Here is a 72,089-nt window from a genome sequence, read left to right as displayed (position 1 = left end):
ACTGAACGGAAGCTCGATGGAAGAAAATCAAAGATGTCATACTAGTGAACAGGCAACATGGTGTATATTAATACTCGCTGAGCTCATTACATGACGGATTACTGCTCAAACACAACACAAGAGGCCAGAGGCTCCACATATCTCCATGGTCAGGGCTGTAGCAGATGAGGAACAACCCTTTATACTTCATGGCCTTTGAAAACATTGTTCTGACAAGATCTCTTGAGTGTATATGCATCTATAGAGTCAGAGTGACTCATTGTTTAGAGTAGTGGTAGTTGTAGGTTTCCTTTCAACTGTTTAAACTCAAATAACTCAGATCCAAACTATACACTTACTGGGATTTAGTTCGCACTGCATCAACAATATTGTCAGCCCCAGCACATGAAATCAAATGTACCTGACTACATTTTGCCTTTGGGCATCCAAGCAAAACTAATATGCAATTTCCTTTAGAAGTATTACGGAACTTGTCATTAAACAGTGGGCAGCTCTCACAAACTTAGAAAGTGTTGGAAATTGCCAAGTATGTTTGTGTGCTGTTTTTTCTTGTCTGGAGTCTCCAGGACCCAAACATGGCTGTTTGACGTAAAATAGTCATTTATTCGAATGGAAGCTGAAAATAGCTACTTTCAGTTATGAGTCTGGGGATCATCCTCTCGAGAGCTGCTTCTCGGGCTTTTGAATTCTGAAATGTGTGTTTGTGTTTTTTGCCTAATGCTGAGTCATGCTGGAGTGTTAGTAATAGAAAATGGAATCTGAAACCGTCACGGCTATTCCCAGGAGCTTGTTTTAGATATGTTAAAGGTCCCATATTATACCCTTTCTTTAAACAACCTAATACATGCTCGAGTTTCATAATCTACAATGATTGTCTGTAATCCCCCCAGTTTTAGCCCTTTTAGCCTTAAATTGGGTATTTTACCGTCCTGCAGCTTCTAATCTAACTGAGCTGCTGGTGCTGTTCACTAACCTGCCTATTGTGACATCACAATGGGGTGTAAACTTGAATGACTTGTTCAGAGACACTTTCTAATCTGTGGAGAAAAAGAAACAAGGAAATTTTGTTTCTTAAATGTTGTGGATCTGTCGATGCACTGGTAAGATAAATATGAAAAGTGGGATTTTAAATATGAGCCCTTTAAGTGATTACAGAAAAGTGTTGTTTTTTTTTTTCATTTTACCATAAAAGTAAAGATGACAGTCATCCAAACCAAGCACTTTTTGTTTTCTTAATTTGTAATTTATCAAAAGTAGATATTGAATACCGGACTGTGATGTTGCGAAAATATGTGACTTGGTTAACATTTACTGCACCAAGTCTGAGTGCGTTTACTTTCCTGCAGTTTACAAAATGGCAATGCATCAGAATCGATAAGTTAATCTTAAAGTCTGGTTTGATTCTGTCTGTACATCAAAGATGGTGAGGTAAGACTGGAACATCTCCAGTACATCTATATGAACTAAATAAATAATTCAATACCTCCATCTACCAGCCATTATATTTTATTGTGACTATCATTATGTGCTGACTGGGCTACCCTGGTGTATAAAGAAAACCCTTGTTCTGGTTATATTCTGTTCTTCTGTTGACATAAATTGGCCAAAGCAGAGCTGATCAAATGACCCCGTGACCTGTAAATGCTCTCAGAAAGTAGCCTAGAGGGCTTTTGTGGAACTTATGTGACCTCTTCAACAAATATTTAATGCTGCAATAAGCCACTTTTCCTCCCGACCGAATAGTATCGAGCTGTCTGAAAGCAGCTTTCCATTTATTGCCTCAAAATCATAAAACAAGATGTCGATACTAGTACACTGCACTTTCATGTTTACCAGCCGGCCAATATAGATGCTCCATAGGACACTGAAGGGAGGAGAGAGGAGGAAAACAACCTAGGAGCATGTAACATTCATGAAATCTTGGCAGAGATGATATGGTGGAGGTTTTCCCTGATGTAATGCATTTACCTTTTTAATATTGGATTTCCATTTGTACTTTTCATGTATGCTTTCTAAAATATGCTTCCCATCCATTATAATGAATCAACCCATCAATCAGTGTGACAATCAAAGCGAATGTTGCGAAATTGCTATTGATAGAAGAACATGCAAAAACCAAAATAGGGAGCCAGAGCTGTCAAAATCTGTTTATCCCATAGATTTATACCTTTGATCAGATACAGTTGTGACAGGGTTCTTGGTTATCTGCAGGCTTTTTAGCAGTTTCAACTTTCTAAGGTGACTGAAAAAGGCATAAAGGGGAAAGTGACAGTAAGCGTATTCATGCCTAGTCCGACGCCATGGCAGAGCTGTAACACTACTGCTTTGTTATCGTCGCGCCATTTTCCCTTTTTTGCCTCTCGGACTGGAAGGCTCTTGCCGCCACCCTCGGCATCTCAAGACTGACACGCCGCTACCTTGACACAGCGCCCAACGTGACAAGCAGGAACAAGGCCTCCTGTCAGCCGAGCCGAGGGCATCGGAGACCTCAATCGAAAAAAGGTGCTGACAGGGGAGCCATTTGTAAAGAGGAGTGGAGGTAGCGACGTATGGGAGGCCCCGCGAGCTGTGAACGAGCCAAACACCGGGCTGCCATGGCGCCAGCTAACAAACTGAAGTGAAAGGCGAGCTCTGGAACTGTCTGGGAAAGTAGAGTCAGCCCCTGCCAGCTACTGTAAGCTTTGAAGGCTCCAGTGTGTGGAGTCTGTCTCTCTTTACAGCGTTGCTCCAGAAAAACTTGATCTTGGAGCATTCGATTACGCCAAACTCATGAAGGAAATCTGCTTTATTAGGACGCATCCCGACATACAGAACCAAACGAGGCAAACATGATTTGACATAACGTGGCTCGCTTCCCATGTAAGCCTGTATGCTGCAAATACCGGCAAAGCTCAGCAGCTGTTCTGCCTTGTTGCGCCTTTTTGAAGGCTTCTCCTACTGAGCCATCAAACGCCCCAAAACATTTTCTCCTTTTCTGGCACTGGCCTGTCTGTCTCATCCTTCAAAGCCAATCCTTCAAAGATGGATTATCTTCCAATTTCGGCACCAGAAAAGCAAGAGGAGGGAAGGGTGGGGGGGACTAGGGAAAAGAGAAAAGATGAGGACGAGGTGGTAAATTATTTGTTTGACTGTGTCTCCTCTGCTGCTGCTGCTGTCTGTTTTTGGATATTTTTTTGTATTCATTTCCTTCCTTCCACCCTCTTCTCTCTGACTCAACAAAGCCCTACTCAGCATCCTTGACGGGGGGAGAGATCACAGGAGTAGAGAGTAATGAGACTCCGGCTAGCTCCACTTCCACTGTATCCTCTTCCTTTCTATCTCTGCCGTCTTTTCCTCCTCCTCCTCCTCCTCCTCCTCCTCCTCTCTGCCTTCCTTCACCACACACAGTCCGTCATTGTCTAGATCTCAGCTACCTGGTGTGAAGCCGGGTGTAATTCATTAGCAAGCGAGGCTAGAAGGGCGGTCTCCCCTCACGGAGAGGAGGGGTGGGGAGTGGAAAAAAAAAAAAAAGGGTGATGAAATCGAAACACCGGCTGATAGTCGAGGCCCATCCTCTTGTTCCCCACCACCACCCCATCCACTTTGAAGTCTCTTCACTGAAGAGAGCCTGACTCAGCAGCCGCACTTTCGCCGGCTCTCTGAGACTGAGGTGAGCGCCAATGTCAGGCAACCTTGACGGAGACTTATGGTGAGCGAAGCCCGACGCAGGCATGCAAATAAATTACGCAAAGCCCATCGGCGCCGACTACAAATCACACATTCAAAGCGGGAGGCGACAGCGCCACACACGGATGCACTCGCATGAAAAAAAAAGAAACACGTGCACACACAAGAAGAGAGAAGGAACGCAGAGTGGGAGCTAATTCTGCCATGCCGAATGACAACGACATGGCAACAGAATTGCGTCACAGGCTGATAGCTGGAAGACAGAGAGAGAAAGAGGTGAGGAGGAGGAGATGATGAGCGAAAGTGAGACGGTGCAAAAAAAAAAAAAGCAGGAAAAGATGATTGAGGTAAGGCCGAGGCCATAAGTTATGCATTCACACCTGCTGTTTTCTTCTTCTGTATTTATGAGACTCTGTCCGGTGTAAAAGTCAAGGATCAAAGCAGAGAATCAAAGGCCTTCAGCGAATGAGGGCAGAGACCCAAGTGAGACTGACTCCCTCCTTTTACCCTCCTCCCTTGCAGCTCACCTACTTCTACAATAGTACAGTTAGAAATCTGTGTTCCTCTCACTCTAACTTTCTTGCCCTCATAGCAGTTTTTTTTCCAATCCTATTGTTGCTAATGCATTCATGTTTCCCTTAAAGGGAACATGACATTTTTCACCTCTAGTAGCCAAGTATCCTGGCAACACTGGCAAACGTTGCCAAACAAGCTTTAAGAATGTCTTCAGGAAAACATTTTAATGTTCAAAGGATGTTTTGGTATTTCAAGGATTGTTCTTATGAGGCTAACAGGCAGAACAGGATCTTTGGAGGATGTTGTAAGATTATATTACATGATAGACAAACATTAATAAAAATGTTTACAAGATGTCCTTGAGGTCTCACATGTTCCTGTAATTTGACAGAACATTTTGCCTGTGTTTCGTTCATCTCAATGCATCTAAGTGATCCGTTTACAATGTGATGCCAATGGTGGCTGCATATATAGTCATATTTTTTAATCTGCTTTTTTGGCATATCTGGACAAGCAAATATTGGATCCTCTGTGAAACAGAGCCTCACATAGAGGTGATATAATTCAACAAAACCAACATGTTTTTCAATAATTTGCTCAACGAAAAACCCAATTAATATGATCTTATCCTGTGGAAAAAGTGGCATCAGAATTAGTTATTGCCTTCTTTAGCAGAAGAATATCTTGTAGGCATTTTAAATTACTCTCTGAAGCAATAGTCTTTCAGCTGCAAGATGTTCTAGAGTTTTCTTGCGTGTACTTCTTGCTTCCAGTCCCCCTAAATCTCTGGTATGCCTAAACAATTCTACAACTCTTGTTTTAAATTTGGAATATTTGCTGTGTGCTTAGGATCGTTATTCTGTAGAAACATCCGCATTCAACGACATGTTACCCAGTGTCGGCAAAGCAGCACCAAGCCAAAGCATTTTCATGCTCCACAGTCATTATGAGGTTCTTTGTAAAGCAGTCTTTAGTTCCGACCAAACATTTCTACTGTTACTGTGGCCAAACAACTCTACCTTTCTTTGATTGTCGATATTTTCCTCCCATGCAAGTCAAATTTGTGCAATCTGTTTCAAATTGTGGCACTTTGACACCAACAGGTGCAGAATTACCTGTGATGAAACTTTGGTCTGCTTAGCGACTTCTTTGTGCAACAAACTCCCTGCTTTTGGACGGCATCTGCTGTGGACAAATTGGCAGCTGTTTGAAATCTACTCCACTTGTTGATGATTTTCTATACAGTGGAATCATTTCATTCCAAAAATGTTGGTTTATGTTTCGTGATTCTACAGGGAATAATGTGTAGCATTTCCGTTTGACAAAGACTAACCACAGCTTACTTGCCATCATGACCATTGGCATGTATCTCAGTACAACAAAAACAAATATAACATTAAACAGCTTCTTGTTACTTTTTAATTTTATTATACGCTGGCTTCCAGACAATGGCAGTGTCTTTATTCAAAATGCCTGCCAATACTGTTTTGAATAGCTGCATCCTACAGCAGTTTTAACATTCTGTGAAATCACATATCTGCGGCTATAAAAACACCTATTACTTGATTTAATGCCTTGTTAAATGAGTGACCAATATCTGATCGTAGTTGAACAATGGTGGCATATAGTTTTCATGTGATCCACTTGTTTGTGTCCATCATTATAGTTAGGTACCTTAGTGTTCTCAAACAGCACACTTTGATAGTGGAGGGTCTTCAACCTCTGACTGATCTGATTTCACCAAAAGTATGAAGCTGAAATTTGCATGTGGGCTAAGCTAACATGTTTTTTTTCTCTGCTAAAGTTGCTAAATGTGGATTTCCGCACACATACTGAACAATATGACAACCCTAATGATGATATTTTCTCCATGCTAATGGAACCATAATCGATGTGCAGCTCTTTTATTGTCACTGAATTGGTTAAATAATCATAGCAACACTCATGCATGCGATCTAGCACACTAACTGTGGTGAAACAATACTTGATCGCATGTTAGATAAGTATAAATAAGGAAAAAAGTTCCATTTCTTGGCAAATGTGTTGCATATCACCACGTGGCCCTGTTATTGACGGCTTAAACAAAACTTTATTTTAAAAAATGCGTGTATTTCTGTATATAAGGGAAGTATTTTGACCCACTCTGTACTTAAACAGGTATCCTGCAGCTTCACGATTCTAATAAAGATGTTATTACTACATATATCAATCTGTCATTAAAAAAGTGTCCCTGCATTGTGGTTGATCTCACATGTGCTTCTTTTTTTCTTATTTTTTTTAATCACAGCTTCTTCGACAAATCTGCAGTGCTTCCGAAAGCTATTACATTAAAACAGATGATTAAAGCTGATAATGGAAACTATTAATTTGACCTTGTGCTTTGCTTCTGACAGTTAAGCAAACCCATTAATTTGCTCATTTACCCATCTTTTTTGGTCCATCCTTTCATTACCCATAAATACATTTATTTCTTTCATTTATATATTCAGTCATCAAGTTAAACTTAATGCAGCATCTGGTCTGGATAGTAAGTCTTCCAAAATGATGGTAATACTCCCTGATGCTGATGAAGACTGCAGACAGTTTTGAACCAGGGGTGGCAATTGTTTACTCGAGTCTCCTGAGGCTACAAGTAAAAAGCACCAGCCATCTATTTTAAATGGTTAGAGGAGAAAGAAGAAGGAGGGAGGGAGAGAAAAGATCTATAAGACAATTAGAGGCTGGATTTCCACTTCAGTGGCAGTAGTGTTTTTATGTATATGTGTGTGTGTGGGTGTGTGGGTGTGGGTGGGTGGGTGTGTGTGTGTGAATGTTGTTGCCACTTGTGTATGAATGGAGAGGCTGGAAAACAATGTAGTCAGCAACTGAAGAGATAAAATCTGCTTCAAGGACGCAGTTTTGCGACAAAACCTCAACTATTGTTTCAAAATTTCAACTAACTATAGATCTGAAAGTTCAATCCACTCACATAGAGAAGGTTTGTCTGAGTCAGAGTGTATAATATGGCTTTTTTCCCCTTTTTTTGAAAGCTTCACAGAACTGCATTGCAGTAGAATAAACTGGGCTTGATTCACAAGTTTGTTTTCCCTCTTTTCATCTGTCATTTGGAAAACAAAAATTGTAGCTCAGCTGTTCCTTCCGTTCAGAAATAATTGTTTTCTTCTTTGCTGGTCTAACAGCTGCCAGAGCTCCACATTTCTGTTGCAGAAAACAATATAGAGATTCTTGTCGGCGTCGTCTCCTGGGATCAGCGGGATCCCAAATGCTGGAAATCAAATTTACCTGTGACAGCCTGTTTTAGAAAAACAGCAACAAAAACTTTAATATTCAAAGTTTGCTTTGCGAGCGAGGCGGCTTGCATCATTCTGACACTCGTCAAGCTGGAGTTCCTCTCTTTTCCCCTCAGTTTTTGTTTCTTTTTTCACCATCTTTGACTCACGTAAACCAGGACAAATTCCTCCTTTGTTCCATTTTGTTTCATGAGTTTGCCAGCACAGATGGGCCGAGCTGGAGTCACTGTCAGGAGGGAGTGGGGGATGGCTGAAAATTTGTTGAACCAACAGGTTTAGCGTGTACCTTCGCTAACGTTTGATTGCCTCCACAGTCATATCAGAAGCCGACGCTGATTGGTCGTGATGCGAGAAAGAGAGGCAGAAAAAAAAAGTTGCAGGTGCAGAGATTGGATAGGGAAAAACACAATTGGAGCTGACAGTCCACCAGCTGTGCAGCGAAAGTAGAAATAACCGCTCCCCCATGAAACATCCGTTGAGTCAGACTATCCAAAGTCACACTTTGTCATGCAGAGAGGAAGTATTGGAGCTGGACTAGGAGTGCTCGTTTCTCCTGCCAAAATACAACTCGGAACAGTGGACGGTTGACAAACAGAGGCCACACGGTGTTGTTCTCATGAACAGAAAGACCCCGCTGAGGTGCATTATTTCCCTTCCTTCTAAAATGTCACTTTTGGTCTTCGTCACAGTCACTGAGACAACCAGGAACAGCAGTAGCCCACCTGCTTTATCTCAAAGAGACAGCCAGATTAAAAGTCAGACACCCTGCAAATTATTCTCAGAAGCAGAAGAAATGGAAGGGGGGAAAAAGAAGGGGGGAAAAAAAAAAACTAGTAAAGCCAAAGTGCTGCAATCATACCGTCTTTCTCCCTCTGCGCACACTCGGGAGACTCGGCGAACTGCAAAGACAAACACACTTAGTTTGTCTCGCAGTCGGAGCCAAACGTCAAGCTCGGATTCCCCCTGAGGTGCGTCATGTCACAAGAAGCTTTATGCTCATAACAAGGAAAATCAACAAACCAGAGAGCAGAATCCGAAAACACTTCTTTCGCCTGGTGCAGTAAATGAAGAGGAGACGACACTGTACGTACTGTCACTCGGTAGAGCGACCACAGACGCCACTTCCTACCCTGTGTCTTTTCCACAAGATTAATAAAAACTACAGTACAGAGATGGATTCTTGACATTTTGCGGTATTTAGGAGAACGTAACTGGCAGCCATTTGTAACTAATACTGAAGCTATTGAGTAAGTGTCCGTCTCCATCAAAATCCAAGACTTCCACCGTCTTGAAATGTCCTTTTTTTTTAATAAAATGAATGTGAGTCCAGTCAATATTTATTGTCTGAGAGGTAAGCAGGCTGTGTTGGCCTGTAGACAGGGCTGCTGCTCAGCTCCAGCACCGATCAATTGATCAGCTGCTTCAGTGAGCAGATCAAGTTGCTTCAGTGAGCCAATCTTCACTTCAAATGGAGAGGTTTGTCATCAGACACTAAACCGTCATCAACGTCAATGTATTATGTCCACAAATATATAGATATTATAATTTATTAGATGGAACAGTTAAATATGTAATGCCACACATGTCTAAAACTAGTTGGTGAAACTGAAATAAAGAGCATTGGTTCTGCTATTTAACATAGACTTGATTGTTAAATGAAAGCTTACTTGTATAATTATAGTTTTTTTTTCAACAAAAATGTTGCAAGAATGCATTTTCATCAGAATGTAGTGTCTATAAGCAACACTAATCTTAATATATAAAATGTTGTATATATTGTGTTTACAAATGTAAATATCCTTCATTCGATATTGAAAAGCCAAAAAATACACGTGATCTCATGCAAAATAATGGCTAGAAATTGCTAATTATGGAAAATTACTGCATTTTTATTAAATTGTTAATTTCTGTTATTTTAAGCAAAGGTTTTGGTGCCCTACTTGCTGGAATTTTACACATTTTTAACCTAATTTTTGGTTTTTGTACTTCTCATAATAAAGGAAATTAATTTTATCTGAAACTTGCAAACAATGCAAAGCGGAATTAGCTCCACAAGCTTAATAATTAAAATAAATAATTATTTAACAAATTAAAATTCATAAAATGGAAGCTGCTGGGACACACTGTTACTTCAATAATTCAATATTTTCAAAAAAGTTTTTTGTTCCTGTTACTGGTGCAAGGACAGGTTGTGCAGACAAAAGATGGACTGAATATGTTCTGAAAAATACAGAACAATGCTGAAATAAACAGGCAGAAGAGAACAGCTGAAATATTTAGGATTAATATTTGCTTTTTGGTTGTTTGGCGGTATTATAATCACATTTCTTCATTTATGCAAGTCTTATGTGAGCATCTGCTGCTCTGCTATTCACATAACTGCAAAGTTTCATGTTTTGATGACTTTTCCCATCAAACCATTTTCACTCCAAACTTTCCCCATCTTCAGCACAAAGGCCCGGATATCCACAACTCACTAAAACCTCTTCACCGTCACACAGTTGTTTTTTTTTACAGTTTACTCCCTCCAAATAAAATTCATCACGCCTGCCTTTACCACCTCCAAAATTAATTCACACGTGCGCTCGGTCATATTTCACCTTGAAAGTGACACATCTTTCGCCCTGACTCGATCTCTCAGCCTTTTCTTTTGCCAGTGGGGCAACATGTCATGCCCTGTCCTGACTGACAGCATGCAGGGAGACGAGCTGGAATAAATCAAACGGCGGCCGGCGTGTTGTGTCACAGCCAGAGAGTCGAGCAGTGGCTCGCTTTCCCACTGCCACGGCGCTGTACGCCACGTTATCCTGACAAGCGAGGACCAGCAGCATGTCGAAAAGAGTCATATAAGGACCGCTGCTCCCCAGTGATGAAAACTAACATACTGTTGTTGCGTCATGCTGCTGTGGCAGACCCTTTAGCTCAGAGCGTGTAAAGAAGCAGGACCACGGTTGGTGGATATCTGACTGAAAAAGCTGCACGGAGAGCAACACGAGGGAGCCACAGGCGGAGTTTCGCCTTTTTAAACATTAACCGCCCGTAGCTGTGTCACCTATGTCACGCTGAAGTGAGGAGAGGGTGTATATTGGAGAGACGTGGGTGGGGTAAAAAGATCGGCCTGAGGCCTACACATCAGTGAAATGATACTGAGGAAGAAAGTCGGTCATTGTCTCAATGTAGGAGGACAGATTTTTATGTTTTTTGTGTCTTTTGGTAATTGTTTGGAGCTAAAAAAATAAAACGACTGACAATGATGGATGGTTACATAGAAACAGTGCTTTCAAAGATTCTGCCTTCAGCTTAAACAGTCATTTTTTTTTCACGGCCGCGTATCTCAGCTAAATAATACTTGGGAGTGAAAAGGCAAAACAAACAAGGAATTAGTTGATGATTAAGGCCGTGTCTAGACTGTGGTGAAAGAATACAGCCATTCAATAAGCCCCTGTCAGCCACTAGAAGCAAACCGACATGAAAAATAAAGTAAAACAACTCAAATTGTTGTGCAGCATTTGGTGTTGCTCAATCACACGTGTGCAGAGCTCACTTTTGACGTGTCGGGATGTATTTTGACACTTTATCCCGGAATTGTTGGGAAGCAGGATGAAATGTTTGCTGATAACTGCAGCCTTGTAAAATGTCAAACGTTGTCTAATCGTATTACGCACCACTCTGCAGAGTTGTGGTGCCCGATAAGCCTCCGAGACAAACAATCTATAACTCACGCGGCATCACCGGATCTTATTTCATCATCTCACCAGTACCTGAAACATCCAACACCCCCCTCCTTCGATTGCAGTGGTACGGCTCGAGGGATGATGATTATGTCAAGTATGAAGAAGGAGGAAAAACAAAGGATTTAGTCTGTATTTTACATATGAAACAAAGCACATGTTAAAGAAGCTAAACCTGGGTGACATTTTGATGCCAAGTGTGATATGCAGCTACATATTTTGCATTATTACATCACTGTTTTGCTAATTTTACTATTATATATTGTGCTTGTAATTACTTCACATTCAGTTTCAATTAACCTATTTTTTAATGCAAATTTTACACCTTTTTTACACCTTTCAAGAGGAAAAAAATCGGATCTAGGACCTTGTTTATGATGGAAATTCCATATTTTATTTCACTGCTGTTATTCTTTCGTACATTTCCCATATGACTTGTGTGCTCGTAAAGTTTTCTCTCTCATCCGCTCTTGTTTGTATCAGGTGGCCAGCCTGACCTTGATGCTTTGGAGTGCACAGGAGGCCTTATGTTTTCTCTTGAAGGCCCGCACAAATAATTTTACTGAGGCCTTGGAGTGCTTCACTAGGGGAACAGACAAACTGAACTCTTTTTCCTTCCTCCAAACTTCCCTATAAGATTGAGTATCTAGGCATATGTACTTTTTTTTTTTTTTTTGCAACAAATAACTCTGGTGGTCTTTGTAAATTTACTTTTTGTGATATTTTTCACAATAATGTGATTGTTTTGTATTGTGTCCAGTCTTGAATCCACCCAACATGATATTTTGCAATTAATAGTTACAAATGCTACATTAGCACCTAGAGCAATGCAGAGCTTAGGAGCCCTTCCGGCTATCATTAGCAAGAGCTATTGAAACTCATTTTCCATTGTCTCATCCAGACTTGTTTAGCCCCCCCCCTCCACCCCATACAAAGTATTATTTCAGCCAGTTGTTGCACCATAGTTTCCATTTTCTTTATATCTGTTTCCCCATGAAGTGGTGCACTGCTCCCAATTTGCACCTCTTGAAATGCTAAAGGCTAGCCTTAGCAATAGATATTAAAACTATTTGTATAACCTAAACCATTTACTCATCCAAACTTGTTGAGCCTTTGTTTTGGCTTTGATTTCCCTATGCAACGTATTTTTACAGCACTTTGTTGCACCATGGTCTCCGTTTTTTTTATCTGTTTCCCCGTGCACCGCTCCCAATTCGCTCCTAGTCTTAAAATCCTGTGGCGTCCATGTCAGAGATGAGAGAGAATATCTGCAGCTGCTTCCTCTCATATGTGTGAAGCAAGACGATTCCAGAATCGGTGAGGATTTTGTAGTGTGATCAGAGGCATAAGGGGTGAAAAATGTCGGATCATACCAATATGCTTATCCACACCTGGAAGTCTGACATAAGCAGCTCCATGGGAACATGTGAGGTTGAGGGACTTTGTCAAGGACAACGATGCGTTAGATATCGGAATGTGGACACTTTTCCCTCCCAAAAATTGCTCCTCACAAAATCTCAGCTATTAGTTTGCCATGCAAAAATCAGGGTTTACTGTTTACTGCACTGCTGCCGCAACTTTCCATGAAGAAAGTTGTATGTACGTGACAGCGAATTGATGTTTGTGGAAGTTTGCCTGGGGAAAACACAAAGGAAATTCATCAAAGGAGGAAGCTTGTGCATGTACAGTATGTTGTATAATGTAGCATGACTGTAGAGGAAGTATGCAGGAAGAAAAACAACAAAAAAAACATGATGGGAAGAGTTTTTTCACTGCATATATATATATATATATATATATATATATATATATATATATATATATATATATATATATGTATATTCATGTTGACGGTCAGCACAGGCTACACATGTCAAACCTGTTGTTTGTGGAGGTGTAAACAAATGGCGTAATCTCGCATTGAGCCGGCGCTCACATGTGCAGAGAAAGCCCATTGTGGAACAAGTCTGACTGGAGCAGTGGGTGTTGGTGTGACGAGCGACATGACAGGGACAGAGGTGGATACAAATGGTCAGATGCGTAGTCCGAAAAAAGAGACACGCGCATATCGCACATGTCTCTTGGCAGCAGATCAAACGTGGGAGGACTGTAATCCCGCGTGGAGTCACTGCGAAGAAAAAAAGCAGCAGAATCTCTTGACAGCAGAGGAAAAAGGGAGAAAACAAAGAGAGGGATGGAGCACTGGTGCAAAAACAAGCCCTGCCAGGAACTGGTGCTTCAAGGCCTTTTGATGGAGGGGGGGAAAAAACATAGGAATCTGACTCAATACAGAGGGAATTATTTAAAGGATAATACAGATGGAGGAGGAAGCTGAGGGGAGCTAGCCGGGAATAGGAGGATGGAAAAATGAGAGGGTGGAGTAGAAGAAGATATAATAGAAAGACAGAGGAATAATGAACAAAAAAATGAATCTAGGGCACCACGAAGCTGAGCTAAGTTGTGACCCTCAGTTGCTCGATAATTAGCATGGTTGTGGCCTGAAATAAGGCATTTGCTACCCTGGAGCTGCGTACTGTCCGGCAGCTCAAGGCTGTGGGTGTGCTGGGCAGCCCCCATGTGAGCTGCTGCCGATCCCCGCAGCAGCTTCCCCCCACAGGCTACGGCTGTAAATAACAATACTCTCTTACAGCTGCCGTATGCAACCCCAGTCGCAGTGGTGCTTCATCAATGTGTGTTTCCCGGACCTCAGCCTCAGATGAACTTTTCGAAAGATTTCTGGTGCATTTCAAGCTTGGTCGAGATAGTTTAGGTTGTGTGGGTGCAGCGTGCTGCCGGAGAACAACAAAGCGAGGCTGGGATGCAAGGATGCTGCAGCAAATATTGCAAGAAAATATAGATGGCAAGATGTAAAGAATTTAGAAATGGTGCTTACATCTGCTAAGTGGTCTTGCCTTTAAATTCCAATACCTTTATGTTATTAGTTCTTAAACAGATTCATTAATTTGGAGAACATAAATCTGAAAAATGACAACATGATAAGATTATATTTGCACAGTATGATTCCATTTACAATTGATTAATCATTATATTGAATATCTTCTCTCTTTAGTTACTAAGGGCAACACACATCATAAAAGCACCCCTTTCTTTTGGCTTATGTATATGTATGAGATACCTTACATACTGCTAAACCGTCTATAAAACACCATCATGAGCTTTGGAAATTTACCTTGAGGGCTGCTTTTTTTTTTTTATTTCTCCCAACTCTCCAAGCCCAGCAACACAGCTGGAGGAATCTGTAATAGCAGGTCATTGCCATTACTGAAAGCATCCACCACCCAGGCAGTTGGTCTCCAGCACTCTGCCAACAACATGGATAGAAAATGAAGTCCAATGGCCAGCATTGCAGAAAAGGTGTGCTGATGGAAGAAAAAGGCTTTGCTGGCTGTTATGTATTTATTTGATGTCTGAAGGTGATGATAAGGACAGTGATGAATTGGATAGTCAACAATTTATGTGGTTAGGGTTAAAATGCAACCCTTTTACTCTGTGTTTGAAGGATTTCCTTTATCTTCTATATTAGTTGAACAGGAATGTAATTTTGTGGAGGCAAGGTTGGCTGAGAACTAGCTAAATAAGCTAAATTAATGTTTTTTTTCTGTTTTTTTTCTTTGAGGCTACATTAGCAGAAAATAATGTTTGACCATTTACACAAAATTACATTAAAGTTTAAAAAAGTAGACATGTTTTTTATTTTTAAATGGGTGAAATCAACATGTAGATTTTGTAACTCTCACCCAACCAGTCAAGGAAGATGGCCGCCTTCCCTGAGCATGGTTCTGTTGGAGGTTTTTTTTCACTGATAAAAGCTTGGGGTAGTAATACAAATATTATTTCTTTTTTTTTTTAAGTATAAAAGGTAACTTAAAAATCAAATGGAACGTTGTCAAAAACATGTTTTTTGAGGAATAGCTGGAATATGAAATGAAAACAACTTTTCATTGCAAAGATATCGCAAGAAAAATGCCGCACTGGTCATTTTTCACCCACTTCAATACAATCAGGTGGCTCTAAACAAAACAAGGAGAGGATATAGGACCAAGAACCAGAACTGATCTACTGTACAATCAAACATAAGAGGACGACTTGCGAAAGTTGGCGTCATCTGATCATTTTATATTTTTGCCTCACCCAAGCAATACAAACTACTTTCTTTTAAATTAGATGTGTTGACCAAAAAAATTGATGCATATGGTTGAATTTGGCATCTCAATTTGGGCCCAGTTGACGGAAGTTACTCCACCTTGAGTTTACTACTTTCTGTTTTGGGATAAATAGTTGCATGTTGTTGACCCATCAATCCACCCTGAGCTCCTCCCCTCCCTATGTGGAACACAGGGAACTCCAGTCAAAATGTAGAACTCCAGCCAAAATCCTCAATATCCAATCAATAGAGGGTTTTGTTGTTGGTACATTGAATAATATTATTTTTCATGGGGGGAAAAGCGTCCACAAATGATATGCAGTGAGTGTAGCCTACTTAGTACACTGCATTAAATGCTGGTGGTGGATCTTGAATTTCAGTTTGAGATGCATTCTCTCACATCATATTCATTTTCAGGCTCTTTTGATGTCTATTGGAGACTTTTTTTTTTTTTTTTTTTTTTGCAAAATTTCACCCTTGAGTGTTAATTTGTATTCGGGGGAGCACATTATACCTAAAATCTAATTTCTTTCTGGGTCAGCGGATCTTTTGGGTATCAATTTTTAGTCCAAATTTCAGACTGATCCCTCCAAAGCTCGGATTCCTTCAGAATAACATCTTTGTCTGGTGTAACTTTGGTAGAGTTTAAAAAGAGTACAAAAACTGTGTGAGTGGGTGTGGAGGGGATAGAGGAAGAACATAATGGCACCGGAAGGTTGTGTGGGTATAACGTGTGCTCTGCTCTGTGTGGGTAATGTATTCCTTAGACAGCAATTGTGGTCTGTGAGTGTGTACCCAAGGTGTTTCATGAAATCCTAATGTGAGTAAATTAAAAAAAACAAAACAAGGTGATGTAGTTTTTTTTTAGAGAGACACTTCTGACTGATAGATCTATAAGCCACAAACGTACACATGTGTAAGTTATTTCACTTGGACTAGAGAGATGTGTTTCAATGATATATGTGACATTTCCCCAAGGAGACCCGTTTTAAGAGAGTAATCCATTTTTTGTCACAAACCACTGAGACCAAACACAATGAAAAGCACTCACTCATTGTCTTTCACCTTAATTAAGCCATCCATCACTGGCTGTCTGATGCGAGGGAATAGTCCGGGGCAGAGGCATGAGGAGACAGTGGGAGTAAACTCCCACCAAGCTCTATAGCGTGGGCATCATTAAAAGTAAAACAAACCCTTGGAGAGGCTGTTTTTGCAGCGAAATTCCTTGAGAGTGTTTGTCATTTGTGCAAACACCTCCAAGCACACAGGACAACAAACAGTCCAGCAGGGATCTGAACCAATGAGCAGACAATCAAATGGAAAGGAAGGGGAGATATAGCTGATTGTGGTGTTTGTGTGTCTCTTTTCCTGCCAGTCATCCGCTGTAGAAGCTGCATTTGTTTGTTTACGGCCACCTGCTTGGATGGGACACGAATATGTCTCCTTGTGGACTCGGTGCTGCGATGTCAAACACAGATAATCAGACATACATGGACAGACATCGGTAGAAAGAGGACATGCATACACAGAGAGAATGTCTGAGCTTTGTAGCTGAAACTCCCCAGAGAATTTATCTTGTTTCCCCATGAGAGACAGTCCTCACTGCCTGCCACTGATCTGATCAAAGCAAACCGAAGTAGATTTCGCTGAATGTAGGTCTCGAATTTGTCAAATCACAGTTTCCAGCTGCTGCCTGTGTTTCTCTTACCCCTTCGAAACTTGTCACTCACTATTACTAAGCAATGAGCCCAGACAAAAACACAGCAGGTGTGAGCGGAGAAGTAAGTAAAGGTGAATGTGAATGTGTTGGTGAAGAGGGAAGCGTTCTTTAGAATTTCCTCTGTCGAGGTCTGAGCATCACATCCAACCGCTCAAACATGTGTCAACTGTCACAACTCCATCATTGTTTCATCCACCAAAGATCACCGGTGACTCGAGGCATCACCCGTATTCAAAACAGACCGTGTATGGAGGTCACAATAAAGTTTCATGTCGAATGTCGTTTCAATCAGTCTCCTCCGTTTTCCGTCACTTCACATATTATCGGTCTGACACGATTGCAAGATGATTCAACAGACGTCATGTTAAATGTATCTGGAACACACACATAAATTAAATCGAAAACGAAACCAAACTTAAAGTATGCAGCGGTGCCAAGAAGCTCTGTGAGGCTGAAATTAGGCACAGGGGGCTTTGAGCTAAACGCTAACATGCTCACAATGACTTGCAGATACGATGTTTATGCCGGTCGTCATCTCTGTTTAGTAACAATCGACTAAGCTGACGGGGGTCTTATTAGTGTTGCAATTTTTTGGGCATAATTGTGGACAAATTTCAATTTTGGCCTGATGACTGCACGAAGGGAAAAGTCAATAACCAAAGTTAATAAAATTCATCCTCAGGGGGGCCGTGAATGTCTTATTAAATGTCATGGCCATCCATCCATTAGATGCTGAGATATTTCAGTCTGGACGGGTGGTTAACCCCCACAAAGATCGCTATCCGTCCAGCTATAGCACTTGTGTGGTTGATTAAAATGCCTATTTCTCATCATTAATCTAAGATTTCATTATGCAACCAATGTCATCTATTTGCACCACTTTCAGATAAGCCATAACAAGTTTTCAAACAGTAATTAATGCTTTATTAACAGTCTAAACACTGATTCATGTTTCATAAAATAATAATAATAATAACTAATTAATAATCCTAATTTTGGTGACCAGATTACAAGCAGCCCAGTAAGTTGTAGTGGAACCAGTGACATCTAGATGCTTGGCCCTTTATTGACCCGATATCAATGACTTACTAGCATTTATAACTGTGGGTTCAATTGTATATTAGATACACCTTAAAGGTCATGAGTCTCTTTACTTGTTAATGTCATGTCAATTATGCTTTAAAATGTCAATGAATTACTTAATAAAGGGTGTCCGGAGTCACTTGACAGGATAATGTAATAAATATGTTAAGTGCCTTTGGTTGTACTTTACATTTTAGAGGTATTTGTGACGAAGAGATAAACCAAGGTTAAGCCAATGAACTGCAACCCTGTAGAATATATGCCTCAGTAGACAATGGCACCATTGGGATTTTTGTTCATTTCTCATCCTGGAAGGTCTGCAAATTCATTCAGAATAACAATAGCCAGGTTTTCATGTTATGCTAAAAGTTCCATCATCCCCTGACTTCTTGATTTCCCTGCAGAGTCATGCTTCATTGGAGTGCAGTGCTATATGGGCGTCAAGCCATATGCACACCTATGACCGTATTTAACCTAGCCAAATGTTCGCTAGCCACCAGAGTGAGATAATGCCACCCAACCCTTTCCTTTCACTTTTAAAGCTCAGCACTTATGGGATAATCTGGAACTGTAAAACCCCCATGTAGACACTGATCCGCAGACAATACAAGAGGGGAGTGGGCAGGTAAAAGGGTAAAGGTCACTCGTTTATCCATTTGTTATCCTGTAAGTAACACCACTGAAGAGTGTTCATGCACGTACCTTCCTTTTCTGTCTGTCTGTCTGTGCACTCCCACACACAGCCTATAACATACCTGAAGGTATGTGTGGGTCTCCAGATGTAGCATAAGTTATACTTTAAGATTAAAAATGCAACCGTCTGGTATAGTCTGGAAAAAAAAATGTGATAGTTAAAATACAGCTAGGCAAATTGAACATTTCTGAACTCACCCGTTTTGCTGAAAGAAAGTGACACTTGCATTACCTTACTTGCATTTGGTCTTCAGTCAGTGTAGAGAAGGCTGGAGAAAAACAGACTTGCAGCTGGGCAGTAGGTGTTGCATTGAAGATCTGTTTGCTTTGCTTCTTCGGGAACGCAGCATTGGCACCCTTTTGCAAAAAGAAAAGGGCGAAGCTGCCCGAAGATTGAGCAGCCATCAAAGGAAAGTCAGTTTTGGCCGATAACAAAAGGAAAAGTGTGTGAAAAGGAAGCCCCTGTAGTTACTGGGCCATTGTTACAAAGGCGAAAAAAGCCCTCATGTTGTGTTAGTAAGTAAGAAAAAGGGAGAAAAAAACCCAAGATAGCACCTCCATCTATTTGTCTCGTATAGCCCCTGAAATAACAGAGAATGGTTTAAACTGATTTAATAGAACTGTGAATAAGAATAATAAGACTTTTGAAGCATGTGCATGTAGGGGGAAAGTCTCTGAGTGTCTTTTGTGAATGTTAACAAACAAAAATGAGGCAACCACCACCCAGATGTTTTGAGAATCTAAAATTAAGAGTTCTGATTTTTGTGTCTTTGGTTGTTTATTTTTTCAGATTTTCGTATCTTTGGTTGGTTGAAGATCTCCTGGTATCTCCAAGAGGGCTTTAAGTTGCTGTAAACATCCAATAGATTCTTTGGATTCAAATGGTCTCCTCCCAAATTTAAAACGGTCATCTATTTGGTCTGTAGATGCTCTAGGATGCTTTATGCAATAAACCTGTCCCTCTGCTCCTTACACAAAAGTGAGGAAATTCAAGAAACTTTCACGCTTAATGAAAATCACCAGGTATTTAGGGCACTCAGAGCACTGAATTACTTAAACTGCACTAGATGCAATAAGCGATTTGTCTTGGCACATATCTGAGAGGTATTTTTCGAGGAGAGGTGCTTCAATTTGTTAATGGAAGGAATAATTATACTTTGCTGTCATGACGAAACTTCTGAAAGGCTGTCTTCCTGCATATCAGATTAAACCGGAAAAATCACAAACCTGTCATTCTTGAATGTGTTTCTGTTAACCTTTCATTTCTGTCTCTTTTGTGCACCTTTTATTATACATGCAGCTATTCATGCTTGCTAGATAATTGGCATTGCAGCACAGAAAAGAGGAAACGCTATCATCCCTCCCTTTGAGGGACCCAGTTCATCAGTCTGGAGTAATGCTAAGCTGCAAGAAAGCAGCTAACTCATGTTGATAATCCAACACTCCAATGGGGGAAATCAACCACCAGGGGGTTTTGGTGTAAGCACTTTTCTTTGGTCGTATTTAGAATACAGTGTGTGGTTGAGTTGTCGAAGCACTTAAACAGCAAAACACTGCAGGGATTGAAGACATGATCTTGCAGTTTTAAGATATTCTAAGTGTAAGCCTGCACTGCAGCAAAAGAAGAGAGCCTTTAAGACTCAACAATGGATGCAAACTGCCTCCTAAAGTGAGACTTGACCTCTACTTTACTTGAAAGTTCAAGAGGTTTGCTTTTGAGATTTAAAAGACAGTAAAAACCTCCTCGCTGCTTATCAGGTGATTCTGATTCTTGTTGCGATGGTGAATTTCATTTGTTTACCGTCAAGTGCCTTCAGTATTTTACCACAAATACTCAACGCAGGGTCAAGATATCATTAAGATTTTCTTCCCTGCAACACACAGCCACTTCACCGACTAAGCTCTCTGAAGCTACCACTTGTTTTGATCACTGCTCAGCTCGATCTATTAGAGGATCGGAATGTGAGGTCATTGTCGAGTGTTGCCCAGCAAATTACCCCAGCACCATGAATTCAGACGATCCTGAACTCCTTCAGGATTTGCATGAAATTACTCAACCAGCTGATACAGGATTGTCTCTTACAATAGAGGCTGTTCGACCAAAGAGATTTGATAATCTGGCAACGGTTATCTTCGTGGGATACATCACCATGGAAATACAAGACTGAGTGAATGAACATGTCTATTGTTTCCATCTGAGCTGGGGCCAAGGCTTTACAGAAGGCTATAATCAGAGATAAGGCGAAGGCAGATTAATTTCTCGAAATACGCGTAAGGATAATTAACCCTTGCACGGCTGGGCAAGCTAACAGCATGTTACTGTCAGTGACAGCCATGGCACTAGTTGAACTGAATACACCTTACACATTGTTTCATTTGTCTTTGTTTGATCAGACATAGTACAGTCTACTTTTGACACATACTCTTTATCCCGGACTTGGTTGTTCTTGTCTGCTACACTAATCAGCCTCAACATTAAATCCACTGACAGGTACATTGAATAGCAATGATTATCTCGTTACAATGGCACCTGTCAAGGCATGAGATATATTAGGCAACCAGCGAACAGTCAGTTCTTCAAATTGACGTGATTAAAGTAGAAAATCCAGGCAATTCTGCCGGCTAGACAACTAGGTCAGAGCATCTCCAAAACAAAAAAAAGTCTCAGAGATGCACATATGGAGTAAAGACCGGTTCGATCTCACAATGAGCAACTATTAATTCTTTTAAAAAATGTTGGCAGTGATAGAAATAAGGCTGCACAGTGGAGTAGTGGTTAGCACTTTTGCCTTGCAGCAAGAGGATCCCCGGTTCAAATCCCAGCGTGGGCCTGGGATCTTTCTGCATGGAGTTTGCATGTTCTCCCTGTGCATGCGTGGGTTTTCTCTGGCTTCCTCCCACAGTCCAAAAACATGCTGAGGTTAATTGATCACTCTAAATTGTCTGTAGGTGTGAATGTGAGTGTGATTGTTTGTCTGCATATGTCGCCCTGTGACAGACTGGCGACCTTCGCCCGAGTCAGCTGGGATAGGCTCCAGCACCCCCTACGACCCTAGTGTTGTGCTTTAGTCAGTCTTCTGCTGGGAAACCTTGGGTTCATACAGTACCACCCATCTAAATGTTCTTGTACACCACATACAGGACTCTTTTAGCGGGATCCTGCAAAATGACCAAAAACAAGCTTTTAAAGCTAACATCTTCATGCCTGGATAACTTTCCAAACTTGTATGGAGTCTGAGCAACATCAGTGGCACAAGAGGCCCGACCCTACTGGTTTGAATATTGTGTCTGACCAGTGTGCACCGGAATCTTCGTGTCTATATCACAGCCTTTTCTGGTGAGTTGCCATGTCATTTCGATGATCACGCTCGACTTATCGTGAATGGGGAAAGAACCTTCTCTCTATGCATTTTGCCTCCGGCCACTTATCTCAACAGGCAGCTCAGGAGAAATGGTGTGTTACATAAAAGAAGTGACACACGATCCACAAATATACCTGCAGAGGTAACTTTGGCTGGGGAACGTCGAGGGCAGCCACAAGTCCTTTGACTTTGCTGTCATCTCGGATGAAAATCTCTGTTAAATCACTTGGATACTGAGATTCGGCCTGTGTAGTCCGATGCCAGCCAGGTGGTAGGCAATCTCAGTGCTGAGCTGAGTGACACCCATTGTGATTAAATGTGACTTAATCACATTTGCATATGTTAATGGAAGGATAGACTTATAGTACATTCTGCCAAACAACACTCTGTAGTGTCCCTTTTTAACCTGGAGACAACACAGGTATATCCTGGGGAACATTTTTTCATTGCATTGCCATTCACAGATGCTTTGATTTTGTCTCCTAACTTTTGTTGTAATTATAGCTGACTGATAAAACATAATTGCATCATAATAAAGCGGCGTATGCGGCATCCATATAAATAAGTGTTTCAGATAAAGGAATTAAAGTGGGAACTTGACTGATCTGATTTTACACATCAAAGTCAGTTTAAAGGCCTTCGGGGAAACAACTACATACGTGAGCAAAGGTGTGTAAAGCCGTCTGTGGCTCCAGAGGGATGTCACTTTAAGATTACAAGTTGAACTGAAGGAAGACTACAGGTATGGAGTTAGACTTTTCTGACTCACTATGTTGCAAAAAGGCACACAAATCATTGTGGCCTTATGAGTAATTCTAGGTTTTGGCAAGGGATAAAAGGGAAGGTTTGTCTGGATCTTCTGCATCAGTTTCAACATCCTGATTTTAAAAACCAAGTGCAAAACTGAAGAAAAACTTCAGAGGAGCTGGTTGTAATACACACCCATTTGCCAGTATAATGGGTACAACTTCCTAAAAATGATAGTCAAATGCAGACTCAGCCTTAAGACACCCAACACATGCTGTTATCTGACTGTGGCGAACGAACAAAAAGGCAACTGGAAGAGTGGAGAAAACTGTAGGTTACCCTAAAAGAAAACATTAGGAGTTCTCTATAATTTAGTTTTATATAGAAAAGTGTGATCTGTTTTTTAAAGAACCAAACATCTTCTTCAGTTTGAACTTGAGATAATGCCTTCAAGACAAGATGATGGGAGATATTGGCTAAACGAATAGATACCCATGCAACAATCAAGATAACAACCAAGTAGTGGTAACAAATCCCAGCAACAACAACAATAAAATGCATTATTTTAGTTACTTACGGAACTCAAATGTGTGGTATATACCTGCCTCAGTCACAATTCCATAAATTAAGCAACAACACTACCATCACAAGTGGTAATAACAGTCCCTTTCCATATCTGTTTTTCTTCAGTGATCCAGCACATTATTTCCTCCTGTGGATGAAATCTATGTTCTATAGTCTTTTCTAGTCGAAAAAGTACCAAAACAATCAGCATCTTTCATGAAGGAGAGTCCTAATCACCTGCTTTAAAGGTGCTATTCGTTCTTCAGGCTAGTCGTTTACTTAAATAAAGCATCCCCATAATCCAGGAAGTTCCACATAAAGAGGATGGAGTGTATATGATTTGGATCTTGTGCAACATGCTCATAGGACGTGGCGGCAGCCATCTTAATGAGTTTGCGGCTTATCATCACTCACAAGAGAAAGCAAATCAATCACTTCGCCTTGCATAACGATGGCCGGGTGGGAGGGAGACGGAGAGAAGTCGAGATGTGACGTGAGAGAAAAGCTCGTCAGTCCTCGGGTGTTGTTTACCACAACAGCCCTCTGCCAAGGATTTTCCTGAGGGACACTTGTTTTAATAAAAACGGGCCCCATATTAAATTCTAATCCATTAGTGTGGCTGGCGAGCTCTGGCGATGCTTTATCAAACCATTGGAATAGATGAATGTTCCTTCATTATCGCGGCTGGACCGTTTCAATAAACAGGGTCCGGTCCTTTCTCATGCCAGGGTTACGTTGGAATTCACAGCACACCTTTTCCTGTGAATAATGTTTGTTATGAAAGCCCCTGCCAATTTATTGCTAAAAAGGTTGTGTCAAGGGCATTTTGACCATATGTGCCTTTATAGCAGCGAGGTTATTTGACACTCTGAATCAATCATGTCATTGTCTTTCCTCGGTGACTTTGCATTATGTTTGGTCCATTTTTTACAATTATTTTTAGCCCGCGTGTGATATAAATACACTTAAGAATTATCGAAGGCTCATGTCATGATGAATGTGACAGCCACAGGCTCTCTTTTCATTAATTGCAGGTCGGAACCCTCATTTTAAGACTTGATAACTGCGAGCGTGGCTGCTTATTCGTCGCTTGATTTGTCAGCTTCACATCACTGTCTTTATACTGTATGAATTGTAAATAGTAGAGTGGAAAATAGCCACAGTAGTGCTTCCCTCCAGGCAGATGACCATCAGAAGTGTTTTTTTTTTTAAAGAGTTAGCCCTCAGTGTGATGAGCAGGGATGAAGAACAGGACATCGATAACAGGAACTGGCAGTAGAGTGGATAATTAGCCTTGAAAAGGAACAAAGGATCAATACGCTCGTTTTTGCCAAGAGTGTGTTCATGGAGAAAACAGGTTCAAGCTCCCAGTGCAGGACCATCAGCTTCGTATGGGTGACACAAGGACACCAGGGCGACTCATCTGTCAGGCTGGGCTCAGGGACTGATAGAGTGGATATACTGTAATGGAAGTTCAGAAGGTTTTTTTCTTTCATTCATTCATTTTTAGGCTGCACTGCTGATGCAGCGTTGCTCAGTCCTAAAGAAAAGTTACTTCTTTGGGAGTCATGGAGCCCAAAAGAGGGATAGCTGCGGTTAAAGCTTTCTATATTGTGCACTATTATGCTCATAGATCACATGCTGAATGCATAAAATGTTAGAGCCGCTTTTTATAAAGCACACTTATGAGTTGAAATGAGGAAAAAGCCGCTATTATTTTACATTTTCCCTTATTAAAGCTATATATCACAAACTCAAAGATGTAGTGGAGGGAATATTAATATATGGAATATATAGATTTTCACTGCCATCTTGGTGCTTTACTTTGTTACAAATAATTATTTTCTGATGCATCTTTAGCTGAAAAAAAAACAATAAATAACTATAACTGTCATATACTACATAAAGTAATGCAAAGATCACATAAAATAACTATAAAAGCAGAATTTAATACAAGTGCAAGCACTGAAAAAGTCACATTAAAATTAGAAATGACACTGCTCATAAACAAAGCAGATAAAATCACACAAGATGGTGCAAAAAAATAAATAAAAATGAAGCCACTGACTCAGCCTGCCTGTATTTAAATCCGGTTTTGATTTGTTTTCTGTCCACTTAGAATACCAGGTGAGGACATGCACACACATAATGCTGCATATTTAAATCAGGAGAGAAAGCATAAGGCAGTTATTTTGGTATATGTGTGTGACTGACACTGTACCTGACATGATCTAAATTGTCTTGACAAGGTAAATCCTCACCATCTGGTTCCCTGGGCAGGTTAAAACAAATGCCACAGCTGATTTAGACACACTCTGCTACCCAGGTCTGACTATCCTACTGTAACTAACTTCCTCACAGGGCAATATTTTTTTTAAAGATGGAACAGGTTGCTCCAAATGCAATCTGGTGGAGATTACTGGTTTTTGGGTGCCATCTTTCAAACTCAAACTTGATTTTATTTGTATGGCACTTTTCATGTAAGAAGAACACAAAGTGCTTCACAAGCAATTAAAAACAAAGAAGACAATAAATAAATATTACCGATCCTGCATTTTATGGACATTTACCACATTAAAACTACCTAGATTGGAGTTTGGAACCTGAATCAATGCCGTGGGTTCTTTGTCATGTTCTTTTAGGTGTTCCTCAGCATTTTTTTTTTTTTTTTTGTGCAGGATTGTGGAGTGGATTGTCTTGCTTGGGGCATCTTAAAGTTCTATTGCTGTGATTAGAGTGTGAGCTTGGTCTGTAACAATGCTTAGTTGGGTGGTGCGTGTCAAAGTAAGACCTCGGACCAAAGGTTTCCCAGCAGTAACCAGAAAATCAATGCTATTCATTTGACCCGTCAGTGGGTGTAATGCTGTGGCTGACCTCTAGTTAAATACTTATTACAATAAAATGCTGTTTTTCCAACATTTTGGAGCTGTTGCATCCCAAAAAATGGGGAAAAATGCAGTCTTCTTTCCTTCTTTTGACTTTTTTTGGGGGTAAATTTGACGTGCAAGAAGTTGTCTTTTTGGATGCCATTGCAACCAATGGTGAAATATTCAATCAGTATCTCATTAGGAAGGAATAGCCATCTATTTAAGGTGGACACAACAATTAAAGCAACTGCTTTCACCTTGACAAATTATACTTTACAACTGGAACGGAAGTAACCTATTGGAAAACCAAAGAAAAATGGTGAACTGACCCTTTAAATGCACCACGAGGAAGGAGACCCAGGTTTATTTGAGCTTCTGAAAAGTTCCCATAATACAATGAAAACCCTCAAATTAAATTTTATGCATAAAATCTGATATTATTAAAAAACAAAACAACACCCCGACAGCTCGGATGCAACTCAGGATTCATCCAGAGGAGCTTTATTGTGTGCTCTTGCATCGTATAAAACCTGGGATCTGTGTGTAGCAGCTGACCTGTTGGAACGGAAGAAGAAGACATTGTGACTGGTCCTGTGTTCATCAGGCTGCCACTGTGTGTATCGCTCTCAATTTAAAGAGGCGCTCAGTGTTTTGGCGAAACAAGCAACAAACAGGACATCAGAGTTGCCCCAAACAACACCCTAAAATGTCTAGTGAAGCACAGCAATAATGTGACTTCAGTAGATCTGAGGTGATTCCCCCCCCCCGGAGGTACTATGTGAGAGAATCAGTGGAAGAAGCACAATACATGAAAGACGTTTTGTGGTGTTGGAGAGCTCTGTCTGCTGACAAGCCAGGGCTTTTGTGCGCACTGGAAGGATTAACTTACTGGAGGTCAGCCACCACTGACACTTCCTGAGATTGCTCCACAGATACTTGTATCGAGGTGGAGGGGCGGCAGGCAGTGGACCAAACCACTGTGAGGCATATGAGGTTGGACGGATGCAACTTTTCGCAAATTAAAAACCCGTTGTTTGGCTTCACTTATAATAAGATACTGAGGTTGTAACTCTCTATTTTACCCAGGAAGGCGGCATCTACTGTAGCTTTTAATTTCCACCTATGACTGCAACAGAACTAATGTAGGCCAGGCAGTCGCATGTGCATGGTACAATTAATCATACCTTATTATGATCTGCAGTACCAGGTACTGCTGTCATCTAGGTGCAATGGAGCTAAGAAGCATTTGATTTTTTTTTTTTTTTTGAAAATGTATACAGAATCCGATACAATAATCTAAACACAGTGATTCTGGGGTAGTGCACACATGTGTCCATCTGGCCTGGGATATAAGCACTAATGCATGCACGCACACCTCGATCTAAAGCTGTTCACACCAGTATTGAGGGATGAGTAATTGCATTACAATCAAGCCATGCTGCATTTGTTGCAGATTACATTACTCACAGTAGGGCTTAAAGGTGTGCGGCATTAAAACGCTGTTCTGATCTGCATTGGAATCCTATTTAATGACCCCTTCGCTTTTATTATTTGTCTCTCACCATTTATATCCGGTATATAGCTAAAAATGGTGAACAGATTGCCATGAAATTAACAAGAGAGCATTCATAAGGATTATTCCTAAACATTTGGAAGGTGTTTTTAACCATAAATATGCTGTTTAAGACCTCAGACACCTTTAGAAGTTTCATATTTTGCCCAACAGTGTGACATTGTCAACCATTTCACTCCGAGTTCGACAAACAATCGCAATGATTATCCCAAAAATTTGGAAATAGGATCCTTGGAATTACTTACATTTATTTGTGCATGTAGACAATTCCACATTTGATGGTTGTGAGTGTTTATAGATCTATATTTAATATGGAAGAGAACATTGGAACTAAATTAATAGCTGTTTTACATGTTGCCTTCACACTAATTACAATTGCGGAGCATTACCATAGCCTACAGCTATCAGAACTGTGGTTGTGTCTGTGTGTGTGCTGACATAAATACATAGCTTTGGAGCACATATTTGAGAAATAAACTCTTGATAAATATCCTACAACCTTACAGTTTATTAGTAATACACTATAAAGCTTCTTTGATAAAGGCCACAATAAACCTAGATGAGAGAAGCAAGAAGAGAGATGAAAGAAACATCAGATCTGCTGTGTAAATGGCAATGCACATCTAAAATGCAATTCCTTCTGACTTGTTTTTATTTTAATATGCATTAAAAGTGGCATATTTCATTATTTTGAGAAATTTTGAAGCTAAAAAACATGATTTCCCAGTGATCTGCTGTAAATTCTTTAAAGATTTGTCTCTGAAGCTTCAACTGTGCCATCCTACATGCCGTTTTCGAAGCTTTTCCACTGAGAGAACTGTCACCAACATGGGGTAAAACCATAAACATCTGCTCTGCATGAATACGCACAAAAGTCAACATGCCCAAAGCATGTCGCCAGCGTGAAATATCATCTGTTGGCAATTACACCAAACAAAATCTACTCGACAAACACACGCTTTAAAGGCCATTCCGCCTCACATTTTACATTTTCTTACATGTTGGAGTCGATTATGTTGCCAACATTAGATGACATAACTGGGATCGGTACATTCTTGGGCATGATTACAACAAGGGCAGAAGTATGCCAAACAGGCTGGAGATCAGGAGGCGGTTTTAGATTCTTGGCATCGAATGCAGCTGCCAATGCGATGCCCTTGAGCAAGACGGTTCCCAGTGTTGAACGCGTGGTTGTACAGGAAAGCAAGATTTTGAAGAAATGTAGTTTTTTTGACAGGGAAGTAAAGGTTAAATTGTTCATTTCCAACCAAGAAAATATGTGCTTTTAGAACAGCTAAACAGTGAGAGGGGGACTCGATAGCATGCAGAGGTGGCAAATAAAGAAGGTAAATATGATCTTTTCAGCCTCTTTTTGCTTGTTCCTGTCCAGACATCGACTCCACGCCTTTGTTGTCCCCAAATGAAAAGGCCCTTTTCATCATTAACATTTTTCTCCTGGAGATGCGAGGGTGAGGAGTTTCACTGATGAGCCGTGGCTTCAAAACAAGAAAAACGTATTGAGACCTGAAATCAAAACTAGGTCTCCTGATAACGCTCCAGCTGCGGTGGGTCTCATGTTTATAATAGCCTTCCTCAGCTTTAATTATTACCACGTAAGTAATCTCAGAGGCACCAATTGATTATTTGAATTTTTTACATTAAGTTGGAACCTACAGGGACCCCAATTTGTGCAGCATTTGAACATTGTTCTCATTTGAAATCAAGTTTTCATTTAAAAGCCATTAACAGGTTTTTGAAACACACAAATGGATGTTTAAAGCACAGTAGTATGTAATTATCTTGATATGAATTATTAATTTCATCACACTGTGACTGAATAAATGCAATTGCTTCGGTTAACGACTTTGATGGTGACAGTGGAAACGTTAAATGTTAGCGCAGTGGAAAGAACGTGATGCTAGATCTAAGCAATATACATTTTTTTTTCCAATTTGAAAGCGGAAAATATAAAAACACGCACTAGAATACCTATTAAATATGCCATTGGACTATGTATCTACTATCTGTGCTGTTTTTCTTGACAGTTGTAAATGCTTTTATGCACTTTGTCACTATATATATAAATATATATTTCTTTGAGTATACTTTCACTGAAATATTGCTCATCCTCCATTTCAAATTGGATCCTTTACAGAGCACAAAGGTCTTACGCTGTAATCATCACATTAGAAATTGGCCAACTGTAAACTGGCCAATTGTGGAGCCATTAGCAGTTAACATTCTGTCAGCAGAAAGGAGAAGAGTAATTTGGGTTTACTTTAGTTATGCACTTCATTTTGCTCAGCATTTTAATTTTTTTTTTTTTTTTAGCAAGTTAAAGCTCTCCATGGCTGCTTTTGCCGCTAATTTATGCCTCTTTAAAGCAGCGAGGAGACCTATAGATGTTATCTTATCGTGTAAGATCCACCTGGCGGGCCTTATCTCTAGTTAAAGACTAGTGTCACTTGTGCTGACAGAGTTGGATTTAACATTTTCGAGCAGCGAAGGCGGTATAAAAATGAGAATGTCAAGCTCCAGTGCAAAAACGGGCAGACCCTTTACTGCTGCCCAATTAAATCCCCTTTTATTTCCCACGGAGAGACAGGATTTTTTATGTGGCAAAAGTCCCCGCTGAGGTTATATCTACAGAGGAGGAAATTGTTTGCACCAGTGGAATGCATTTTTACCACAGGTCAGCGTGTAAACTAGCTTATACTGCTCATTTTTTGGACCCATTTTTTCAGATTATACTGTCGGGACAGAAGGGAAAAAAAACCATGATAGAGACTTTACAGTGTCCTTCAAACTGTCTGCGGCGAAATTAAACCACACATTCTCACCGAGCGGAATCATGATGCAGTCAGATTGATTCCTCCCTGCTAATGGTTTAATTTTGGCATAATTCAATAACCGCATTCTCCCAAGATACGTTCCACATTTATATGGAGTCTATAATAACGTCCTGACAGTTAGATGAGCTGGGGAATCTCTGGTGGATTAATTTGGTTCTAATTCCTCCTGTTAACACACTTTAACGTGGCAAATGAGATCTCATACACAGCGTTGACTTGTTCCTGCATCCCCTCTTGTTGCTTTGGACCACGTGTGGGGAAAAGTCACGAGGCAGGAACGGAAGAATCTTTGGATTTGTTGGCGCAAATTAGGAAATAAGCGCTCTGGGTTGGGATACAGTGTGAAAAGCAACAGGGGAATGCTAAAAGCAGAGCGTCTGGCGGTTAAAGCTTTGAAATAACTATGGTTTTTTGAAAAGCTATCCATCATGTAGCCCCAAAAACATGCAACACAACACAAGGACAAACAAGGACAGGTCAAAGCAAATTTAAAGCTGCTATTCAAACAACATGAAGGTCTAAGAAGAGCTGTGAAAGGAAACGCCTCAATGTGGCACCTCGATTCTTCGTCAGAGGAACGAACAGAAAGCGTGACCGTGACATCTGCAGTCGTTTTCGCACAACGTCAACGATGACACGGTGGGCGAAATTATGCAAATGCAGGCTGAAAAAGTGCAATACTGGAGCTGCAAAAACGAGCAATCCTTGCACTTCCATAAAAGGCTCCATCTTGCATCATTTCTGTTTTTATTTTCTCCATTCAGCCTTGGTGAATTTCATGACTCTACCCTTCATACATGTAGCCTACACACACATTCACAGGTACAGCTCAGAGAACATCACAAGTAGCTGACGTCAGCAGTGCTGTGAGAGCGCTGAGAGCCCCTCCACAGGAGCCAGTTTTTAACAAGCACACCCACACTCTGCCAACTTCAGCCTTGCTATTGTCCAAACACAAGCAAACTGTCACTCAGCTCGCTCTGGGAGGAGCACGCGGTTGGAAAACAATGCTTTCCCCCCTCCGATCCAGACGAGTCCATTTTAGATGCTTAAGCTCCGGTGCCAAACTTTATCCTTTTAGCAAGTCGATATCTCATGAGCTGGAATCAAATAACGCTGCTGGATTTTTTTCTCTCTCTCTCTTTTTTTTTTTTTTTTGGAGTTGTCTCTTTTCTTTCTTGTCAGTACTATTCAGTGCTATTTTCAATAGCCACATTAGTATGTCTCTCTCTCACGAGTGAGAAAATGAGTTTTTCTACCTCCCACCATTTCATTATCGGAGCGATCTCCCAGCGCGCAGTCTAATTCCTTTAGCAAGGCCCCGCTTTTCTGCAGACTCCTCGCCCGCACTTTGAAAAGCCACAGAGATAGAAACAAAATGGGGACAGGAGAGAGAAAGGGAGCAACAGATATGGAGAGAAAGAGAGAAAGAAAGAGAGCTAACGAGCGGGAATTTAACAGTAAATCAGGAAACCTGTTAAAGTGTGCGACGGGCGCACTGCAGAGACCCACCCACAACGACGCAAGCCGCCCACACGCATCCCTGAAACTATTAGACACATACACACACCTCTAGAGGGAACACATTTACCAATAACAATAAAGTCTATTTGTGAAAGCAAACTCAGTAAACACATTTCCTCTTTGAAGACAATCGAGTGAGCATGTAGGGCAAATAGTATGTTAAACAGCTTCAAAATGCTTTTGTACCGCTGTAGATACTGTGTGAATCAGAAATTACATTTCACTTTGATTTATATGGTGAGATATGAGATGTACAGCTGATTTTCCACTTAAAAAACAATGCACTTTGATTGCAAAGAAAGCCCACATTAAAAATTAGGGACAAAAGGTTAAAAAAAGACAAGCAAGGCATGATGGAAAATGTTAGTTACATTATGGGGAGCATTAGATCTAACTGTTTTGGAGTTTTGGTGCTAAAATGCAGCCTTAATTCTGACTTGTCTTAGTCCCTCAACATTATAGAAAAGATACAACCACTTAAATGCCCTTTTTATCTATTTATAGATGTTTCTATTGCATGTTTTACTCAAAAAATGCCTTCAAAATGTCATTGCAGCGTATGTCATGACAAAGCTTCTCATCCTCAACCCACCAATGAGATGGAATGGAAACACATGGTTTTGTTTTTCAGAAAAAGACAAAATCATACCATTAAAACAAAAAAATTTGTTGGATTTTCACCTTTCAAACTGTCCTTGAACTACTCATCCATGAAGTGAGGTTACATGAGGCAAAAATAACCAAATTTAAGCCTCAATTGAACTCAAAATCACTTCAAATGAAACGTGGAATAAAGAAAATGTCAGAAATAAACAGTTAACACTGGATTCTGGAAAAAAAAAACAAAGAAAAATAACACTTGTTCAATGGTATAAATGCGGTATGGCTCTGGAATACATGCTGTACAGAGGAGCAGATTGGCATTCAGTTGCAGGAAGATCCGGTCAGCATGGTGACATATCTTTGTAAAGAGGTTGATGCAAATAGCAGCATTGGAAAAAATGGTGATGTTGCATTGAACTAACACCTGTGGAGCCATTTTTCCCCATTTTTTTGCTCAAATAACCCAAATTTTTCCATGATTGATGGTATTGTAACTGTCTCGCACTGCACAAAAGACATTCTCTACTTCTACCTATAGCGGTGCAGTTTCCATAGAGGTGCAGGACTTTCTGTGGCAGTGAAAAATGAGCCCAGAGTGAGCAGAAATGTGACCAGAGCAGCAGAAACCACATCCAAAAGTACGCTCATACTGTCCCGCCGTGCAGTAACCCCAGCTTCTCCCCAAATCAATCGTCAAATCGAGATTTCACAACCGTATCAAGTGCTGATTTTCTTATTTCGTGTCTGATGTAACAGAAGAAGCGGCTCTAGTTAAATGACTTGACACTCTGAAGGAAGCCATACATCAGCCTGTTGTTTCTGTTTGGTTTTTTTTTAGCTTGGCCTGGCGTCACCGAGCTCTCGGCTGGGGAGTCAGTAATGCTACGGTTGCCATTTATCAAACGACAGGGTTACTGCGGCTCCGGATCAACGGGTGCAGCCACCATAAACAAACAAACCAAACGGGGAGGCCTGACGAATACAACCCGGCTGCCCAGTGGGAACTGAAAAAGGAGGGCAGGGTGAAACGATGAGGGGGAAAAAAAAGGCAAAGGCAGCGAGAAAGCGATACAAAAACATGAAACAACAAGCTATCGTCATATCTCCCTTCCTCCATGTACTTGCGGATATAAAGACAGCTCTTTTAAAGCTTTGATCACACATATCTTCTGGTGAAGAGCCACACAACAGCTTATCCCCATATTTTTTTTCTTTTTTGCATCGCACGGGAACAATACATGGTACTCCAAATAGAGCATTGCACATATGACATGATAGCTCGCAGAATAATAGCTACCCAAGATTCCCATCTTCATATTAACTTCATTATCTGGCATTCAGATTGAACCAAGATGGGAGAAAGAAATCCCACCAATTCTAACCGCAGGATAATAGGGACTTCCATTATTTCTCATTATGGTAGGGAAGCAAATATGGAATCATCTACCTGGGTGGTGAAACCTTCTTTCTGTCGCAAAATGCATATATGTAGGAGGGCATATATATGTATACAGTATCATATTTACATTCAGTGTAGAACAGCAGGAAATATGGGCAATTTGCAACAATTTTCTTCTTTAAAGTGAAAAAAATGCTAATTTTTGAAGAAAAACAGCACAAATTGATAAAAAATGTGTCCAAAAATAATGAAAAGCTGCGAGAAATATCTTTGGTTTTGGGCTCGCTGTGAATAATTTAGCAGAAAACATCCCACCACCCAAAAAAATAATCATCTTTCTTCGCTGTTGTGCAAACATTATATACCCAGACAAAGTCCAGATGGACGACAGAACCCGCAAATCGGTGCCAAATTATATTTAGCAGTCACATTTAGTCAAAATGTGTATAACAAAGAAAAAAAAAGATAAAATGTTCTCAAGCCAATTAAATAAACAGAATTTAAAACAGCGAGTAGGACTGTTTGTTCGGCAGATGGCATCAGAGTCTGGATCCAGACTGCACTTTTTTCTTTTTTTTTGGTTTTAATGCAATGGATTGTTTGTTAAAGTTAACTCAGCACAGAGATGGACAGCGGGAGTGTTAACTAAGAGGCGGATTAGAAGAGAAACTACTGATGGGAGTGAGATTACAACGGCAGCAGCGGCAGATAAAACTCACATGATTTCTGCATGAATAAAAGATAAACAGCTCTGCTTTTAGCACACAATACCTTCATTGCACATAAACCTCCACTGCTTTCTATTTACTGGTTTTATGCCAGATTTGACCACGATCGAGTCCTTGACCGTCCCTTTTTTAATGCCATGACATTTCATGTTAAAACACTTCATCCATAATGCATTTCAACCATAAAGCAGCTCATTATGATTCTCATTTATCCCCCCCCCCCCCCAACCACCACCACCACTTTGGATTTACAAAAGGACCAGATACAGGAACAAATACATGACCAGAAAGCATAAAGAGGAGAAGAAAAACTGATCAGTAATTATGGCGACGGGAGGTAGAAAAAGGGTGGGCTGGTGGCGTTTGGTGGGACAGGACGGGGGTGGGTGGTGGGGTGGAACTCGGTTGAGTGCTGATGAACATTTGAGCATTTCTACATGCCTGAAGGAATTCCATTAACCACTCTGATTAAAGTAATCATTGGAGCCATCGGTGCCTGTCAGATGCCATCCCTGCCCTCTCAATTACCCGGATCTCCTTGAACTCAATTGCTCACATCATCGTGGAGGCTGGGTGGCGGGGGAAGGCAGCGAGGCAGCGCCGGGATCGAGGCACCGTCGGCGGGGGGCAGGCAAGGCAGCGCTCGAGCATATGGGAAACGTCCACCCACCCTATCTGTCTCCGTGTACGGAGGGCAGGCGTGTATTAGCCTAATTATCGTTTACACATATTGTTGCAGCGTCAGGTGGTACAGTCCAAATGTGAGGAAATGAAGGGTGAAAATTAAAGGAACTGGCTGTTTTCTTATTAGGAGTGGAGCGTCAGTTGAGCTTCTTCTTCATTCAGATCATTTGATTCATTTGTTTCATTTAACTAACAATAAAAATGATCAGTTTACTGTCAAATAAGACAGAAAACAGAAGCAGATCCTTACTTTTCAAAAGGCTACAACCAAGAAATGTTTAAAAAAGAGCTTTTTTAAAGACAATTGCTTGAGCTATCTGTTAAAATTGTTTCCGCTGAAGCATTTTGTCCTTCAAGATAAAACAAAGAAACAACATGAATGAACAGGATGCATTTGTTTTACATTGAAAAACCATTCTGAAACTAAAACTTGACAGCATTTCATTGACTTTGTGGTCATTTTAGATGAAGAAACGCTTGAAACTAACTGTTTTCTTCTTAGGATTTGAACCTCAGTTAAGTTGGGCTGTGACAAATGTTTCTTTTAGATGATTTTTTTCCTTGTTTCATTTAACCACCAGTACAAATAGCCAAAATAATCAGTTTGCTGTCAAATAGGACAGAAAAAGAAGCAGATCCTTGTATTTCAAAAGACTACAACCAAGAAATGTGAAGAAAAAAAAGCTTTTCAAAAGACAATTGCTTGAGCTATCTGTTAAAATAGTTTCAGCTGTTGACATTCAAATAGTATAATGTGAAGTTTCTGTGTTTCTAAAGCATGTTGTTCTTCAAAATAAAACAAAGAAACAATATGAATGAACAGGATACATTTGTTTTGTATTGAAAAGCCATTCTGAAACTAAAACCTGACAACATTTCATTGACTTTGTGGTAATTTAAGTTAAAGAAATGCTCTAAATTAGCTGTTTTCTCAGTAGGATTTGAGCACCAGTTAACCGGGGCTAAAACAAACAGTTCCATTCACATCATTTCCTGTTTTTGTTTCATTGAACCAACAACAATAATCCCCAAAATAATCAGTTTGCTGTCAAATAGGGTATAAAGAAGAAGAAAATCCTTGTATTTCAAAAAGCTGCATCCAACAAATGTTTTTGAAATAAAGCTTCTCCAAATATAATTGCTTGATCTATCAATGAAAATGGTTTCAGCTGTTGACCTCCAAATGGTATATTGTGAAGTTTCTGTTTTAAAAGCATTTTGTCCTTCAAAGTAAAACAAAGAAACAATCTGATACATTTGTTTAACATTGAAAAACCATTCTGAAAACTAAAACCTCACAATTTAGCATTGACTTTGTGGTAATTAAAGTTAAAGAAACGCTTGACACTAACTGTTTTCTTATTTGGAGTTGAGCGACAAACATTGTCATTCAGATAATTTTCTTCATTTAACCACCAATAAAAATCCCCAAAATAATCAGTTTACTGTCTAATAGAACATACCTTATATTTCAAAAAACTACAACCAAGAAATGTTTAAAAAAAACAAAGACTCATTGATTGCGCTATCAATTAAAATAGTTTCCACTGTTTACATTCAAATGGTATATTGTGAAGTTTCTGTGTTCATAAAGCATTTTGCCCTTCAAAATAAGACAAAGAAATAAAAAATAAAATATGAATAAACAGGATACATTGGTATTACATTGAGAAACCATTCTGAAAATGAAAACCTAACAGCTTTGCATTGACTTTGTGGCAATTTGGAATAAATAAATGCTTGAAACACATCAGTTGAGCTGTCAAAGAAATGAGGCTACAACAAACCATTTCATTCAGATCAACTTCCTGTCCCAAAATAATCAGTTTACTGTCAAATAAAACAGTCCTTATCTTTCTCTAAAAAAAAAAAAAACTACCTGCATCTATTGAAAAAGTTTCATCTGTTGACATTCAAATGGTATATTGTGAAGTTTTGTCCTTCAAAATAAAATGACAATATAAAACAGAACATAAATAAGGTACATTGATTTTTGCATAAAAAACACATAAAATGGAAAAAAAAAATCTGTCTTGAAACTAAAACCTGACAGCAAGGCATTGACTTTGTGGTAACATGATTAATTGCGATTGAATTTGTTTAGTAACTAAAACACGATGCCTTTATTTCTACCTTTCAGGATCATTTCTAGTTTAATATCTTCATTTTTGCTGCTTAGAGTTGTGCCATTAATCAAATTACCACATTCCAGCTTCATTTGATGAATTTTCCAAAGCAACCTGATGCATAAACAGTGGAAAGATATGAGGACGGAAAGGGGCCTACTTTTGCCCCTATGCCTCGTATCAGGATATTACGGCCCTGTGCAAGTGCAAAATCAGGCCAATTTCATTTAAAATGAAGACGAAATCCTGCCACCAACATCTGATAAGCGGTTAAATATATTTTAGATTTAATTAGCCGGGTATTTTGGGAAAAAATAATTGTCTCCAAGTTAAACTCTACGCACTGAAAATAGCCGAGGAACACGCCAGCGCTTCATGCAGCTTGGACGGGCTTCATGCGCTGTCCTCCACATTGATTAACTCTCAAATGGTGTGAAAGCACAGAATGGAAGAGAATACTGGAGCGCGGGCTACCCATCACTGTCTCTCCCACTTTTTTTTTTTTTTGAAAAAGAAGAAGTTTCCCAATTTTAACTTCACCACTGTCTCCCTTGCTGCATGCAGACTCCTGTGGCAGCTACATCTGCACCTCCATCACGCCTTGCGTTGCATCAGCCCCACATCAAATTCCACACAATAGGTTTAGCCATAAATCATGGGGGCTCTTGTGCAGCATGAGGCAACACAGTCGGAGATATTTCACCCCAGAACTTCATATCCTAGGCAGAATACAGATGCTGACCACTGCAATGTGTGTGCAAAGCTATAAATTTGACCCATTTGGCCTAAAGAGGCTGATTAAAAGCATTATTTCTACAGGATGCAACCGTTTACGCTGGGTCATAACAGTGCTAAACCTCCACGCAGGGAGTTTGGGTGGAAGAAGAGGTGCACACACACATACAGTAATAACAGGCCCATTTGGAATACATGATTCAGTGATTATGTAATTGTGCTCGAGCATTTTTTTTCTTTTTTTTTTCCTCTGCAGTTCTGTGAACTTCACCAAATCACCCTGGAAAAAAAAAACAAGTAATATTCTAGGAAATTAAATAATAATACAAACACAACATCGCCATCTGTGCCACATTTTAAACAATTTGTCATCCTCAGGTCCTCATTTCACCTCAGTAATCTATAAATGATTCATTTTTTTCCCCTTCTTTTTTCAGTATTGGCATGATTAAAACAAACATGTCAAAGACGGTCAGCACTGCGACATCCCATCGGCCGCCGAAGCTGGGCAGCGACACACACTTCTTCTTGGCTATGATTCACATCCCCTGCTACATGTATGACACATCCACAGTTACACTTGGTTCCAGAACTCCTCATCTCCCAAATGGTGCCTTCTGTTCTCATTCTGGCCTTCTATGAAAAGATCCAACAAAAGACGAGGACCCGGAGTGTTTCGTTTCATTTTTCCTTTCTTTTTTTCTCTCTCTTTTTTTTTGTCGTCATTGAGAAAAGGCAGCTGGCACCACGCTGGAGATTAAATGAAAATTAACTGAAAAAAATCTAGTAGATCTTCAAGTAATACCTGCAAGTAGCAATTTGTAGCGCTGATAATAAATTCAGAATAATTAACATCCGTCCTTCTGTGTTGAGAATTAAGTGACAGATCTGTTTTTTTCCCCTCCTCCTTCTTCTTTTCCATCCTGCCTGTCTCAGTCAAGCAACATTGAATTCCTAAATGGTGATGCTCACTGCACACTGAAAATGGTGGCACAGTGCATCCTTTGCATTTTTATAGGCCTGCTTTGCATATTGGATTTAAGTGGGTCAAGTGAGGAGGAACTTAACAAAAAGAAAACCCTAAACAAGCACTTTCAAGATACAAAAAAAAGGCTTTTGAACACACTTCAAATGTCATCTTCCCCCAGCTACGTATAGAAAACCATCAAACGTACCAATTAAAAGTGATAGAAATGGTTCAAACCCTTCAAGCAGCAATCACTTCTGCGAAGATTACAGTTTATTTTCAATTATATTTATATAAATGACCTCCTTGTCGCTTGCAGATGCCGCTGTGGATGCTCATTGATCAAAACCCATTGATTCCAAGCCTCACTAGCTTCCCCTTTAGCTTTGATTGAGTCCACAACATAGTCAGTTCTTGTCAGCCAATGTATTGTGATTTGATTACAAAATAAAAATCATTTCTCCAATTGGACCAAAACCCCTTCCTTCATATCACCAGCCAACAGCTTGAGTTTTCCTCATAAGCACATTATATGAACCTGACATCATGTTTATTTGATGACAATAACATAGTTTGGTCAATATAGTGCAATAAGTGCAAAGCAATCAAAAGAAAGAAAAAAAAAAAAGAAACCGATAAGTAATAGAGAATCTGCCAATGCTTTGTATAAAAATAGGTGTTACATTGATTAAAATATCAGTATTACACAACATAATTCATACTTCAAATATCATTTCTGAATTTTTGTCTTGATAACATATCAATTCTACATATTAAGAATGAATACTCATATTCATTTTTAATATAATAATCTCCTTTATGAGAGCTCAGTGAAGGCTAACTCGCCTTCCAATTCCAAAAAGTGCAGAAAGCATACAAAGACACTTTTTTTTTTTTCATCTTCTTCAAATGACGCAGTCTGTTTTTGAACATTTGGGGGTGTGCCACTTTCAAAAAAAGCCACTTTTACAATGCAGAGCTACAGTAAATGAAACTACAAACATAAGCCTTTCCAGAGGATCATGGAGTATGATGACACAGGTAATATTGATGTAGAATCAAAAGTTTTGAAAAGACATGGCAGATTATATCAATAAATACTTACTTACAGACTACAGCAGAAAATAGTCCTACACAGTTTTGATGATCTGCTGTACAGTGTTTTTGTCCAGGAGTGATTCTTTTTTTTCTTATAAACATTTCTTTTTCTGATTCACAATATACCTTATGTATGGTTATATTCCTGAAAATGAAATTGGGTAAGATTTACCTGTACACTTACATTTTGTGTGTGTTATTCGATCATCTTCACCATAGAAAAATAGATTTTGCATCATCAGTTAAGCAGAGCAATTTTGTTCATCCATGTTTCAGAAAGCTGTATCCATTCCTGTAATGTCATGTTTCAGAAATAAGAATAAGATTGTTCGGCACACCCCGTTTGAACTCCTTCGATTTCGCTTGTGTTTGTGTCGTGCCAAGGCACCCTATAGACTGAGCCACTGCTTCAAGGAGGGGTCAAGAGAGAAAATGCTTCATTACATTAATGATTCTGTTCCTCAGAACTGGCTAAAGGTGGTCTGTTTCTCAAGAACTTCGAGGTAATCGGGCTCAGACTGCAGTTTAGCTTTTAGCTCCAAGTATTCGTTCCTGTTGGGCTCGACATAAACAGTACTGGGTGCTGTGCCATAGAGCATTGTTTCTCTTATCCTCTCCGGGTGCAAGAACTGACGTCTGACATCAAAATTTGGGTTGTATGTGTACGACACAGGCCCTGTGTACTTGTACTCTAAATTGGCCCCTCCTGGGATGGAGGGGATGGACTGATGGGGGGACTGCTTGTCCGGCTCGAGGATGCCTCTGAAGAAATGGTCGGCATCCTGGACAGGGGAAGGGTTTTCTCTCGGTTCGATGGTGCTAACGCTGTACGTAGGGCTCCTCATCGTGCTACTGTCCCTCTCCTCATCCGGGGTACTCCTGTACGTGACCTTGAGCTCATGGAGGTCACGGTAATCCTCGACCGTGTTCCCTTCACGTGACCTATAAATGGGATTTTTGCACATGTGGCCCATGGGATGAGGAATATACTCGTAGACGTGGCCGGCCGGGGCTTTGACTTTAGGGCCGGAGCGGTTGCTGTAGAGGCTGTACTGCAAGTTGAAAGAGCTGACATCTGAGTTGTTGGTGCTCGTGCGGTCGCTCTGTGACTTTTTGCGCTTTTTCATTACCACCACAAAGAGCCCAGCGGCCACAAAGACAGACATGATGAAAACAAGCAGGAGGCTGAGGATGAGGACGGAGAGGGGCACGGTGCTGCTGGGGGTGTTGAACCTCTGCGGGGCGTCCGTGGTGACGACCAGGTCATCCCTGGGCTCGTCCGTAGGGGGAGTCGGTGAGACGTAAGCGTCGGAGTAGTCCGGGCAGAGCTGCTCCGACTGGATGGAGCGAACGTCCAGTCCCGTGTGGCGTTTGGGCGTCTCGCACACCACCTCGTTCACCACGGTGCCTGCGCTGAGCTGCTCCAGCCATATCTTCATCCCCACTATGTCGCAGGAGCAGTCCCAGGGGTTCTCGAACAGATCTATCTGCACCAGCAGCTTCAGCTGATCTAAAACACCGCTCACGGGCAGGTTTTGGAAGTGGTTGTTGCGCAGATTAAGCCTCGACAGGGACAGGCTGGAAAAGATGCCCACGGGTAAAGTTTTCAGGAGGTTATTGTTGAGGAAAAGCAGCTGGAGATTAGGGAGGTAGCGGAAAGTGCCCGCGTCCACCTCCTTGATTTTGTTGTACTCTAAATAAAGATACTGTAAGTTCTGCAAACCAAAAAACATCTCTCCTGTAAGCCTGTCCATGAGATTACCGTTTAAATACAGCCTACGTAGGTTGGTTAAATCCCCAAAAGCCCGGTCGTGGATCAGAGCTATCCTGTTGTTTCCCAGGTGAAGCAAATCCAATCCAGTGGCATCGACAAAATCGGATCTCCGCACCACAGGGATGTAATTTCCAGTGAGATACATTTTTTTCGGATTGTATGGCTTGGGTTTGAGATCAGAAATGCTTTCAATCTTTCTCTCTTGGCAGTTGACATTTAACCCAATTTCAGATATCTGCAGATTACATGTGCAGGCAGTGGGGCAGTCCAAAGGCACAGGAGATTTGGTCTGAAAAGCAATGATGGGGCCATAGTTGTACGGGTTACCGCCTGGTATTCGAGAAGTGGGCTTTAACCTAGTTCTGTTAAATTGCCGTGTGCCCTTGGTAGGCCTAGAGGAGGACCTAAAAACAGCCGAAGAGGTGGCAGAGGCTGTGACAGCAGCTGGCGTGGTCTGGTAATATCCATTGGTGCTGCTAGGGGGTGCAGGCCTCACCGTGTCTTCGAGGGGTCTTCGCGGGCAGAGTTCCTGCTTGGACACCTCGTCCAAGTCTCTACCGTGGAGCCTGAACGGCGTCTCGCAGACCACCTCCCCCACCAGAGCCGTGTAGGCTATGCTCTCCAGCCAGGCCTTGAGAGCGATGAGCTCGCAGGAGCAATTCCACGGGTTCTCCTCCAGTTGTAATTCCACCACTTTGTCCATGTGCTCCAGGAGGCCAATGTAGGGGAACATTTTCAACCGGTTCCCCCTCAGGTCCAAGTGCGTGAGGGGGACATTCCGGAAGATGTTGGGAGGCAGGGCGGAGAGGAGGTTGTCATTCAAAATCATCACTGTCAGTTGGTGCAGTTTGCTCAAGGCGCTGGGCTCGATATTGGTGATGTAATTGTAATCAATCTGTAGGTATTCCAAACTCTCCAGCCCCGCAAAGGTGTCATCCCTCAGAACCTCGATCTTGTTGTTGTTCAGGTGCAACCGTTTTAATCCCTGGAGTCCATTGAAGGCACCCGACTCGATCTCGGAGATATCATTGTTCCCCAAGTGCAGTATGGTCACCCCGGTGTAATTGATGAAATCATTGACTGACAGCTTCTTCAGGAGGTTCCCCGTCAGCAGGAGGTGGTACATGGAGAAATGGACCGGGCTGATCTCTGTCAGTCTGATGATGCCCCGGTTCTCACAGCTCACCGTCAGGATCCCTTCCTTCTCCTCGCATGTGCACAGGTTTCGGCAGATCTCCCCATAATTGTCATACATCTCAACCAGCCTCAGAGATGATGCAATCAGAAGGATTATTTTTAGGATCCAGATATGCATTTTTCCTGGGAGAGGATGCCCCAGCTCACTCAAGTGTGGTACCAGTATGAGGTGTCATCTGAGGGAGGAGAAGAAAAAGGACGGGTTCTGTTTTTAAATGTCAACACAAGTGCAACATTTCCAAACAAAAAAAGAGCAAATATAGGAGTCCTTGATGGACAAATATTATGATGACACACACATGTAGGCCTGTTGATGTCTGTGCATTATGCAGATGTGTTATGTGCATCGTTTTTTTTATGGCTTTGTCAGGAAACAAGTTCACAATTGCACACATAAACATTCAAGTTGTTAACACAAGTACCCGCGGTGGACGGCCACTGCGCATTTCTGATAGCTCGCCTGAATTCCAATCCATTTTGGAAGGACAAAAAAAACCCTTCGCCATCCACCGTATGCAGACTGATAGATTTGGTCATTTGCTAATTTAATCCAATGAGTATTTCCACCATAAAAAAGCACCAATCGCTGTCAGAATGCTCCCCAGGATGCCAGTTTTTTTTTTTTTTTTTTTTTTAACGATTCAGTCTCCCTTCCTCATCTCTGCGCAAACTAACATTAAAATCTCCAAGATGAACTCCGAAGCATGAAAGATTTCTCACTCACCCCACATACCCGACGACTTGGTAACAGTGGAGGTGGTGGGGAGGGAGGGGGGGTCGGGGACTGTCGGATTCCTTCTCTCCACCTCCGTCCAAACAACACGAGGACGCGCAATTTATCCGTCTGCTACGATTCAAACAATCCTTGGTGAGAATTTAGGAAAAGAAAAAAATGTAGGGCGAGAAAGAAAGAAACACCGGCTCTGTTAAACGAATCGAAGCAGCCAGTGTTCATCTTAAAATCCGGCCTGCCATAGAAAATGTGAATATCAGCCTACAAGGCGACAGTCGCAGCCCTTCTTCTACCCCCCGGCGGAAAAAAAAAGAAACGAGAGGAGTTGATCAAAGGCAGAATAAGCAAGAGTCGTTGATCTCGCAGCGGATTTCTGATCCAAATTGCGTTTTGACGCTGGGTAAATAATTCTATAATCAAGCATTATGCATGGCATCTGCTATATAGAAGGTTACAGATAGCCTCTCTCCCCCCCGCCCCCCTCCCTCTCTCTCTCGCTCGCTCTCTCTCCGCCACAGACGCGTGAGCACGCGTGCACGCACACGCACGGGCACACACGCACACACTCATCGAGCCTGTGTGCGTTCCTTAAAAGAACACAAAAGCCCACACATCGACTCGCAAAATCAGTGTTTTTAGCCAAAACGGGAACGCGTCTCTGCTTGGACGCCTGATTGGTAACATGTATACATCTATTTTTAAATTTATTTTGGAGTTTATTACCTCAGGAAATCATCTCTGGGGATAATATACTTGGAAACCAGTGCGCCTTTTCGCAGGGCATCCCTGTGCAGAGGCACCAGGCTGTTATTTGGAACGAATAAAACTGTGATGGTATATGTGAGCATAAAAAATGCAGCCTCTATGCTTGTTATTGCCATAGCAGCCGCAGACACCTTGCTTAACAGCGTCTTAAATCCGGATCAACTTCAGCAATGCAACTGAGGGAGAGAGGTGGGGGGGAGAAGACAGAGATTTCAGCACCATGGACAGATCCCCAAAATGGAAAAGCGCATCGGCTGAGCGCAAATGGAAAGAAAAAAATAGGGGGAAAAAAGAGAAAAATCATTGTCCTCTTACCGTGCTGATCCCGGTAAACACCAAAGCATCCCGAAAAATCACGGCTCCAACCTCATTGAGAACATGGATTTCACCGTCCGCCCTTCTCCTGGCTGCTTTTTTTTCTCTCGTACCAAAAAAATAAAAAAAAATAAAAAAAATCTAGTCAAGTCTCCTCGGTGTTTAGCTCCATAAATCAGGCATGGAAGCGCACATACAGCCTACAGTCTCATTCACGCCAATAACGTGACAGCCAGAGCGGCAAAACGGGCTCCCGTATTCTTCCAGCAGCGACTGAAATCAGCAGTGTCATCTCGGAAAAAGAGCCAAAACCAAAGTTCGAACATGGTTGAAGAAAGGGAGCGACTAAAACCGCGGTAATCCCACATCAGACAAGACTTGCCGCATGCATTTTAACTGTGACTTTCATCCATGCGCACTGGCGAAGCAGCGGAGGAGAGAGGCACGAATCCCCCCTTGTCTGCTGCCAGTGGTGCGGCTTGTACCAGTTTATGTATAGATCTGCCCAAGGTCTCTTTATTTGAATTGCCAGTGCGTCCAAATCGACCGGAGATCAGTGGATATGTTCCTCCAGCTTTGGATGCGAGAATCCGATCCCGTCTTTTTTTCTGCAGCTCTGCATTTGGTCATCCGATATCCTCTGTAGCTTCTTTTTTTCCTCCCCTCTCCGTCCCACCAACGTTTCAACTAGTGGAACTTGATCTTGGTTGGTGCAAACCAGCGCATACCCTGCAGCGATGGACGTATTATGAAACAATTACCATATAGTGTGGACAGTTCTCCCCCTCATACAAAAAAATTAAAAAAAAAAAAACAAAAGGGAGGAAAAAAAATATATGCGTAAATCCCCCCCTCCGAATCATAGGACTGTCACAGCGCGGAAATGAAAAGCAATTTAATGCGTGCAATACTCTTTAAGGGGGTATGGTAATGTGGAGGAGGTGGGGTGAGGTGGGGAGCGCGAGGGAGGGGTGATGATGTTAGATGGAGGAGGAGGAGGAAGGAGAAGGAGAAGAAGAAGGCTGGAAGAAGACCCGTAGAGGGCAGCACAATGATGAAAAAGGCGTCTTGGCAGACTTGCATTTCTCAGGCGAGTCTTTTTGATTCAGCAAAGCAACGACCATTTGATTTGTCACTCACAGCTTGGGCTATTTTCTCCCCCCCAAAACCTCATTTCCATGCTTTTGAACTTCACAACTGGACAGCTTTTTCTCTCTCTCTCCCTCACCCAACCTCACCCAATTATTAAAAACGCCATAATGCTTTCAATCCTCCTCGACAATCCTTTTGATTTCCCCTCCGCCTGACAATCATCCTGGATTCCTTGAAAGAGCCTTGGAATGTTCTCCGGTATACTTATTGTTTCCCACATATCTGCTTCACAATCATTTCCAGATTACACTAAGAAACGTTGAACTAAGTGTAAAGTTGCAGCAGTCAGTTGAGGTCATTTATGAATGCATCCAGATACATGGATTAAGCTTATAGTCACGGAAAAAAACACACACATTTACAAGAGATCTGCATTGAAAGAAATGAATTTACTGTAGGATTAGGGCTTAATCCAGCCTCCTAATGCTGCTCTGTAGTTTACCCAATTGTGGTTGAAAGAGCAAATCAAGCCACAGCTGCCCTCTTACCCTCCTTTTATTATTTTGTTTTTTTCTTTAGCGGGACAAGAAACTTTTCAAAGCACTTAAAGCCCGAACCGAAAATCGAATTAAATCTAGCATATGGTGGGCCTCCATGTCCAAAGAGATTTCCCACTTAGTCGGCATTGTGTGGTAATAAGTCAACTCTTCTGCTCGCTTTGGCGTGCGAGGAGCGACAATAAGCGGATGTGGCATCCATGCCGCCTCTTGGAAATTAGCCGTGGAGATGCATTGAATTATCTTAAAGTCTCGAGCCCTATAATCGCATTAAGAGTGGTCTGTCCTGTGGGGACGGGCGAATCTGTGGCTGGAGAAACTTAATGCAGCAGGGTGTTTGCTCCCTCTCCTCTGGAAAGGAAAAAAAGAAGGGTTGGACTGTTGGCTTGCTCCCTAGAGAGGCAGCGTGGCATCAAAGCGAGGAGTGTAGTTGTCCTAAATCATGTTTTGCCTTAAATGACTTTGTGTAGTGCTGATGGGAGAGGTAGATACCCTTGATAAAGCGGTGGCCGAGCGATGACGGCGAGTTTTGTAGATATAACTTTGCCGGATCAAAAGTTTCCACACGCAAAAGTTGCTTCTGGTGTGGGTGCAAACATGGATTTCTCCTTCACAAAGGCTAATGGGTTCATATGAACATGAAAGCTATTACCATAGATCAGCTGCTTAAAGCACAGAATATTATAATCAGCTCAGGGACAAATAACTAAGCTATTAAATGCAAATGAAAGTTCATGCTATGGTGAGCTTAACATGTATCTTTTGCATGAACTCAACTCAGTGTATCGTCACCATCAGATCAAAGACTGTTGTTTTCTCTCCTTGTGAGCTCATTAGCCTAAGTATAATGGTCATTAAGTAATTCAATTCTGCTGTAAGTTGGATGAAAAAGTTGCTATCTTCTGTTGCGAGCTCACCGTGGTGTGACATGGTTTGACACGGTTGCCACGGAGACTGACACACACAATGAATCAGGTAACACAGTCTGAGTGGGCACCATCTTCTCCAAATGTATTCAAAAATGGACTCAAATCAAGTTAAAATTACACATTGTTCCAAGCGGAATTGTTTGCCGTTGTCGTGAAGTTTTCACCCACTTCAGAGTCATTGTGCTGACGTGAAATTACTTGTGATGGAATTGTTGCTTTTTTTTCTGTTTGCAAGTTGGGATTTGTGCACTCAGTTGTCTGTGATATCAAAGAAAAAAAAGCCTTCTGCTAGGCAGACTGTGAGCCAAAAACAGTGGGCAGGGGGGGGGGACAATGAAATCTGCCTGAAAGAAAACATCTCTTTGGGGATATACAGTACAACACTGTGCCACTGGTTGGTTTTTGTAATTGGACAATGGTATATTTAGAACATATCTTTGCAAAATTGCATTTAATTTCACAGTTCTGCTTGACGAGGAGAGTTCAGGGAGAGGTTGAGTGTGCTGAGTTGTGTTGTTGTTGCAAACAGAAGTGGAAAAATGTCCACTTTGTTAGAATAATTTCCTCCTCTTTATCTATGTAATACATGAGATCAGTTTGACAAAATTTAGTCAATACGAATATTGCAAAACTTTCAGAATCTTGTCAGATTTCTAATTATGTCATATTGCAATTACTCGACAAAGTCTGCGTCGGCTGGAATGCAACAAAACTGCAGCAAACAAGACATGTAAACACACTTCTGTCCAACACTACTAACATGTGAAATGATTCAGCATCACCTTTCAGGTATTGCATTATTTCACAGTTGACAAGTAGAATATGTCCTTTAATGAGCAAAACAAAAATTTAAAAAGACGAGATTGAAAATAAAACCCTAAGTAGAACAGATCTGTGATTCCTGACACACAATTAAAAATGAATCATCATTGAAACACATATAAGTACACTTGTGGTTCACAATTAGCCTGAACTGAACACAACAACTCAACTTTGTACTGATAGACTGTGTCTATGTGCATGTCTGCATCAATGCTCCAAATGGAAAAGAAACACTAGAGGATTAAAAAATTGAGACTGTGAGTCTTCACGAATATGGAATAGAATACAGGAAGAACTGCAACCGGCTAAAAATCAGATCAAAGTTGCAGCAGCAGCAATCAGGAGGTGTAGAATGAGCCATGGTGCCACTAATCAGTGTGGCCTTCCTCCTAAAATGATGCCACAGACACAGCACTCATTGTACAATCTAGTAAACAAAAACATACTGCTCAGTGCTTCAGACTTTGCACAGAAAAAGTGGAACCTCTGTAAGAACTCAGACAGTGTGAAGAACATTAGATAACATTAACTGCCATGGACAGCACCATGCAAGCAAAAACAGACAAAAAACACTTATTTGGATTTTTTTGCACAAATCTGCAGGATATAACTTTGCTGAAAAGCATGAAAGGGGCATCAGAAGCACATTTTTGCTCAAGCAAGTCCAAGATACATTAGTTTTTTCAGATGGGGTCCAGCATGTTTAGTATGAACCTGATCAGAACTACCACAGTGAATGCATAGTCCTGACAGTGAAGCACAGAAGTGAGAATGTGATGATAAGGGCTTCATGACTGCATAAAAATGTTTGGGGAAAAGACATTAATACATGCACTGTGAATATCTGTGAATGCATCCAAAATATCCCGAAATACTGGCTGATTAGATAACCCCAAGTTTGCAGAAGTTTGGCAGATGAGGAATAATTCAGTATGATAACAATCTGAAGCACGCTGCCAAAATACACAAGTTTTTAAAGAAGAGCACAAGTGAAAACTATGACCTGACGAAGCATGATGCCGGCCTTGAATCAAATAACACACATTTTCAGATATTTTAAGGGAAAAAGAAAGAAAAAAGAAAGGCAGAACATCTTGTAACAGACAAAGTATTGAAAAAGTAAAAGGTTTAAAATTCAGTAATAAAAGGTGTATTGGGTTTCCGACTGTGGAGCCTCCATTTTTCATAAAGTAAATCTGTTCATTTTTAATTCATCTTAACAAATGCCCTACTGTTCAACTTAGCAGCAACACAATTAACATGCACTGATACAAATTTTGAATCATTTGACATTTAGGTGAATCTCATAGTCTGAACTCCATCTGCAATTTAAAAACCTATTTTGCTCTCCTAAAATCTCACAATTCAAATCCTTGAGAACATTTTGACTGTCTGCCGACAAAAGAGTTTGCCTTCTATTAAGGCGGAGAGCCTGACATGCATTGTGCGATGATTAACTTGTGAGGTCTCATCTGCTTGGTGCGCAGAGGCCAATTGGTGCTGCTAGCAATTTCCGTCATAACCCAGTAGGTCCGGAACAGGTCTTCGGGGCCAGGATCCATTCAAAAGGCAGATAATGTGGAATTAAAAAACAATTTTAGTTTGACAGTACAATCCAAATGGCACATCTCCTCTGATGATAGCGAGATGTGGTGCGGAAAGGCCTTTACATAAACAACCCTGGATGTAGTTTTTTGGCCCTGTAATGGAATGAAGGCTAATGAGACAACGAAGGGATGGATAGGACGGGGAAGTAAAAGCTCTGTGCTGGTGTCACGCCACCATTCATACCACAAAATTGATTCAGTCCTTGCAGTGTCCCATTTAATGCAACTCCAATAAAAGATACAATACAGGCCTGTTAGCGGTCGCTCATTTTGATAGCTATATTTAACATACAGATTAGCACTAATAGTCTGTGGCTATTTCACAAAATGCTCGTGTTAGTTACTAAAATATACTAAATATTCTAACTAAGACATCCTAGAAGCAGTCTTTGGTGCTTTCACAGTTGCTAAATTGCAAAATTGACATGATGGCAGCATTAGTTTGTTTGGAATGCATAGGGAAAAGTTAATAGCATTAGCCATGGCTGAAAAATGATTCTGTGAAACAGGCAAAGGCTCTCTTGGGTGGTTCAACATTACCTGGAAAACAGTATTCCGGCAAAAGCTGGGTTCATTTGATCATAAATCTGGCCCCACATACCACTTGGGCAAATGAGGACATTGCAGGCAATCAGCTGCAATCAAGCAGCACCATTTCAAGCAAGCCGTCTGATTTCATACAGGGAGTTACATGAGCTGTTATCAGATCCAGAGAGAGTAAATTGTTGCTTCTTTGACTAAAGGGTGGCGCAAATCCACAGCAAATGTGGTTTAGCTGATGTCCTATGATGGCACAGGGTATTAAAATGCCATAAGTACAGATAGGTGACAAATTAAAGGAAAAAAACTAACCATTGTGGTGGTTTGAATCAACGTGTTCCTTTAAGCATTGATTATACTCCTTTGTAGATAAATAGTTGTTGTTACATGACTTTTCTCATCTGTGGGAGTCCACTAGGGAGAGATTATATCGATGGGATGGCAAATCAATACAAAACTGGTCAGAGGCCTCACCTTTAGCACCTTTAATCCATTCTGAAGAAATGGCCACTTTGAGCATCACAATGCCTGCCATGTACAGCACACTCGTCGTTACAAAATGGTTTGATGAGTGTAAAAATGAGGAGGCACCAAATCTCAATCTAACTGAGCTCCTATGGGAAAGTTTGGAGGATTTGTTAGACAGCCAACATCACCAAAACTCCAAATTAGGGAATATCTTTTGTAGGAACGGTGTTCAGTCCTTGTTGTAGGATTCAGGAGACTCGGAGAATCAGTGCCGAAGTGCATTGAAGCTGTTCTGTTCACACATTTTGGCTTTTATGTTGGTGTTTCTTTGAATTTGTTACCCATCTGCATGTACTGTTTGTTTATTCCTTGAAGAGCGTCTCAACACACAGAAAATCCCACCATCCTCAGCGGTACTAAGTAACCAGATCAAATCACTGCAGCAGACTCACAGATATTGTAATTTTTTTCCTCTTTTCTTCACACATTTCCTTTTCCCTGTCACATCCTGGTGCCTATATCACCCACTGCTGACATTTTCTAAGGAGATATGGGTGTATTATGCCAGCAGCGGTTAATGTAGCCTCAAGCCGTTGGGCTCAAGCAGAGATGAGGTCTGCCAAGCTGACTTCTTCCCACCAGATTTTCTTTTTTTTTTTTTTCATTTTCAAACTTGTACCAACTAAAGGCCTTACGCATTTATTTCACATATGCAGTGGTACTTCCCAAAAAGCTATTTTTTTAACAGAGATTTATTCCTCCTCCAAGGCGGAGGAATACATTTGTATTCCTCAGTATCTTTTCAGTGCCTTTCTATCTGTATGGCCGTGCTGCCTAAGTGCTCTTGAAGGATGCTGTCCATTCTAAAGTCCTCTACACTTAGAAATAAAACATTTCAGAAGAGCAACTGATAGTTTAAACCGTTTCCGAAAAACACGCATGACTGGTAATGATGCTCTTGGTCGCGTAACTGAGTCAATGAGGTCTGCGACACGAGAGGCGTTTCCCATCATGCACTGACCTTTACGGTTGGAGTTTTGGTACACAGTCCTGAAAATTACACTCGACGTGATTCGGGGAAATTATAATCAGCAAGCTGGAATTAAGTTGGGCAGAAATCTAATTGGCATGGATTGCGAGGCGATGGTTGGATCATCAATTCTACACATTCCCAGCTGAAGTAACGGCATCTTTTCATTGAACAATTGTTGCAAAAAATACATTTAAACACTTGCAATTGTGGGTATTTTTTTTTTGCACCAGCCCACCATGACAGCTGATACCCACTGCATTCACTTTTGTCATGATGCTACCTGTCGATGGCACGGTCTCTAATCACAGGCGCTGGAGCTAAAGTCTGCGCATTCATCACAGCTCCGGATGATGTAGAGCTCTGGTGTGAGTTCCCACCAAAGAGCGTGAGCACAGCTGCTCTGACAGCCATGATTGATGGTCAAAGCAGAGCGGGGGGTTGCACAGGGAGCCCTTCCCTTTGTTTTTTTTCCCCGTGACTTGGCTCGAGCCGGCGTGAGTGAGGTTATTTAAAAATGTTGAATCGGTAACATGCAAAGTTAACCAGAGGCTTTAATGAAATGAGCTGCTGACAATGCGATAAGTGCATCCTCGCTGTATCATGGGGTGGATAGGATTGACTTATTAGCTCCCCGCGAGGAGGAACAAAAGCAGTGAACCGTAACCAAGTCAAGTCCATTCATTTGATTGTAGTCAGCAAGCATGAAGGCTTTTAAGGTTATGAGTGCACTTTAAGGTTTGATGCACAGGCAACAAACTATGCCTTTGTAAGTTTAACTGAGTACGGTGTCAGTTCATCATGCTGTCAAGAAATCAGTCATTAGGTAAGCAGAATCTATGTCAGTGCTTTTAAGATGTTTGGATCATTATTCAATCCTCTCTCAAAGGCTGGATACAAGGATCAGTGTATGGGTTTGGATTTCCAATCTGGCTAATATACTATAAACACGAACACACTGTGGTGTTTTGCCTGAAAAAATACTTGGAACCGAGTTTCAAAGTTGTTCCAATGACAAACAAGGCAAAATATCAGAGCCACGACCAGCAAGGTTAAGACATGGATGGAATATGAAAAGATATCATGCAGTGCTGTGAGTGTGCTCTCTGTAAAGCCGGGAAGAATGTCAAAGAAATTCTAATAAGGACAGACAATCCATTCAAAATGTGGCTTGAGAGGGTTTCCAAAAAGTAAATGTGTTAGGAATCAGATTCTATTGCTGTAAAGCTGCTTGGTAAACCAGTTGTCAACATGTCTATAGATGCAATTGCTGTTTAAATGTGTCTGGCTCCCCTGTATAAACTCATCCACATGCGCTTTGTTTTCATCCCTTTGACAGATAACGACTAGCACAATGAATTCAAGTCCATTTACACCAGAGAAGTCTTGTTAACAGGTGTAGTAGATCAAAGACAGGGGAAAAAAAATCCCATGTGTTGTGCTGGAACTGGTTCTTAGTCCAGGAAGTCCAAAAAACCTCAAATAAGAAGTCAATCTGTGAGTCTTTTCGAGATGATTCAACCTGATCTGAAAGAATGGGACTGTTGCTGATCAAGGCATTTTTAACTGATCAGTATAAGCTTTAATCTTAGTCTGAACTTTTGTTTAAATCTACTGGCACAGAGGCGTTCTGGAGCGGGAACATAATTTGTGACTGGATGCCAATTTTCTTGAGGTTTGTTAGCACTATCAGTTGATAATCTATTCTAATAATCTATTAGACTATGGACACATGATATGTTACATATGCGACTGAAGTCTAGTTGATTCTTGCTAATAGGAAACACATGAGCTCTGGCCGGAGGTCGTGAAGTGTCGCAGAAGTCTTTGTCATGGTGGCCTGATGCTAGCTAAACCCTCAGAATGCTCCAGGACCAGGTACTACAGCTAATCTATGATAGATTATCCAACATTTATGTAAAGAATACTGATCTTTGCCATCTTTTGGAGCTTGTTAAGTCACAGTACACCTTACCCTCTTAGCATTACATTTTAGAAAATGCCCTACTAGACCTTTACGAGTAAGTTTATGACCAGAAGACACATCCTGAATGCAGAAATGCAATGATCTTCTTCATGCATTGCCCAGCTATTCAGTTGTAGAACACGCACAGCAGCTTGGTTTTAATAACTTGAATGTACTTGAGGTGTGTATTGTCTTGGCAATTTAAATTGGAACTTGGTATTGGTAGATACTCAGTATTAAAGGAATAGATTGAGGGCAAATGTAACTTCACTGGTATATATGTACCCTCAAAAATGGTGGTCCTATACAACCAAATTGTGTTATTTATCTTTTGAAACATCCATATTTTCTCACTGAACTGTAACAATGTGACTTAGGAGGAAAAGCTTCCAGTTTGAAGGAATCAAAGTCTGGTTCAGAGCGTTGAAGGGAGTCCGCAACAGGACTTTTATTTCAGATTAGTCGGTATTTGGTTTCTCTGACAACATTTTTGAGAATGTTTTTCAGCTGTATAAGAATGGAAATTTTTGATACAAGGCTGACAATTGAGATCAAATGAGTCAATTAGTGAGCTTTAAATGTGCCTCGAGCTCTTTTCTCAGTGTTTACGCTAAGCTAAGCTGCCGTGACCTGCCTAAGAAGCCACGAGAAAAGAATGAGACGCAGGGTGAAGGCTAATAAGTACTAAGTTTATTTTCATGAAAAATCTGAAATCAACAGAAAAAAACATGAAATGTGGTAGTCAGTATAATCAGAATGTGTGTGAATGAGTGAACAGTGTGATGCTAGTTACGGTATGTTAAAAAGCAGGAAGATAACAAAAATGCATTCGGAATGAATAAAGAAGGGATTTAAAGAGGGAAAGCCTCAGGCCCAGGAGTCTACTGAGGTTAAAAAGGCATTGGATAAGACAGTGGTAGCACACAGACATTCCATTTTCTGAAATAACTCCAACCAGAATAAGGATGCATCTATTGCCTCCTCATCTTTAAGTCAGGCTGCAAACAAACCTGGCAAGCTGAGTCCAACTTTAGTTAAATATAAAGTCTCCCAATCAAGTCAGAGTAGCAAAATTCTTCTTTTGTTTTATGTACACTACTCTGAAGAAGTCTAAAGTAAGCAGCACTGAATGCTACTTCAGGGTAGAAAACACAAACAGCAGGTTACATGTGGATCATAACAAGCTGTTTCACACATGCCCTCACTCCAGCTCTCTGTTTCTTTTCACCAGTTAACTAACTGACTACAAAAGTATCACCCTGGTGATCACTCCTGTTTAACACTAAACTTTCAGAAGTCTATCCTCTTTTCTTTTTCTTTCAAATTAGAAAGCTACCTGCGACAGAATCCCTCGGTATTAAAATCAAAGCTGATCTCAGTCAGTGAACAGGTAATAGACAAGATGTATCTCGGGATAATTTTGGTAAACAAGCCATGTTTAAAAGATTAGCAAAATGATTAAAGTGAAGCTTGCAGGTTTCTTCTTGTTTTTTTTTTGTCTTTTTTTAATGAAAAGAAATTACTTGACATTTGACTGTGGCTTACTTTTTCAAAATTCATTAATATTCTCCCATCTGTTGTGTGGTTTAACTCCCTGGTTCGAGGCCAACCAGTCGACTGATTACATTTACAGTTGGGCAGTTTAAATAACCACAAGATTTTAAGTTCTGTAAACTTGATTGATTCCCGTTATGTAAAGCCCGCGTTTAAATATTTAGAAGGCCCTGCTCCCATGCAATCGCTGTAAATACATCAAGAGATTACAGAGCTGCAGCACATCCGCCAGAGCAGCTTAATGTGCAGCCATCTCTCCTAAAAATTACATTCCTATACAGCTAAAATGCATTCTCATTTACACTGTGAAAGAAATGCAAAGAGGTCAAAGTAGGAACTTTTTTTTTTTTAACTTTGGTTAGGGTTGTGCACCAAAACTGCTTGGTTTGGGTGAGGAAAAAATATGGTTTGGTTAAAATATGAGCCTTTTACATCATGTTTGAAGGCGAATTTTAAGTGTTACTAGCGTTATGAGTCCTTCCCAATCTCATATATGATTGGTTGCATAAAAAAGTGGAACATTAAAGCGATTAAAAAGAAAAAGAAAAACAGCGACAATACGTTGACTTGAAATATATTTGTGATGCATGACAAACAAAGGCCATCTGTGAGAAACTTTGTTGCCCTCAAAATACAATTGAACATGCGGTTTAGTTGTGTAGAAACTGGATTTTCAGAAGATACAACTGTTATGTGACATTTGTAAAGATTAATTCTGTAAAATACTTTTCCTTCAAGTGCATTTTCATCATTTTATTTACCACAAATTTACCACAAATTCTGATGGTATAAAAGTTACCTAAATTTTGAAATGTGATGGTTTTTTGTGCATCCTGTTGAACTTGGTTTTGCTCAACTTTATCATGTCTCGGTTTCTTTTTAATTCATTGTTTTAACCTCGTAGTTTCAGACAAATTAGCATTCTATGAAGCCTATATGCTTTGACAGTCAGACCATTCTCTGGTGCTAACACAGTGGCATGTGGAATGGTCTGACTCACCATCATTTTTGCTCTGGGGGATAAACAAATGCTCTGTCCTGATTGTATTTCCTTAAAAGAATCCTAATTATCTTGGCTGGAGCTGAGAAAAGGAGGTTTATACCCACAGGCTACATCCAGTGAAGTCAGACAATGAAGTCTATGATATGATTTATTCTGTATTTTTCCCTAAATAAGAAACTGATAACTATTTTAACAGATGACCAAGAGAAATGTTATGTCGGTTTCTTGAACTTAAAGTGCTTATATGTTTTGTTTCGTTTTTGGAAAACCAACCAAATGAGACAGAAAAAGTACAAATTTTTAATTTTTCAGATAATTGCTAAATGTTTTCATGCTGCTGTTTTAAGGGCAGAAAATCACTAGTGCACATTAAGTAAAGAGTGTTTTTTTCTGTTCTATAGTTCTGGCTAATCATTTTGACTGCACTTTCTTCCATTTCAAATTAAAAATCACTGCTGGATTTTAATCTTTGAGCGAACAAGCAAGAGAAAGAGGGGGCGAAGCTTGCCAAGCCAATTAGGCGGGCAATAATGGATCTGCAAGTCACTAGAGGAACCATTTGCCCTCTATTTAAATAGTCAAGATAATTACAGTATATTCAAAAAATGCGAATGAGAATAGCAGCATGTACAAATCAATTCAGCTAGCCGCTTTCTTTTATGCGTCTCTAATCAGAAGTCAGACGTAGTGACACAGACGTCTTTTGGTTTCCAGCTCCGACTGCCTCAACATGTCAGCAACCCTTGATGCCTCAGACGTTTTTCCCTCTAACAGGGAGACGAGCACAAAGGAAACTGCTGGCTCCAACCTCCTGACACAGACTCAAAAATAATATCTCCTAACAATTAGCAATGTTTGGATGCGCCATTATTCAACATAACAGCCAGACTTTGACAACAAAAGGTTATTTTTCTTCGTCGAATCTGAAGAAGCCTCAGGTGCCGAACCAGTTTTACTCCTGCTTTGATGATAAAGCAGCTTGATATTCCATCAAATTGTGCCTCTGTCACTTATTCTACTATATATCCTCCGAGCCATGTGGAAGGTTTTTGCGTGCAAGATCATTCTTCTTCTTTTCCTGATTCACCCTCGCGCAGGGCTTTTACAGTCACAGTGTGAAGTACTGGAGGCTTCGCAGCAGCAGCTAGTGAAGGTTGAAAGATTGTGCTGCTGCTGGGCAGGGCCCGACAGTCTGGGCACTGGATCAGTCAGTGGATTTGGGGGCTGGTGGCTGGTGGCTAAAGCTATCCCCTAGGTGCACTGACAGAGCAACTTGCTTGATACTGGAACCAAGCTCGCATGCGTGTGTGTGTGTGTGTGTGTGTCAGTCTGCCTATGTATCTGGAATCAGGATTTGTCTAGCTCTTGGTGGAGTCCCTGATGGCCTAGATGAAGAGCCCAAACAAACTGAACACCGCTATGGCCTAGAAAACACACACATGATATAAAATCAATCAATTCTTCTCTCGAGCTGCACTGTTTTTGCAACAGTTCTCAGCCATTCTCCAGAGGAAATTGAGTGATTCCAACCTCTACACATGTCGTTCCCTGATACTGTTCTTGTTATTTCCCCTTGGGAAATAAATAAGTCCAAGTTCAATTCATATATATTTCAATATTTGGTCAATATTTAACTGCGGGACTTTTTGTGGCATAGTTGACAAGTATCATCGTTGACATTTTGGCTGTTTTCTGGCCTAAAATCAACATGGCCACCTATAACCAAACACCACACCATCGCATTTTTAGCGAAAGGTTCTTCTAAATATTATAGATACAACTGAATAAAATTGAAATTGAAAGCTATTTATAAAGACATTGTAGTAACACTGTTGACATGCGATAAATCCACACTTTGACTCACACGCTACTTTGTATGAAAGTCTTGGAGTCTTGCCAGTCTTTTCTTCAGGAGGAAATGACATCATGTGGAGCAGGTCATGTGCTCTGGAATTAACACACTTCCTTGAGGGGTGTTTTTGTAATGGGTAGCTTAGTTGAAAGTGATTTCTCGGGCACAGATGCAATTTGATATTTTCCATCTAAAATATATATTGCCACTATATTGCCAAAAAAGAAATATCTCTCGCAATTATCTCAACTTAATAAAAAGAACACAATAAAAACAATTTTTGAATAAGCACATTTTATTATTGTTTAGCTAATTAAAAGATAGTTGTTATGAAATTTGGATGATTATTTAGTTGACATTTTAGTGATTTCCAATAATTTTTAATTAAGAAGTGATTGTTTCCATAAGAAAGGAAACAGGAACACAAAAAAAACATTATTTATTTTTACTTTCAATAAAATTATATGCAAGATAGTTCTCATTTTGTGTCTGTTTGTCTTCTTTGTGTGTTTGTCCATGTGCATACTCACCAGATTGTCAGTCCACTCCTCACCGTTTTTGTTCTCCCTGCATCCATCATATTATCACCAACCAAACTCTGCTTGTAATATTTGCCACCTAGCGTTAAACTCCCAGTCTAACCTTGTTCCAGTCTTCTTCCATCTTTTCCTCGCCTGCCACACTCACCTCCTCCATTTCCCAGATCTTTTGTGGTCTATCTCGCCACCCTGCATGTTAGAAAGTGGTGCAAAAAGGTTTTGTTCAAATATGACGACATCTGAAAAAGTGGCTTTATGTGATAACTTAAGAGCAAGGCAAGGCTCCATGAGCTACTTCCTTTTTCCTTTTTGTTCATGGACATCAAGAGTCAAGAGTGTTGAGCAAATGAAAAGAAAGGAAAAAATGCCCAAAGTTCTGCAGTTTTTACACACTTAAGACACCAAGTCTCTCCTGCTTTCCTGACAGAAAACCTCTTTCGGCCTTTTACTGACATGTTTGCCCAGTGAGCTCTACTGATTTTATCCACATCCCTGTCAAATTGATATCCATCTTCCACTCTGAAGTGGAAATGCTCTCAGTGTATTGATACCTTTGCTGGAATCAGAGAAACGTTGCTGAGTCATGGGTGATTTATGAACGTCTTTTACTCTACTGCATATTCTCCCCTTTATCTCTGTATTGGTATGCACCACAAGGACATATTCCATTCACTTTACCTTCTCGAATGGACCTAAGATCAACATTTTAGACAAGGAATTCAAAATTTAATACACACCAGTGGGGATCCTGTGAAGTAGAAAAGGTACATTAAGATCCCTCCTTGTGTCAAAAACCAAAACACTTCTGGTTTGTTGGATCTCCAGGCTTCCATTAATTTGGCTTTTTCAGACGCATGGATACTTAAGCGAGACTGGGATCCAAAAGAATTGGACGTCAGATCAGGAACTTGGGCTCTTGGTTGTTCTCCTCAGGCGGTTTTTTGGATTGCCTGCTGTTGACTTACACGTCAGTGTTCGTTCAGGAACTAAGATTTCCCTGCAGAACATTTCATTATGCGAAGATTATAAATGTTTTTCACTTTACTTGCCATTGGTTGTTGCTGACTAGTATAGTTGCATCAAACGACTGCTTGAAAAACACTCACTGTGTTTTTGTACAAACTATTCAAACAAACAGTTACTGATCTTCTCACTAACTCAGCAAGAAAGAAAACAAGTGTTTCCCAAAAGGTTTAACAACTGCTTTAAGCTGTTCATTAGTGAAAAGAACAGGAATTTAAAGGTAAAACAACAAAACAAAATGAGCCTAAAAACTTCACTACAACATATTGATGATGAAGATGTACAAACTGGCCAGTGCCTGTGTAGTCTATATACCCCCAAAAATAGTATTTAATGTTTTGAAATTGGCTTGTAGCAGCTTGAACTAGATTCCTGGTAGAGTAAGAATTCATATCTAACCGAATCTTTCCACTTTTCTTAAATAAATGTAAGCACACAAGTCTCCCATGAAAATAATAAAATTATAGCATGCCTGATAATCCTCCTGTATTCTCCATTCTGCAGCTCCAGACAGATTATTTGACAAATATGATGAATAATTGATACATCTTCGTCAAAAAAAATCATAAAAATGTAGCAGTGTTTCCTCCAGCAGCAAACAATGACTTATATTTAGTATTTTTGACGGTGTTATTAATGCCAGGGTTTAATGTAGAAACTGTATTTTCTGGGTGTTGAGTGTAACGTCGCCATCAACCCCTATTTTTTATTTGCATTTTTCCTCCCCAAGAGAGTCCATTAGCATAAAATTACTCTTCCTCCTTCCCTTCCATGCCTCCACAGTCTGACTCCTTGTCATAAAAAGAAAGGAGTAATGTGCCTCATAAGTCGGCGTCATCTTCAATCATTCAGGAGAAGATCTAGAGGGAGGCTGCGGTTCATGTTGAGCGTTTGAATGTCATGTTTTTTGACATGTGGAGGGGAGACAGCGAGAGCGTGCAGAGGGAGAGAACTCGGGGAGACCCTTCCGACACTTCTAAACAATCGTGACAAAAAAAAGAAGAAAAAAAGTGCATTATTTATTATGGTGAGACTGCAGAAACCTTGCTTGACGCAAACGGAAATGTGGCACAAAGGAAGTCTTCTTTTTGTTTTCCCCTCGTCCGATGAGTAAAATATTAAAAGTTACTCAGCCAAAAATGATTGCACGTTAGAGGGCAGAGAAAAAGAAACTGCTTTGTTCTTTATTTCCAACTATGACTGAATCAAATGAATTAAAGCACCCAGTATTTGCACATAAATCTTCATATTTTTCGGCTCTCTTTATAACTGAGCCCGCATGCACTAAATGAGATCCCCACAGAAATGCCTTGCCGAGTTTATGTGGAAGAACAGTGTTGCTCAGATTTTCGTGAAAGTGGAATTTTGAATTGTTATTTTCACTTAAATAATATATGATCAGGAGAACATATCAAAATAAAAGGCACCACCTGTTCGTCATCATGGATGACTGGCTCCAAACCTGCACTCCAGCTCTCGTTCTTCTTCCCGCCTTTCTGATTGGTCCACCACCCAGTTCCCAACACCAATCGGACTGCAGCAATCGGCACACCTGGGGTATAAATCTGAAACCAAACTCACAGCCAAGGTCGCTCTGATTTCACATGAACAGCTCTACTTTTGTTTGTTGTGGGGGTTGCTCGCTTTCTAAAAGTTTAGTTTTTTTTTGTTATTTTGCAAGTTTTGGAACTCAGATCTGGTGGGTGTTGCTTAACCAAAGAATCAAATAAACCAAAATCAGTTTTCTTTGGAGTATTATCATCCAAGTTGCTTTACCCAACCAAGAACACCTGGCTTTTGTAGAAGGCTGACTTGCAACAGGCACTTTTGGCATGGTGGTGTTCCACAAATATTACATTAGAGCTCAGGATTTTAAGATATCTAGGTACAAATATGAGAAATATAGCCTTAAGACCTTGGTAGCTAAAGCATTGCTTGAGATCTTCCATCTGTAAATGGACCTTCTGTGTGACACTGGGCAGCATATGAAGGTGGGAAAATCTGACTCTTGGACCATCAGTGCTCCTCAAAGCTGCTATATCTCCAACCACCAGATTTCCAAGCTCTTGAAGATGACACCAGCCTCACTGGGCTTATTTCCAGTAGGGATGTGATGTGGAAATGGTTGTAGATATCAGGAAGAACCCAACCCTACGTTACACCCCAGCTGAAACTGTGAAGTCATTTTGCTTTCTGTGAACCATTATCACCCAGGACCTCAAGTGTGACCTGAACACCAGCCAAAACCAAAAAGAAGGCAACAACAAGAGGATGCACTTCAACCCGCTAAATACAGCGACACTTCCACGCCTCCATCCTCACCTCCACCGTCACCATCTGGTGCTGCCGCTGCCAAGGACAAAGGCAGGCCGCAACGTGTCACTCGCTCTGCTGGGAAGGTGATTGGTTGCAATCTGCCATCTCTCCAGGACCTGTAGGCCTCCAGGACCCTGAGGCGGGCCGGAAAGATTGTGGCCAACCCCTCCCACAACAGACGCAAACTTTCAGTGACGCTGGCATCAATGCCTTACATGGATTGTATTTGTGCATGTATTCTGAGACTTCATACTTTCATATTTTGGACATTCCTGCACAAACTGTAGAACTGCTTCAGTTTAAAAGCAAACATATTTCATATATTCTCTATTTACTGCACATATTTTGTTGGTAAATATTTTTTTTTTCTACTTTTGATGGAAAGCTTTCTTTATCCTATTACATTTTTTTCATATTGGTATGCACAAAAATTCCAAAGCAAATTCTTTGTATGTGTAAACCTACTTGGCGAAGACCTTCATCCACCAATTCCCTTTTTCTGACTACATATTATTACTACTTTGTTTGCCTGATTCTCAAGGAAGAATGGACAGCAACAGATTGCGCATGATTATTTCTCTAATTCTACTGTTGTCCAAAAACTGTTTTGAACAACATCAACTAGTCAATCCCAGTAACTGCAATAAACAGTGTAGCTATAAAGTGTCATAAAATCGTATTATATCACTATATGTTTGAGATATGTCAAGCAGTAACTTGTTACTTTCCACCACTGAACTTGACCGGTCTGCTCAGGAGCCTGACTTCCAACACCATCAGGATGAAATGAACACCGACTGTGTGCCTGGCCTCAATACCCATAATCAGCCAGTGACCTTAGAGACCCTCGTGTGACTGAATCCGAGCAAATTCCTGCTGCTAGCTTCCTACACCAAGAGGAAAATTGTGAATGCAGCACTTTAATGCTCAATAATATGGGCTTGAAATCATCAGCAATGACATATGGATGTAATGTTTGGTGGAATGTGCTGTGTCCCATCTCTACTTGTCTCTACAAAAACCACCTTCAAACTTTCATAAAGACTTTAAAGGCACTATAACAGGGTTGCTAATGTGTCTGTGTAATGGTTTGCTAACTGCACAGCTCATCAAAGAATATCAACCCCCTCTGGGTTAAAGCTGATAAATCCAGGAGTATCTTTCTCATTATTAATTTGGGATCTCCCAAAATCCATTCTTACATTATTGAACTCCTAGAGCGTCTCTATTTGTGCCGTTTCCGCTGTCTCTCTCAGAAAGCAGTGATGAAATAAATTAGTGGGTGCACAGTATACGTGCGCCGGGGGAGAGCTTCGTCTTGGAGGCACTATAGACGAAGTATGTTGCTTTCGGTCCCTGTTGACAGGACACAATCAGGCCAGAGCAGCTGTTAATTCTGGAAGCTAGGTGGAGGACGGCGCTGTCATGACGTTCCAAGACCAATAGCCGGTTTGACTATTTGATGTTGCACACAATGTGGGTTCAGACAAAGAGACGGGGAAAAATACAACCACCGCTGGATTACTGTTTGGCAACTAAAAGGATGAGGAAAAATGCACTTCTGAGTGAGGTAGAAGTGTCTGTGGGTTTTGTAGTGACCGTTGATTGGACTGTGTTGGGTTGATACTTGAAAAGAGTCTAATCATGTTACAGTAAAAGAAGTCCTAAATTTAAATTTACCAGTACAAGGCATGCCAACCAAATGTCCACAAATACCTTTGCAAGCAACCTGAATTCTCAGTTATGTTTTGAGGCGAACATATTTTCTCCCCTATGGCGATTGCAGAAGAAATGCATTTCTAATCAATGTATATTTGCGGTTTATTTTATTGCTTTTCAGCACATCTAGTTTTGGTCCCTAATTGAGCGAAAACAAAACTTGATGTTCTCTTTTCTATCAAAGGGCATGAACCCTGGTCTTCTGATCTCAGGTTTTTGCCTCCATCATCCTCTCATATTGCCTTCCATGCAATTTAACAGCTGCTATGTCAAAAGAAAATTGTTTCCTTCATGAGAATGCAGTTTAACTGTATAGGAACGTAATGTTGTGCAAACTGGGTGGGATGTGCAGTGTGTTTATGTCAGGGAAACACTGACTCCATACAGCAACCAAACTATGTTTTCTACATCACAAAACTCCCAAGTCTTATGTGTAGCTCCAGAGGAAGGGTTTATGCTATATGAATTAGTAGCTTAACACTTGTGTTGTCTTTGGGTCAAAAATGACCCGGTCGCTTTGTTTAACAGCAGAGAAAAAAACCCCTAAATGTCCTTTTTCAACTTGAAATTCAATTGCTTTTCCTAAAGTAACCCCAACATTAGAAAAAGTGAAACATTGTCTGTTTCTATTTTCTTCAAAGCTTTAGAAAGGGTACAAAGATTGTCTTGGGGTCATTTTTGACCCTGCAGTTAAAAGTCACAGTGGACAAAAACACACACCTGTAAAGCCACAAAGACCCGCTGTAGTTGAAATTTTGTTGTTGAATTCCATTGTACAGTATACAGTACACTGTTGTTTACCTTCAAAAATGCATTTCAAGCTACTTGCTGCACATTTCTGATACTGTCTGAGGATATACAAGTATTATCTCTTGCTAAATAAATAAAGTTTACACCTATGCAGTAGGGCTGGACCCAAGTATCCGAATGTTTGGTCGCGATGGTGGTATCCGAATATTTATTTTGACACAATCAGTCCCAGTCTCTCGGACAGACCTCCTTGGTTACAGTAATCTCTTTCTTAAACCTGAGTTTTGGAGAAACCGAATAGCCGAGTGGCTATGTAGTCTAACTTATGTGGGTAAATGCTTTCACACAATGCATCCATAGTTTGATTCATTACCAAAGATCTTCAGTGCATGTCATTCTCGGCTTATACTTTCTGTGGATTTCCTATCTCTCCCCACTGTTTCTATTTAATAAAGGCAAAAATGCCAAATATTGCTAATAATAATAACAATAATAAGACGGGAAACTACCCGAACCTTAATTTATTTATTCATGGACGTTGAAATCAATGAAAGCTCTTGATAAGCTAAGCTACATGCTCTTGTTTAACACCAACAAATCTGTATGTGAAAAGGACAAAAAAAAGGCTGGATGAAGGATGTTGGTTACTTTTGCCCTTTGTGAAAACTGTTCTCGTGATTTTGCCCAATAGTAACATTTTCCTTTCGCTCTGTCCATAAATTGTTCATAGGTCACAGTTTTGTGGCTGGGGTGGACAGTGGCTGTGTTTTTGTTGCACTTCAGGGGTTTGGCTTGTCACCTTCCTGCAGCGATGCAGAATTAATTTGAATTTATTGAAAGGGAAGCCCCTGAAGATGGAGCATTTCTTTTTCAATTGGTTCCTAAAACACAACAATACATACCATACAATACAAATGCATAAATACAGACGGTTCATTCACCCCCTCCCACGAACCCCAAGACGTTAGCCACTGAAAGAAAAGACCTCAATAATACATTTACATCAGCATAGAAACCAACTGAGGCCCTTTGACTTTCAGTTATTTGAAGCACTAATATAATAAAATAGGTGCAAGCAAATTAAAGCATGAACAAGTTGATTTAATCAAACGGGGCTTTACATTGAAATGACCCGCATCCCACTGCTTTGAAAAATCTACGGACAAATATAAAAAGAATATTGCAGGAGTCTGAGTAAATATTAAGATCTACATGAGTGTTTCAAACACTTGGACAGCTGAAATGAACACATTTCAAAATGAACTGAACCCAGTGAGTGATTCATAAGACTATCACCATTTAAAGTGGAATCAAATACTTTTCAGGATAAAGTTTTTTAGAAAATTGCTAGTTGACCCATCTTCAGAATAAAATTTGAGGCTGTAATTGAATGGAAATAGCTAGATGGAAAGAAAAACCCTGAAATTCACTAAAACTGCAGTTATTATTCATGACACTTTTTTAGAATATGCAATATTGAACACGTAAATCAAATAATCTCTCTTTACAGGTGAGTTAAAATCCGAGGGCTTCAGAATATAATGCTGAACTCTATGTAGCTGCAGGTTACATTATGCAAAACAAAACATACAGAATACTTCATAATACGTTATTTTAATTTGATGATTATAAGTGATTGAGTGGGTATGACAAGTTGTACCACAAAAACAAAACTAATCATCCAAATGGTTTGAATCAGTCATACTTCCCAAAGAAATTAGGCTATTTAGCGATAGTGTTGTTGAAAATTTCAGGCCTTTATCCTTAAAAGTTTCCCAGATATATTGTTGTTCTGAGCCTTTTTTCTTTGTGTGATTTGGAAATTATTATCTTGGAAATGTCACCAGTATCTTGACAAGTATCATTTTTATGCTATTAAAAAATCAGCCAACTCAGAGATGGTCAGAAAGAGTTTGATGATTTGAGAGCGAGTTCTCTACGGACACTTTAAGACAAATTTCTAGGGATCAAAATGCAGCATTAAGGGATCAAAAATAAATGTTTGTTTTTTGTTTTTTTTTTAAACGGTGATGGAAGAATCCTAAAAATGTAATATCAACTGAAAAATAATTCTTTTACTGACTTGAAATGTACAAATATAACAGGGTGATAAGAATGTGTACTTCAGGGTGTGTCGGATGTATGTTAGTTATTGTTCACTCGGTTTCTATAAACTCTGGCACAAAGCTACACCGCAGACCCGCTCATCTGACATTTCATTCTACTTGTAAATGGCAATAAATGTGACTTTACCACTGAGAAACTGTTTTCTCGCATGAATTCCTTCTTGAACCTGAAACTAGCGCTCTGGCTCATGTGAATACATGAGTGCATGTAAATGCAAATTCAACTCATTGAGCCGGTTTTTTGCAGATGCCTTCGACGTCAGACTTTGGCGCTCCTGAAAATAGGTGTTTCGTTCTTTGAGCCCTTTTATAACTCTGTCCTCTACACCATTTCGTTCTCTTTTGTGCAAGAAATAGTTTAAATGACAGGATGGTTCAGTTAGTTAACTTTAACAAAGGACTGAAACTTTGGTGTGAATACATTCGTACAGCAGTAATTCTACAGCTGTAACTGCAACAGATCCTTTCTTTTTTTTTTCCTTTCTTGAATGGAGTCTGTTGGTAGCAGCAGACTGTGGATAAGTGATGTGCTGCAGGGTAACGGCTGTTGTTAGAGAAGGTGGGAAAGTGCACGTCCCTCCACCTCCACCTCTATCTGTTCCAACGGTTTGAACTACGACTAGTGACCCTCCCCACCCCGCTTCAACTGCCTTCATTTTTCAACCTCCCCTGCAGGGCCACCACTGTTATCCACCTGACTTATTGCAAGGAAAAAGAATGGCAAAAAAACGAAATGAATTGCTCCTTAGAGTTCTTAATTGAAATTGGAGGAAAAAAAAACAGAAATACAACTGTTGCCTGCTCTCTGACAGCCTCTATCACTGCCATTTTGTATCTTTCCACTGCAATAAAGAGGGGTTAAATAGAGAGTAAAAGAATGGGGGGAGAAGGTGTTTCTTCCTCCCAGGGGTAATTACATATTGATCCAAGTCACTGAAGATCTAAACTGTGACACTGCATTTAGTTTTATCTTAAAAGGAGCTCGTCTTTGTTTTTTCTTCCCCCTTTAAATCCTACAGTGGCGGCGAGAGTGAGGAGAAATGATATTCAGCTAATTACATTTTCATGGAGCCGTCCCTCCTCCCTTGTCTCCCACTTTCAGGTCTCTGTTGTTATGGACTTTACAATTACTCGATAATTAAATGGGGGAGGGCTTTCTACTCTGCTGTTTGCAAAGTCCTTTATTCGTTCTATGAGGGAGAGTTTTTAAATTACCAAGTCACTCCTTTTCGCCGCCTCTCGCGCCTCACTCTCCCTCTCTGTCTATCAGACTTCAGACGCTGTCTGTCCAATGATCCAGAACAGCCTTCAGTGTCCCCCCTCGATGATGAATTAAAAGTGTTCCTTTGGCATTCGAGGCCTTGGTGGGGGGGATTCAAAGGCAGGAGGCAAATAAAAAAATCTTTGAGAAAATGAGAAAGGAAGAGTTGCTCCATGGAGGGCTTTTCAAGCTAAGAGTCTTCTTTTTTTCCTCAAGATTGGACAATTATTAACAAAAATGTCAACAGGATTTGCATCTCAAGGCCACCAGCAGTTTAAAAAAAAAGCACTTTAAAAGCTCAATTTGAAAGGACGTGTAGATTATTAAGCATTCCTGTCATGAAGTTGTGGCTTTACGTTTGGTTCCAAGAGCTGCTGACAGATTTCATTCAGTCATATCAGCTGAGGGGACAAATAAAAAGGGAGTTCTTTCTTTGTCAAATTCACACACGCACACACTCACATATATATATATATATTTTATTTTAGTTCTGCCAACAAAGCATGCCCAGCTTGACCCTCGGTTATTGTAAAATTTCAATTCAGTGTTTTATCTTGCACACTCGTTTCACAACGCTCTCCAGGGTCTGGTTCACAGTCTGCGCACATGTCTGACTCACTCACAGTTTACCATTGAGCTGACTGAGGTGTTGCATCACAAAGCTATGGAGTGTGGATAAAGTAACAACAAAAAATAAGAGTAAAAAAAAAAGGCATGTGTCCACGCAATGCCGGGGCTGCATTGACAAAAAAAGCATTTTATCCTGCCACTAGGAGTCCTCCTAAAAGGCACTAAAAGTTCCCAGCTAGAGACGGAGACTCTGAGAGCAACATTCAAGAATGCGATAAATCCACACTTGACTCACGCAGTACTTTATATTAAATAACTGGGAAGACTTGGAGTTTTGTCAGTCTTTTCTTCAGGAGGAAATGACATCATGTGGAGCAGGTCATATGATCTGGAATGAACACACTTCCTGGAGAGGTGTTTTTTTTATGGGTAACTTAGTTGAAAGTGTATTGATTCATGATTGACAAAAAGAATATTATGTTGTATTCAAAAAAGTCTCAAAACTAGCAGATGAGGCGCTACACTAATGAGGAAAATGCTTACGGGGGTAAGACTTTAGGGTAGAAATTGGATAATTTTCTCACATAGTAAGACTTCTTTTTGCATCCAGAAGAGTCGCCACCTGTTGGCTGGTAGAAGAATGCATGTTGGAGCCTGAACACCTTTTATATATAGTCTGTGGACCAGAAAAGAAAGGAAACGCTTCAAATATATTACTAAAGGGTCATATTTAAACCTGAATCAAGTAATTTTAATGCTTAAGCTCAACCAAAGGTAACTGAAAACCAATTAATTTGACAAAAAAAGTCTTGTTAGAGGAGCTCATTACCTTTAACTTTAAAAAATGCTTTTCGAAGTCCCTTGTGTTGGAAATTGGTAACATTTCTTATATATGAAATCAGTTAAAGCACTTCTCCGATTCTATTCTAAACATCCGAGCACATTGGAACCTCTTTCCAACTCTCCCATGATGCTGCTTCTCTGAATCCTCAGCTGGTTAAGCTTCATTTCATTGAGAGGTACATATCATGCATTATCTTTCCATTGCTCCAGCCAAGCCCTAAGCCTTCTTTCCATCTCTCTCTGTCTTTTTACCCCACACTCCATCTCAATCCTTTTCTCTCTTGCTTGAACTCGATCACCCTTCATTCTGAAAAGGGATTGAATATCTTTGTCAGACATATCACTCTGCCTTCACTTTCCTACTTTTCTGCTCGGCACTGAGTCTGTCATTTCCAGGACTTGAGGGTCAAAATGAGCAATATTTCACCTATATTAAAGTAAATGAAACTCTGCATAATTTCCACAAAATAGTTTTTTTCTTATTTTTTTTTGGTCACAGGCCGGAACATCCAATCTTCTGACATCTAAATTGCGAGAGAACGTATTTTTGTGAGATTACAAGATATCAGCCAGTAGATGGTTGAAATTAGCATCCAGCACATACATTGTCAGTCTTATCGAGTCTGTTATGACTTAAAAACTTCCTAAAGTGACTCTGTATTCTTTCATCACTTTACTTTGCTTTCTCACATAAATGTTGCAGACACATCAGCTGTTTTGATGCCTCTTTTCTGGCTATTTGGCATCACTACATTTATGGCAGAATCAATTAAATCATGAATTTGGATGGGGATTTTGCACAGGTGTTGCTTGTTCCCAATAGGACGGCTAATGTATACTAACAAGACTCAGCTCTAGATCTGAGCAATTTGTTGGACTGTATTCTTAATTGCATTGCAGAATAACCTGATGGGTAATTTGTCGAGAAAGCAACGGTTTTGAAAGCAGCTTTTGAATGTCCGGTGTTGTATTCACAGGTCTAATGCATGTTTGCATCGTCGCTGTTGGATTCTTACAGAGACCAGATGGAGCGTTCTGGATGGAACAGCCAATGCAAGAGGATAATTAAAAGCACTTTTCATTTCTGTGAAATTCTGGCCTAAGCGATAGATAATCATCCCCAACAACATGCCAAAAGCATCTTGTTGGACTGATTGTCTCGGGGGGATGAGCCACATAACCAATGCTCTGAATGTACACTCTGCTAGTCTTAATAGTGAATAACAGCCATCCTTGACTGGAAAATAAATGCGGTTGACTTAGATCTAGTTGTATGCTCTCCTTTCATTGCTTTTAAGAATTTAATCATTTGCACTGCAACCTGATTTTCGATAGCAAAGATGCTTTAATGACAACGTGAAAACAGGAAATGTAAAATAAATGATTCAGCACATCCAAGTCAGTTGTCTGCATTTACATAAAGGAGCCTGTTAGAATGAGCCTTGCACATCTGGACTATTGGTATTCCTTCTTTGCAAAACTACTCACGCTCTGAGATCTTGAGTGAATAGCCTTCATATAATCCAGAAACAAATTCTCATCAGATTCAGGTTTGATTTCTTTCTCATCCTCTGCAAAGCATTCACCCTGTCAATTCTTTTACAAATCTGTGGATTCAGACTATAAGCTGCATCACTGCCAAACTCTTATGAAGTGGTCCTTGTGTCATTCCTGACCTTCCCTGAAAATTTCATTCGAATCCGTGAATCCGTTTTTGGCTAATGTTGGTTACAGACAGACAGACATACGCCGACCATTACATAACTCCGCCGAGGTTCTGCCTCCTTGATGGAATAATAAAAATAAATTGTTTCATTTCTGTGGAGCTTTGGGATAGGGTTAAATCTCGCAGAACTTCTCTGGAATTCCCTTCCACTTTGCTGCATTTGTAGATGATCTCTTTAGATAATGTCCCGAATTGTGTGACTTCCAGCAACAAACTGGCTGCACCTGCAACGACTTAGGTGACTCACTTTAAAGTGGGCAAACACTTACGCAATCACTTAGTTTCCATTTGTGTTCAGAACTGACGTTACTTTGCAGAA

The 72,089-nt window shown here is 40.5% G+C and overlaps 1 protein-coding gene across 2 annotated transcripts; it reads right to left on the bottom strand.

Moving 5' to 3' along the window:
- Nucleotides 1–40,006: 40,006 nt before the first annotated feature.
- LOC110959458 (SLIT and NTRK-like protein 5) lies at nucleotides 40,007–46,382 on the bottom strand. 2 transcript variants are annotated; one of them, XM_022206332.2, is made up of 2 exons: nucleotides 45,478–46,382; nucleotides 40,007–43,840 (listed from the first exon to the last, which is right to left on the bottom strand). In XM_022206332.2, exon 2 carries the CDS (start codon nucleotides 43,780–43,782, stop codon nucleotides 41,155–41,157), a length of 2,628 nt encoding a protein of 875 aa, XP_022062024.2. In that variant the 5' UTR covers nucleotides 43,783–43,840; nucleotides 45,478–46,382; the 3' UTR covers nucleotides 40,007–41,154. The 2 variants fall into 2 exon arrangements, with proteins under 2 accessions (XP_022062024.2, XP_022062025.2); XM_022206333.2 differs by lacking the exon at nucleotides 45,478–46,382 and adding an exon at nucleotides 44,389–44,852.
- Between the last annotated feature and the right edge of the window lie 25,707 nt (nucleotides 46,383–72,089).

This window comes from Acanthochromis polyacanthus, chromosome 22, assembly GCF_021347895.1.
Source record: "Acanthochromis polyacanthus isolate Apoly-LR-REF ecotype Palm Island chromosome 22, KAUST_Apoly_ChrSc, whole genome shotgun sequence".
Classification (NCBI taxonomy): domain Eukaryota; kingdom Metazoa; phylum Chordata; class Actinopteri; family Pomacentridae; genus Acanthochromis; species Acanthochromis polyacanthus.
This window is presented reverse-complemented; position numbering and strand designations above follow the sequence as displayed.

What these genes read in the sequence shown, in the direction of transcription:
- LOC110959458 (XM_022206332.2), bottom strand. Translation starts at nt 43,782, where the DNA reads ATGCATATCTGGATCCTAAAAATAATCCTTCTGATTGCATCATCTCTG.